Source organism: Neltuma alba, unplaced genomic scaffold (genome assembly GCF_004799145.2).
Source record: "Neltuma alba isolate B1F8T4 unplaced genomic scaffold, ASM479914v2 tig00010229_pilon, whole genome shotgun sequence".
Classification (NCBI taxonomy): Eukaryota; Viridiplantae; Streptophyta; class Magnoliopsida; order Fabales; family Fabaceae; genus Neltuma; species Neltuma alba.
Window position 1 is genome coordinate 811,532 of NW_021635161.1, and position 69,910 is coordinate 881,441.

Below are 69,910 nucleotides of genomic sequence, written 5' to 3' on the forward strand. Positions count from 1 at the left end.
CTTAATTAATTTTGGTTAAACATCTTAAAAGTGTTGTATATACAAGGTTAAGATCTAATTTAGGCCCGAAAGTTTTTACTTGAAAATAATTTTGCTCGGTAAGTTTGTTTAGATTTAATGTTATCCTAAAAGTTTAAAAATGCATCAATATTGTCCCAGCCTGTTAACAAAGTTTAAAAAAGGCATCCCTAGTCGCTTCAGCATAAATTGGTCAATAAACGGTCAAAATTAATATTGTTAATGTTAAACTTCCGAGCCAACATTACTTTTTAGCGGAAACTTTTAGAATAAAATTCAATATTAACCCTAAATAAAATAAATTGAGTTAAAAATTACATAAAAGTGAAAAGACCGTAAACTCAATGTCTGAAATGCTGGTGTTAAACTCACTTATGTACATTTTTTAATATTTTTATTTTAAAAAGTTATGCAGAGCTTAAATCCTATCCTTACACAAACTCTTATTCAATGCAGAAGTAATAAGAATATTAGTTGATAATTATTTTTTGTGTATATATTAGGCGATAGCAAGCAGAGATGTAACTCTAAAAGAACAATAATTGAATTGTATTATTAATATAATTATTCAAAATGATGTATTTTTCTTAAAAAAATATAATGGGATATGCTTTCAAATTACCGTGTGATATGGACAAGTGAGAGGTAGATATCTATCTCTCTCGTGAATCTGATCAATTTAAATTATATTAAAATATGATACAGGATTAGTGATTATACTTTTGGTGATACAGACTTTTCAAATAATTAATTTTTCAAAGATTACGATGGAGATATGTATAAGGTGGAGGGGTATGTTAATGTAATTAAGGATTATTTTGTAATCATAAACAGTGATTATTGGCATAATTAGTGGTGAAGAATAAGTGAATAATTATGTTAGGAGAGTTCAATTCCGAGGTAATCACCTTTACCTCTTTGTGTAGTTAAGTGGGGAAGGGGGCCAAGAGGCCCCACAAGCACCTGAAAACCCTAACCCTAGCAAAGATTGTGGTTTGCAGATATTGATTGGTGAAAGCAAAATTAAACAAATTTATTGCATGTGGGAAACAGGTTTAAGCTGAGCCACAAGTGGGGCATCCAATGACACTTTCAAACATGTGTATAGCTAAATTAATTGACTTTATAATTAAACTAGCTACAGTAATTAGGTGGGAGGGATTTTGATGGCCTTTTTTAAAAGCTAAGTTGAGGATTTAACTAAAACTATGTTATTATTCGAATCAATAGTTCATAATGTTAAGGATTGAGACATTGTTTTTATTATAAAAATCTTAAATATTTTTAAGGGTTTGAACATTGTGAACGAAGAAAAAAGTTGCAAAAAGAATCAGGCCATGTATGGGACTGAGGTGTTGTTTCCACCTAGTATAGATATTATACATTTTTACGATCGCTTTTTATTTTTATAAATACTACTAATTGATCAATTTTAAAAGGTTTGTTTTCTTAATATATTTTATGTAATAAATTGACAACTATAAATAATTAAAAAACGGACTCATAAGCCTAAATTACCTTATAAGATGTGTGTACATGCAGACATATATGTCAATAACTTTATAGATTCCTGTTAATTATATAAATTTTTCTTATAGTGGGAGGTTGCAGTTTGATAAAACCTGTAATTTTAGACTGTGAGTGTCTGCTTATTTTATTAATTAAAACAAAACAAAGAGGCAAGCCATGATGATGAGTTCCTTAGTAGCTAAGAGAAGGATCAAAGAGAGTTGGAAATATGGATTTTGATGTGAAAGGAAGGAAATGACAAGTATAGGTTACATATAAAGAGATATTTTAATTAGTCAACAAACACACACATATAGACACACGCAGATATACCTAGAAAATACATAAGCACCTTTTTGCATTTATGCATTATTAATTAATTATCTCTTCTCAAATTGTCCACACAAATTAAAGTAAATAAAGGTTGGTTTTGGATAAGATTAAAGCAGGGCTTAATTCATCATAACAAATACACTTAATTAATGAGTGAATGGTGGTGCATGGCTTACTCATCAACCCACTTTTAATTTTCCAAGTCAACATATATATATATATAAATATATATATCCATATACGTATGCTTATATATATAAATATATAATACACGTATATGGATCATAAAATGATAAGGTTGGTGATAGATGAGGGCAGCGTGAAAGCCAACAAAAAAGACAAATCTGGTGAATCATAAAAACATATATATGAATTTGTATAGGTATTATCCAGATTCAAGGAATGGCCTCCACCACACACTCATTAACTCATCTACTTTACTATTAATGGTAGGTATTGCATCTTAATGAGTCATCATAAGCTTTAAAAAGGATAAGGTTTATTATTTATTTCTCATTCACGTTATTGTTTATTATAAGTTCATGACAAACAGTGGTTTTTTTCTCTTAAATAATTAATAGGGCATGCATAATATTTACACATACATAGTGTATGAAGCTTAATATTAAGTGAGATTTTTTATTATTATTAATCCTATTGATTAAGCTGTGATCACTGACTTGATTTAAAAATTATGTATTGTGGGGCTATCCAATTATGATTGATTTGATGAGCATCGGACTTAGTTGGGATTAATTGGAAGCCAACAATTTTAAAGTTTAAATGAATAAAATGATTAAAAAAATGATATCATATGATGAGGGAAAAAATAGAAAATCACATATGGAAACAAAAAAGATGATGTGATCAATGGTGTGTTAATGGCACCAAACACCATGTCGTGGTTCAGCTGCCATCTTCAACACGCAATTAGCAATGATATGCACTTTCAAAATTAATGATTAAAACTTTTATTAAAATAAACTCAGCCCACAACCAATTCTAATATACTTTTTCTACTCTTAAATATAAAGCATTTTTAACTATACCGTAAAAAATAAAATAATCCATATGATTATTTACAGTAATATGTAGAGAACCCGCATCACTTTTTTTAAAAAAATATATATCTCTACCATTTAATGATTGGAATTTAAGATACAGAGATAATAAAAATATTTTAAAAACAAAATTTTTGGAAATGAAATAATTGATATAAAAGAGTGCGCATCTTTTGTTGAGGAAATAAATTAAGCTATAGGCTTGAATTTCTTCTTTTTTTTACACATTTTAATTAATGGTAATTTCAATGCAAATTTTTGGTGCTGTAATTCAACTTTTTTAATTTCATCACAAAATTTACCTTTTAATATTTTAAACTTAATTCTGTTTCAATTATTGTCACTTTTCACTTACATATGCCGCCACTCAAATGCTTTGATTACTCTAACATTATCTCTTCTTTTTTTTTGGAAATTTTATCTTTTAATTATATAATTAATTATTTACCCAGCCTCTTTTTCTCTAGCCCTCTGCTCATCTATAGTATTTAGGGTGTGTTTGGATGAAACCAAACCGTGGTTTGGAAAAGTGATTTTGAAGAATAGATTTTGGGGAAAATAGATTCTGTGAAGAATGATTTTGTAAAAAAGTGATTCTGAGAAGTGAGAGTGTTTGGATAGTTGTTATCAGAAGCACTTTTTATATATACAAATTACTAAAAAAAAGACATAAGTTAATATGATAATTACAAAAAAAAATAGATTTTATGATATATTTTAATTTGAAGGAATAAAATTTTTAATAATATATTTTTTACCAACATAATTAATAATACATAAGATAATATAATTAATAAATAATTAATATGTATATATATTTATAAAATATAAGATTAAATATGTTTATAAAAAATGTTTATAAAAAAAACAAGATACATATCCTATAGGCTCTCACACTCTCCCTTTTTTCTCCAAAGCAAAAAATTTTGCTTTTTCCAAAACCATGGTTTTGACCCAAAACCATGGTTTTGGTTTTTGGGTGGGTGTTTGGGTGATTTATTCCCCAAACCATGGTTTGGGTTGTCACCCAAACACACCCTTACTCTTATCGTTTCGTTCCCGAAGAGATGTACTAGAACGAATTTTTGTAAGTTCAAAAATATCATATCATTACAAAAATGTGAACTTTAATTACATTTCATAAAACCTGATTCATATGAGTTTTGACGAGTTAGATAAGTTTTATTATCACTATTTCTTAGGCCACCTTTTTTGTTTTTTTGTTTTTTAGTCAATCAAATTAGAGTAAGGATCGGTTTACTGATTTTACTGTCAAATTAATCGGTTGGATTTGTGCTTGACTATTATATTGACATAATTAAGTATTGAAATTAAATTATTAATACAAAAATAAATCACCTTTCAACAAGATAGACTCATATTGGTAATGAGATTTGAATCCACAACTTTATAAGTTATAGTTAAGTTAAATTCCTAACAATTGGATCAATTTTTGTTGGTTAAGTTTTGTCCTTAAATTGGTCATACCTGACTATGATACGCAATTTATTAATTGTTTAAATAGAATATATTTTGAAGCAATTATGACATAATTAAAGAGAAAAAAAGAAAGAGTGAACATAAGGGTTGAGATGGTAATGGGCATGCTTTTTGACTAAGGGACACCTTTCAAATTTGATGCTTATCTATTAATTGAAAGTTTTGAGAGGAAAAAATCAAAAGGAAGAATGATTCAGAGTGGAATTTGGGAAGGAGCAGACAAAGAACATGATCATTGAAAATTTTCAAAATTAATGGTAGTGGTTGGAATTAGATGGTGTGTGATGGTGTCATTGTTTTGGTTTTTTGTGGTGTTTATGATTAGTGTAATTATTATATCTATCATCATAAAAATAAAACCCATCAAAATATATAGCCTATTACTTATTTATTCCATATATATTGCAAACTTTAATTTGGTGGGGTTATGTGTCCCCCCTCTCTGATGAAACCCTCTTTTTGGTGGAAAAAAAAAAAAGAAACCTTCTTTTTCTTTCTTTCTTGTTTTTTTTTCAACTTTTTGGGATTATGGTCAAACAAGTATTTCTTATGTGGGATAGTCTAATCTGTTTGGCCTTTTTTTTTTAGTGTGGATTCTTTTCATTTTCAATAATTGCGCATTTAGGTTAAATAAAATGGTTGGCAAAATTTCCCCAAAAATGATTTTAAATGATAGTACAATTATCTCTAATGCCTTTTTTTAAAAAAAATAAATCTTAAGGACTTGTCATTCCAAGTAATATTGCTATAAAAAGTAGACCCTTTTAAAGATGTCTCCAACGCAGTAATATCAATAGAAAACCAATAATAGTTATGTGAAGTGAAAAGAATTAGATTCCCTTTGCGTAAGGTCAATGATTCAAATCGTATAAATTAAAAAAACAAGTTATGTTAGAAAAAAAAAAAACTCTCAATCAAGCATGAGAATGCTTAAATTTAACATGATAATACAAAATATTGGGTAATTGTATAAAATATGATCAGAAATACTACCTTCGGTCTTTAATATAAGAACTCATTTAACTCTTATTTTGGTTCTAAATATATGACCATAATCTACTTTGTTTATCATATTTATCCATTTTTTTCAAAGTTGTTTTTGTAATAATGGTAGGTCTAGCCAATACATTTGATTAGTAATATTTTAAGAAAGACAATACTTATTTATTACAAATAACTAATTTAACTAATTTTTTTAGTCTACTCAAATTAGTCAATCAGCTTTTATATTAACTTATTAAGGATTGGAGATAGTACCAACTATTTAATTTTTTTCTAACAACTATTTCATTTACCACAATCTCATATCTAGAAGTAATCATGTTATGTTATTGCTACGAAACTTTGTTGATAATTTGCTCCTATAAGAGCTTTTTGAGCCATAGGCTTGTATCCTTATGAGTCATGAGCTTAATTCATCAATTTTTTTTAAAAATAAAATAAAATATGCTATGTAAAAAAGAAAATAGTACTGATAGATAGTAATTGATTTCTTTCTCTTTACCCTCTCTCTGATATCCCCAATCACTTTATTAAAAATAAATTAATTACTGTGAAGGCGTGGCAGATATGGACTCAAAAAATAGAATAGTCTCCAGATAGAATATGGGTCCATTTACTTTTGCGTTTATTGGTAAAAACAAAAAAAGGAAGATAAAAAATTGTGGAATCCAAACAAATTTGCTGAGTCAATTGTGAAATTAAAGTCACAGATTGCGTACGAGGACAAAACATTTGTTCTTCCTCAAAATCTTTGTGAGAATTGAATTCCCATTAGCCACGTCAATCTCCACAGACTTCACTGCCTATTTGGAAAACCCAAATCTCACAGCCAATAATTCATCATATCGGCAAAAAAAAAAAAAAAAAGAAACCAATTCAGAAGATTCTTCATTTTGGCAAAAAGATGAAAAATAAGTTTCAAAACCTTTTTTTTTTTCCCCTGGAGTTCATTTCATTGACCTATGCTCTTCTAGACTTTAGTTTACTCACAATAGATTAATCGATTTTATGATACTACGTAAAATGGAAGTACATGACTTTTTTTTTTTTAAATTTTCTCACCAGAGGAAAAAATAACAAAAGATTTGGTCAATTTAGGACCAAAATAAAAATCAAACAAAGTCTTAAAAGATTGGAGGAAGTAGTTTCATTATTTCCTTGCATGTCATGTACATCTCCTCAATTCATAAGGAGTCACTTTCCATTTTTTTTATAAGATCATTTTTTTTTATGCGATTCTTTGATGAAATTTTTGCCCGTGAGAAATTTTGGCTCAATACCTACCTAAATGATAAGTTTAAGTTGAATTTGAGATTCACTTGAGTGATAGTTTTGATATTCTATTTAACAAGAAATTTGAAAAAAAAAATAGATATAACTTTTGAACTATTTTAGCCACCATTTTTGATTGGGAAAGGCCAACCCACTTATTTCTGGCTCAAGTACACCAAAATAAGTCAATTTCTTTGTACTACACAAAATGGAAGTACTTGACTTTTTTTTTTTTTAAATTTTCTCACCAGAGGAAAAAATAATAAAAGGTTTGGTCAATTACGTATAACTAGGGAAACTACGAAAAAAAGAAATCAACGCCAAAGAATTTATGGTCCACACAACAAGATTAAAGTCCAAACAACATTAATATTGTTTGGAAAATTAATGCCATGCACTTGTTGTCAACTTTATTTGAACTAGTGTTCCTGGAAACTGTACGTTTCATTATGTGATTCACATTATTTGTTTTGATTAAAGATGAATTAACTAAAAAGCCCCTACCATATAGCAAATATAAATGAAATTAATTATGATTAGTACTCCACATTTTAACTATCATTATTTTATTTTATCACTAGTGAATTGAGAGGATCCAAGTGATGAGATATAACTCAATGTTCACTTCATCTTCAAACTGCAGCCTGAATTATTTATGAAATACATATTTTTTTACCATGAGTTATTATGGAATCTTTCCAAAATTTGGGAATTTTACAGCTTTCATTAAGCTAGCTAGCGTCAAAGCCTTTGGGGTTCATTCCCACAAGTCTCACCGACATGGCAAAGCTAGATGTCCCTGCTGAAGAGAACATAAAAAACTAACTACAGATAGAAACAAAAAAAAAAGGACAAATAAAGAGTGATTACACGAGTTCCAGAGATCGCCATTAAGGGTGGAAACAGGCCAGGCCAGGCCTTGCTCTTAACAGGCCAGGCCTGTTTTGGAGCCTATTGGCCTGAGCCTGGCCTGTGGCCTGTTACAGGCTTATTTTTCAGCCTGAGCCTGGCCTGAAGCCTGTTAAAAGACCTGTATTTTTAAAAAATTCAAATTATAATTATTATTTTTTTAAAAAAGCTAAGATTAAAAAAACGTACATAATAATTTAATTTTTAGTCTTGTCTTTTATTTAAATTTTAGTATCATAAGTACCATTTTAAATCTTAATTATAATTTATAAGAATATTATTGAAAACTAATTGTAATTATATGTTAAAATTTGGAATAAGACTACGTTTAAGTACACACACAAAATTAAAATTGAGACAAATAAATAAAGAGGAAAAAAATACTAATTTTATAATGAATAAAGAGGATATCATACTTAAATTAACATAATACGTAAGTTAGTTAATTTATCATTCTCGGAACAAAATTTTTCTTTCCTATTTTCTTTATATTTTTAAGATTTAAAAATCACATTATTTATTGATATTATTATTTTAAATTATATTTTTATCTTCACTTGTCATCTAAACTTCAAAATCTAAGAAAAGATTAAGCTATTAACTATATATTAAAATTAAAAAATAAATTAAAAGAGCACATTAACAATAATAGCATTAATTAATTTTTTCATATATTATAATTATAAATTCTTAACAGGCTCAGGCCGGCCTAACAGGCTTAACAGGCTTTTTAAAAAGCCTAAGCCTGGCCTGTTTAACTAAACAGGCCTTCAAACAGGCCTGAGCCTGTCTTTTTTGAGAAACAGGCCAGGCCAGGCCAGGCCAAATACAGGCCAGGCCATAGGCCCCTGACAGGCCGCCTGGCCTGTTTCCAACCCTAATCGCCATCACTAAATCCGAATATACATACAAAGTTTTATTTACAATCACCTAGCAGAAACAGACATTGTATCCACAACATCTAGGTGAACTCATCTGGCCTTAGTACAAGAAAATATAGTCATTATCCCTCTAGGAAGAGACAAACCATAAGTAAGTAACTGCTATTCATTCAAATAATAGCTAGTATCAGTGATTTTTACTGGTGGAGGACCTATAGACGAAATCAAAAGAATATCTGAATGCTCCATTCAGTCTCAAAACAGACTTCTGTATGTGAAGCTGGGGGCATACATATCTGTTGGAGTAATTCATGAAAGAAAAACGTATCTCGACAAAACAAACATATCACTTCCTTGCATCATATTCATCAGCTTTTCGACCAGTTTATGCTTTCCACTCTTGAAGAACCCACATGCATAATACGGAATTAACATGCCTATAATAAGTAACTTGATCACCCCAAAGTTTGCGAAGCCAGCAAGCTCAGTTCCCAGCAGCTGTGTCATTTCTGAACTGTTTCAGGAGGGGGAGGAAGCAGAAGGCAGAGCCTACTTCTGTATCTTGAAATTCGCCGTAATCGTTCTTCCCTTAATCTGTAAACAATGAAGACAGCATGCATGTCAAAATCTATCATTCTATTTGGCCACCAGACCATGTAGGAACAGTGTAATTAAATGCTGGCTGAATGAAACATTCTGAATCAATCTCAAACAAGAAGCAATCTTATTCTGTATTTAATCAAAGGTAAGAAAGAGGATTTAAGTACTTCCTTGAGCACTTTGTGGCTTCTTTGAATAATGGCCCTGGAGAAGAAATACAGTTAAGGAGTTGTAAAAACATAAAATCACTGCAAGTGATACTTCATATATTGTTTTTCGTCAGAAGTTCTGAAACACAGTACTTGTAGAATTTGCTTTGATAAGGAGAGGTCTACTCTTATTAAAATAGAACTTGTAAACAACGCGAATGTGAAAGTAAACAAACATGCACGCAAATATGTACATGTTTATATGTTGATAAAAGTATGAGAGTACATGAAATCCCCAACGTTATCATGTTGAAATACCAATATAATATATATAATGTATTAACAGAAAAACCAAAATACAGATATTTCTAATATAGGTTTATTGGGGCATACGTCATGGTATCACTATAGATAAATGCATGTTTAAAGTATTATGTCAACTTGGTCATGAAATGTGCCGACGGCAGTCCTTAAATACGTACAATGACTAAATAAATCATAAGGTAAGCCCCAAAGAAAAAGGTAGAAACCTTACCTTCCTCTGACCCTTTTAGAACGCTTGATATGCCACTGCAATATATCTCGTGGAGTCAAGTTTTCAACAGATTTCTCATCCTGGAAGCAAAACTGAGCATATATCAATTCTCAGATAAGAATTGATTAGTAAAATAATTTTATTTTTGATGTAAGCACCACTAAAAACTACACAAGAACTGAGTTGTCCTATCAAACTTGTTCAACAAGGCTAGTTGTGTTGAAGAAATGTTTTCTCCCATTTTTCATGTAAATAAAGCTTTTCATTCGACAGAATTTTGAATGCCTAGATTAAAAGCTGATAAGAAAACTTTACCTCTTGCTCTTCTTCAACTTTCTTGTTCGACATATAACTGCACATCACTGATGCTGCTGGCAAGGGTTTGGGAAGTTCCTTTATGACATCTTTCTGTTGTACCTACAAAGTATAGTGATATATGAGATATTAAATATGAATGAAAATATACATAAAAGATAAAAGGTAACCATCAACTAATCTCCAAAAGAATGCCATTGGTTATGATAAGCAATACAACTAGCCATGGTAAATCACAAGGAAAAAACTACAAGCTAACTATATCCAGCCAACTTTTGGAAAGACTAGACTTCCATCTACTTCTCCTGAGTAGTCCCCTCGTCCTTCTCCCAACAAGTCTTTACTACAAAGGCTGCTATCCCTGAGTACCCAAACATACTAGGGCTGAAGTCTTTGATTAATTTTAACTCAACCTAACAAAGAAGTTAATAAACTTGTGCAATAAGAAATTACCCCTGCTGAGCAACAAGCTCTTAGCGAAACCAAAAACTTGCGATTGGACGAAAATATAACCAAAAATTACAGCAACCTTAATAAGATTTCAAACAATACAACAAATGAAAACACCAAAACCTTAATCTCAGCTTTTTTCCTTCTCCAGGAAAACCCAGAACTCCGTGAAACATCACAATCCACACAAAACCAATGATCGAAAAGATGTTGGGAAGGCCATTCATCCATTTTTGGGCATCTCATCATGCTCAATAGCTCTAACGCACTAAGAATGCTACAAATAAGGGTTCTGAGGTTGATGAAACTTTCTCTGGTCCAAAAGGACCTTGTCAAAAAACAGAAAAGAATCAAGTACCAGAGCTAGCTGGAGATACTTGAGGAACAGATATTTACTGGAGAAGAAGCTGAGCTCAGGACCTGAAAAATACAATATACTGAAAGGCTATTAATTTTTTTTTGGTCTCTGACAAAAAGACTCTAATACCATGTAAAATTCAGAAATATGGTTTTGCGCGCACGCCTAACCCTCTCACACACAGGAGCCCCTCCCCCCTTATTTATAACTATGCAAAGAACGAACTAAACTACAATTAAACGAGGACTGCTAAATAATAACAAATTCTATATAATGATAAACTTGAATTATGGAATCCATTAAGAATTGAACTTGAATAAGTTTCTCAAGGAATTCTTTAAAAATAAATGGAAGCTTAAACATAGCAATAATTTGACCATAGTTGATGTTTTCACAAAATGTCAAAAGAGTGTATAATCTATAATGTAGTAACCATGGGCGATAACATCTTTTCCTCAAATTTTAAAAATGATCAATCTGGGAATATGGTGGAAGACTTAGTAAGTCAGATTTACGTGCATGAACTCAGCAGCTGAAGCGAAATGGTTAAATAAGAAGTTCGAAAAATAAGTCATACCTGCCAATCTTCATACGTAATATTCCTTAACCATGATCTACAAAGCGCATACAGAGAAGCATCCTCTGTTATTCTGACCTAAAAATTTGAAATGGAATGTAATGAACAATTGAACACAAAAGCAAAAGCAATAAAAAAAACCGTGACAGAAAGATAAAATGCTAAGTCAATGTATCTTTTATTCTATTTCACACAAAACAAAAGAATTTCTTGTCACCAGAAATCGAATGTAAGTGAATTTCTCCAGATCGTACGGCAATCCCTCTACTGTGGGACATCTAAATTGCATAACATAAAAACCGATCTCAAGGAATGTGTGCTCACATTTCTCCCTTTGACGATGATAAGATTGTGATCTCTGCTTCTGTCCCTAAGAAACACATCATGGAGCTATCAATTCGACTACCTTAGCTCAGGGAAAAAATGACAGAATAGGAAAATGTATATATGAAATACCAAGTGCAAACTAACCTTCTATCTTTATAGCCATCGCCATTAGAAGTTGTAGCTCGAGGAGCAACCTAAAACAAAGAGGGAACAGAAAGCTTTATAATTAGCCTGATAATTCAGATTGAATGAAGCTTGTGATACTGATCTAAGGAACGGCCTATTATTCTTCTACAGTCAGTTATAAGACAAAAAATTGTGACCAACGAGAAGCAGCGGCATCTACTGTCAAACCTTCGTATGTGACGAAACCGGGACACCGTTAACAGCAGAACCCAGATGTGGGTACCGTGAATTGTGCAGACCAGTCATCAACGGATGGTTCAAGTAATCCAACTGAGGCGAACTCCTGGCCCGAACATGATGGGGAAATACAAGAGACGGAGGCACGTAACCACTGCCACCGTGGGTCGACACGGCGACCATCTGATCCGTCGAAAAGGGGCAGATACCTTTGGGGACAGGGGGTACGGACAATTGAGAATTGGGACGGAAGTTTGGGGATCGAACAGGGAGCGCTTGAGCTGCGTAGAGGGATTGAGATGGGAAATGGAGGGCTTTGTGGAGTTGGGGGGGATGAGGAGGAGGTTGAGGGAGTGGAGATGTAGGTGTAGGTGACGATGGTTGTGAACTCATCAAAGAACGAGAAGGCGCGACCATTGTGGTGGCTGTGTCGGCGGTAACAGATGTAAAGCCAGCAGAGAGCGCAGTTGCGACAGCGGTGGCATTGACGGTGGTGGCGCGATTAGGATCGACAGGCATGATGGAGGGGATATTTGAAAGGCGCGATCAGTATGACATTTGAAAAGCAGAGAATAGCGTTGCTCGTCTATGAATTCAAAGTTCAATCAACCGACAATTAGACTCATGGTTTAATGATATTGAAAGTGTGCTTTTTGTGGTTTTTTTTATTTTGGGGGGGGGGGGGTAATTAGACTTATCAAATCATAAATAATTGATAGAATCCAAATCCCTAATTGAATTGGACTAAAACCATACTAATTAATATAATGTGAATGCGATGAATATAGAATATAAAATTGATCATAATGATATTATTTATAAATTCTATATAATTTCGTATTTCATGTCGGTTTTTAATATAAGAAATAGTTAACTAATTTAAATAGATTAAGAAAATTTAATTTGTTAAATTAGTTATTTGTAATAAATAGGTATTGTTTTATCTAAAATACCTTTGCTATGTATTATCTAGAACTACTATTGGATAAAACTTTCAACATATGTAATTAGTATAAGAACTATTTTTTAAAAAAATAAATAAATACGAAGGACAAAGTAGATTGCGATCTCATATTTAGGATTGAAATAAAAGTCAAACCAAATTTTATGTTAATGTCGAGGGAGCTAGTATATGGAAAAATATGTGTCTATGCAACCAGATGTGAGCTTCTCTAGCTAGCATTGTATGATTAATTGATCAATAAGCCACATAACTCATAGCTGATGTATGAGTACGGTGATTGATCTTTATAACTAGCTACTCAATGCCTTCGTCAGTTTATTTTGTGCAGCAAACGACGTCGTCTCTCATTAAAATTATAATTATAACGTGTCATGATACATCATTACACCATACATGAGCACAGAACCAAAAGCCAACGAACAGGCGTGGCTTCATTATTTGGAGTGACTTATTTTTATTTAGTAGTAGTTGTGGTAGAAGTTATACGTTCAGACTCATCGTCATCCCAGCTGGGAGGCTTCAAGATATTTAATTATATCATCGTCGTCCTCTGCCCCCCGCCGCCTCCCAACTTTTGTAGTTGATGATTCAGTCGGAGTCGCTGCCGCTGCTGGCGTCGCTGCAGCTCCTGTTGCCGTCACGGTGCTTGTTGTGGTTGCGGTGAGAGCGAGAGCCGTGCTTAGCTTTCATGGTCGCCTTGTGAACGTTTCCATATTGATCAGTTGAACATGCGTTGTTGTGGTGGCCGTGACTTCCATAGCCGCCATATCCACCGGTGCCGCAGTTGGCCGGAGTTAGGCCACCGCCGGGGCCATACTGACCCATCTGGTGGTGGTTGTTGTTGTGGTGGTGAACTGGCAGGGACTGGCCATGGCAGAGAGCCTGGTTGCTGTTGTGGTGGTGAACTGGCAGAGACTGACCATGGCAGAGAGGCTGGTTGGCGTTGTGGTGGTGGGGGTAAGGTTGTTGTTGGTTGCCGCCATGGAGGACCCTGCCAACCATGTCAGAGACCTTGTGGGTGAGTGACGAGTTGCCATGGTGTTTGGTCTCGCAGGTCTCACTGCAACTTCTGTAGCACTGCATGGAGGCCATGGCTTGCTTCTGATGATATGCAGACTCTCTCAAAGGGGCTTATAAGGTTTACTTGTTTGCTTGTTGCTCCGATGACACTTCAGACATCCTATATATAGAGGGCCAAAAATATTCTTTTTTGAAAAAATATTATTATTTTGTCTGATAATAATTGGTGGGTGGGAATATACTTTTTGTTTTTTTTCCCCCTTCTTCTTCCCATCATGTTTGGACCATACCCTTTGAATCTGCTTTTTTCTGGTACTTAGCATCAGAAAACATGAGAAAATTAATCATTTACTTCGTGTAGTCTTCATTTAGTTTCAAATTAGTTCTTAAATTTTATCAGTGTATTAAGTCAGGGCATGTTTAAATTAACATTGACAAAAATAACTTTTATTTCATCTTATTTTTATATAATGTGATTTATGCTGTATAAGTACTTTTTATTAAAAAAGAGTGATTTTGACAAAAAACATGTTTGAATAATACTACCTTCAGTCCTTAATATAATATGTTATTTGATTTTTATTTTGGTTCTAAATATAAGATTCCAATCCATTTTGTCTCTTATATTTATGTATTTTTTTTCAAGGAAGTCCTTCTAATAACAGTAGTTCTAACCAATATACTTGATTGACAAGGATATTTTAGAAAGAGAATACCTATTTATTACAAATAACTAACTTAATTTTTTTTCTTAATCTACTCAAATTAGTTAATTAGCTCTTATATTTAGGACTGAAGATAGTATATTAAAAGTTCAGTCTCAGAAAATTTAAATTAAAAAAAAGAAAAAAAAGGTCAGAAAGTCATATATGGGGGGGGGAGTTACTTCAACTGCCTTTTTGGGGGGAAAATCAGGTGCCTTTTACGTCATGTCAAACATATTTTTTTCCATCTAATTTGAATCTGAAGTGATTTTCTAGAAGTTAGTTTACCCGGTTCCAAACAAACTGATTTTCTCAAAAAAAAAAAAAAAAGCATATACGGGTGCTTGTTGGAGTAATATTTTATGTTATGTTGCAAGAAAAGACGAATTCCAAGCAGTGTGATGGGCACCGAATTAATTCATTTTCCATTCACTTGGATTCTTTGTGCACTAATGCTCAAATCCACATTGGACGGTGTTGTAAACTCCGGCCACCAACCCAAAAAAAATCAGCATACACACACAAATACAAAAACACAAATATATTATACTTTCCAGTACCAAATATAAGATATATTTTATAGGACAAATTGCAATATAAAAGAGATATTAGGAAAGTATATCAATTTGCATATATGAAAATGTCCCCTTAAGAAATTCCAAGAAGCTGTCATTTCATTATCTTCAATTGAGCAGAGAATTGATTCCCTTTGCAGATGGCAATATATATTTGTATATATATATATGTATGTATTGTTTGCCTTCATGCAGAATATACAAGAATAAGCTCTCTAATTTCATGGCCAAACTGATTTGTCCTCTGCGCACTTCTAATTACTCAGTCTTTTTTATGTGAAATTGAAGGGCCATTTTTCAATATCAATATTCTATGAAACAATATAAAATGTAAAATAAAAAAGGAGCCACAAATTACTTTATTTATTATTTATAAATTGTGAACAATGCTATTTCATCTTAAATTTTACGCAAATGCTTTAGATTTAATTGTTTATTAATTCTAATTACTTAAATGATGAGACTTATCTACACAGTTATTTCACTGAAACTGTTTATTAATTCTTTGCACGCCTTACCTTATATTAATTATTTTAGTATATATTGCAATCTGGGCTTCAAACATTAATTATTTGAGCCCACTACTAATTGGGTTTCGCCCATTAGGACTTTATGCTCCTTTCGCAAACACGTCACACTTCGAAAGCAAAATCCATAATCGATTGGGTCTAGCCGTCCAGTAGAAGGGTTAGGTGCCCACAATATTGCGAACAATGTTCTTCGCCAATGTGCCTATTTTTTATGACCAATAATACTTCAAACACGATTATTTCTAAGAGGAGATACTAGTTGCTAGCCTTAAAAAAAAATCAAAATCTATTTATATATTACTAGTTTTGGTTCTTAATATAAGAGCTAGTTTGACATTTAACTTGATTCTAAACATAATATTCTAATCCACTTTGTTTTATATTTATCTATTTTTGTTCGAGATAATCCTTGTAGCAGTTACACATATTAGAAGTTTCATCAAATGATAGTTTTAACTAACACACATGATTAATAAAGTTATTTTAGAAAAAACAAGACTTATTTAATACAAATAACTAACTTAACTAATTTTCTTAATTTATTCAAATCAATCAACAAACTCTTATATTAAGAAGACGAAGTATCATTTCTAAGCCACCAGTTACTTTAACTATTTTATCTAAATCCATTTACGCAAAAAAAAAAAAACCAAATCCTATTCTTTTTACTTTCTCCAACGGCCATGCCAAACCGGTCTTGGTGTTTATAGTGAGGATAAGCACCGTAATGCTTATTGTTACAGGGAGATTTACCCAGTTAAATATAATTTTAATAATTTAGATTTAAAATTTTTAGTTGATAATTTTTAAATAAAAAATCATTTTATAAAAAATTGACTGTCAAAAATTAATCCTTATTTTAAATTTTGTATGCATTAAAATATTAAACTATAAAAAATATAAAAATAAAACTATATTAAATCTAGATCATCCCATTTTAACTTAGACCGTCCAAATTGAGTACTGATCGCCGGAACACCCAAACTGATTCCACTGAATCCATGGCGATACAACTATACGAGCACCAAACAAAGCACCTCAGTAAATGATATTCTTAATATCTCTTTCCAGATTATTCCACCCGCTTTCTTCATGGCAATATTTTATATATACACGTTTCCCTCATCTGGATGAATTGATTCCGATTCTCTCCTTCATGATGAATTTGTTCCCAGCCGCACTTAAAATGAGAGACAAGGAAGTGTTTGGAAGCATGTAGAAGTACTTCTTAAAAGCATTTTTCCGCAAAACAAAACAAACTCCTCCACATATTTGTCTCGTATACAATAAAAATATTTTTAAAATCATGTTTTATTTTTCATCCAAACACCCCGAGAGAGAGAGATTCCGATTTTTGATATGGAGATGAATTTGTTCTCAGCCGCCCATGAAAAGTTTGTATGTTTGACTCTTATAATTTGAAAAGAAACTAAACTATGATTTTAAAAATAATTTTATGAAAAGATATGAACATAATTTTGTCATGATTTACCTGAAACACTTTTTAAAAATACTTTTTGTAATTACCAAATACCCTTTAGTCCAAAAAGCTCATTGTTCCCACGATGCTTCCTGACTTCTCATACCAAAGAAATCGCTGGATAAGAGATCCGTTACCCGATTATTCAGTCTACCGTAAGAGCAAATGTTACATTAATTTCTAGTATTTTCTTCTTTTTTGTTTTTCCCATTCCAAACCAAGCTTCTAGGTAAGAATTCCTTAGCCTCCATTTAGATAGGAAGAAGAGTTGGGAGGAAAAAAATAGGCGGGGTGAGAATAAAAAGAGGAGAACACTATAGAACAAATGAAAGTAAAATTCTGAGGAAACACATTCATATAATTTTATTGGTTATCATTTTAAATTCACCACAAATGAAATATCCTGTGACAGGAGAGCATTTCAATTAGCAGACAAAGAATCCAATCAATCCATGTCGGACCCTGAAACATGACATTGCAGAAGCTTGTCTAATTATGGGGACAGATTGGCAACTTTAGAGTGCATCAGCACCTTCTCCAGCTTCCATCAGCTGTCCTCTCAAAAATGCGAGGCTGCTTCCTGGGGAAGGTTTCTGTCCAGGATGGATGCTCAATCAAATAATTCCACTTCCTGAAGATGGAAAATATGAACACTACATCAACCAGTGAGATAGCAAGTGTAAATGTGCGAGAGTGGTGTTCAAGAAATGAAAACTTATATTTCCTTAAGCACTTAAATAGTTGGCAATTATTCATATTATTATTGAATCGAAGTGTTTTTACCTTCTCAAGCTGTCAACAAAATCTGGGCCTTCGGCATCAGGTGAGGTAGAACACATTGAAAGAATTTCTGAATCAGAATGATGAATTAGCGTGGAAGCAATATGATATTGTCGAAGAGTCCTAAATCAGAAGAGGCCAGCAGAAGAAGCTTCAGTATTAGTTAATCAAAGAGATGCTACAGATTGCCATAAAATAATTGTCACCAGTGTAGCATGATTGAGTGCTTGTTTTTCATTCAGCTACGGACTATGAACAATACACAACAATTTATACACACAGATGTTCAAGATGAAGTTAAAATCTTCCACAATTTACCAGCGACATGGAGCAATTATGAACCGATCTGTTTTAGTGTCATATGTCTCCAGTAACTTGCCATTCCTACTGGGATCTTCAAAGGAAGCAGTTACTCGTATTCTCCTGACAATTTCATCAGGGCACCTAGAAGTTCGATCAAAACTTGCTGGAATGACTCTTCCCGTCATAGTTTCCACCTGAAATGGTGAAAAAGATTAAGATGTCAAAATCCCATTCAGAGTATGAGTACATGCTAAAATTTAAAAGAAGGAACTGTAACATGTTTTCACAACCTGTGAATAACCAAAATGAGCCACGCAACCATAAGTAGTTTACCCTTGCGATATGTGGATGTGATTTAAATTTAGATAACATCGTCTGTTATAGAAATTGATTTCTGCAGATACAACATTTTGATTTATGAACCTAGTAACTTGCTCACAGAATTCAGTATTACAATCTCGTTACTGTAACCAGTATTATCTTAAAAAAGCTTCCAGCTTTATGTTTTAGCCGCTGAAACCTTATAAGAAGCATGTTAGACTGTCAGGTGCTAATAAATCAAAACATATCTGGTTTATACGCACAAGTTTGTATATCACTATAAGCAAATCTTTCGATTGGTTGTGTCTTATTAATGGTCAAGACATACTACAACTGTTATTATACAAACTTCGAAGAAGGAAAAAAAACAATCACAGTTTCCATTAGTGATCAACAGGTATGCAGGCAGAGCCGGCAGAGCAACCAGCACCACGTGCTTTAGGCAAGAGAATTTTTCTTATGTAAAGATGGAAAGAAAGAGGTTTATCTCACATCATGAACAAACTGAAAGCAAACAGTAACAAGATTCATGAGTGAATAATGCAGGCGCTGACCGCAAATCCATTGAAAATGGGGAATGTATTTCCATCAGAATCCCTTCGGGTGTTATGCCCCAGGACACAGAGAGTTTGAAGATGGAATGTCTCTTCCCTTGTGCATAAAGCTTGAACAATTTTTGTACACAGAGGAAAGGAATAACCTTCCAAATCTGAATGACTTTCTGATTCTGTCCTACCATTAGCATGCTGCACAGAAGTCCAAGAGACTGAACAATTATTCTGATTGAGGAAAAAAAAAAACTACATATAATGAAAATTATCAATGGAGTAGAAGACTCTGGTCAGACTTTTGGTGAAACATCTTCAAAACCCCCAATCAGATGTACCTACATTTTATTGAAATAAGACAAAGTTTCAGTTCAAATATAATTTCTGAAGTATCACCACGAGACTAGAAGTACAGATAGCCAAAATAAATCATTGAAAAAGTTCAGAAAAAGAAAAATGCCTCAAACCCAGTCTCCATATTGTCATCAACAAGTAGTGATAGCATTTGAGAAAGACCTGTATCAACAATCTCAGGTGAATCCATATGGGCCAGTGATGTCCTGCAACACAGAGATAAAATAATAAACCAGACATAGGCTGTGGCCCAAAAAATAAATGAGACAAATGAGACAAAAAGATCAGTGAAATTTAAATACGGACAACTTTCTATCTACAAAGGACTTAATCCTTAATTCTTACATCCCATTACTCCGGTTCCGAATGACAAGGCCAACACATGTTGTCGCTTCATCAGTGCCAACATACTAGCAATGCAGAGAGAGTAGAAAGCACATAAATATAAAGTTAAAAGAAGGCACGATGAAATCAAATACAAACAATTGCAACATACGTTGGCATCATAGTATTCAGCGCTCTGATATCATCAGATAATTAAAACAGTAAGGGCATGAAGTTGTTGAATGGTATTTATTTGCTGAAAGTTAACTAAAATGTCACGTTCTCCAGTCAGTTTCTTCCAAAAGAAGAAGAAGGAACTGAAAGGAGCCTGTCAGGAACCTTAAGAAAGGGGGAGGGCGGAAAAAGGAATCCATGGAAAATCAAAGATGGATAAATTCCACCAATGATGCCATTCACAATCCAACAAAGATTGAATGGTCAAGGAAAAAACTACTAGTTGTAGGCTCAAATAGACTGATTTAAAATAAATTGAATAAGCAGGACATGTACAATCTCTTCTATAAAAGGGAAAAAATTTTTAGGGTTATTTGCCAAGTGAAATTGAACAGAAGGAAAAGAGTAAATACATTAACAAATGCAGGGTCCACGGTCGCATATTCACTCTGGAATACATATACCCATTTTGATCGATCAGAACAAGACTCTTCCGAAACTGAAAACTTCCGCTGTGGGGTTGTCTTGAAAGAATTTGAGGCAGATACAATAAAAGGATTCTCCAACAAGGCAAGTAAAGTGTCTATTCCCTGTACACAAGCACAAATGTCAGGTACTTAACAAGTTTATCTATGTGCATATAGAAAGATCATGCTTTTTTATTGAGTTCTCTACGAATAAGACACGACTTCCGGGCTGACCAGCTTCTAGCTTCAACTTACGATCACCCGTCTCCCCCATTCACAGCCCAACTAATTCGTAGGTATTGGCGTGGCTATTCATAGACAAGTGCCCCGACTTGTTAACCGTCAAAGTCAAATGATAAGCCTAAGTATCCGATTCAATCCATAAGGCAAGCGTATGAAACTTAAGCGTAACTTCAAGCAAACATGCATTCTTCCATAGAGCTAGACAACAGGCACTGGCTTAAAATAATAATTAGCCAGACTTCCTAAAGCAACGCGTGATGCAGAAATATCAAACTCCATGGCTTTGACTTCAATAACAAATTAAAACTCATGATTTGAAGGGGGGAACTTGAGTGATGCTACTGGCACACTGATGCCTTTAAGCCAGAGCCTTCATCTCTTTCACCGAAGACTGCGTTAAAGTTAACATAAATGCCTAATATAAACAAAGCCCATTTCATACTGGCCAGAATTATAGGATAAACGACCTGAGCTGCACCAAGATTCTAGGTTCCCATTGCGTCGATGTTTCCCTTGACAACTTAAAAAGAAGACGGGGAAAGAGGATGATGAGAAATTGGGGTAAAGGGACAAAAGGGTACCTGAGATGTAGAAGATAAATGTGTAGAAAACGGAACCCCATCGACCAAAATCATGATTTGGGCGATTATCCTCGGAATAATCTCCGGTAGAGAGATTAATGATGATGAAAGTTCCACACTCCTGTAGGATTCTCGATGAACGTTGAAAAGCAAAAGTTTTGCTTTTCTGATGATGGCGGAGTTATTCTTTAATCTTTAATGAACAGTAGCCTTTCTTCCCTCTAAAGAAAGTAGGAAACATCTATCGTCTCCATTGATTAGTTATTAAATTAAAATTGTTTATTGTAATAGTACTCAGAACCCAGTGCGCAGGCAAATCATAATCCCGCGGCACGAAAATCAAATAGATAATACTTTTCTAATTTTAAATATAAAATTTTTATACATATTAAAATAAAAATCTTATATTTAAAAGAGAAAGAGTACGTAAAACTAATAGAAGAAGAGATTCAAGCACTTGATCTCAAAGTCATGACCAAAATATTTGTAAGGGGCTATTACATGTTACCAGAATATTGAGAATTGGCTCCCAGATTTGACTCCAGTACGTCTAACATTTTTTTTCTTCTTCTTGTTTTTTTTTTGCCAACTGTAGCATTTTTTTTTTCTTTCAATCATTGGATTAGATTTAAAAAGTTTAAATTTAATACCGTATTAAAATATTATTGAGGTATTGATTTATCACAAAATAAATGAATTTAAAGTATTGCTGGCAAAAAAAATTTAAAGCGTTAGAACTTAAACCGATGCCAAAAAAAGTATTAGAATTTAATCATATTTATCCAACTTATTTTTCTGATATCGAGAACTAAAAATGTGGACAGCTCTTGAGTAAATTTTTTTTTTTGGTAATATGAAAAAATTTAAACCTTAGCTTCATAGTGTCTCTACCTTATTCTAGCTGGGTGTTTTTTTTTTTTTTCCTTTTAATTTAGTTCTCAACCTATACCTGCTCAATAACCATGGAATGTGCTTTAGAGTGAGTAATTATTTTGTTTTTTTAAAATAAAGTTTGATCATTTTATAGGAAACAATAATAACAATAATAATAATATATAAAAGATAGAGTAAAAATCTTATATTTAAGACTAAAATTTAGTCTCAAACTATGCCTTATATTCAGAATCAGATGAATACTAATTTTTTAAGCTAGAATAGAAATAGTCAAATTGGTAAAAAAAAAAAAAAAAGGTAGTCAAATAACATAAATCCTTATGTGCCAATCACGATTTGTGACAATATTGATATTTTGATAGCTATGACTAAGGAATATTCCATTCCTCCTACCATGGAATTAGAAAAAGGTCACTCTTGCAAATCACAGAAAACACATGAATGATCTTCTCTTATTTGACAGCACCAACATGTCAGGCTCTATAATTGGCTCTTGGTTTAAGTTCGAATAATATATAATAAATTCTCATCTAGAAAAGAAAACTTAAGTTTAATAATAGGTTAAGAAGGTTTAAAATTTAAAACTTTAAAGTCAGAATATATGATTTTTTTTTTTTGAAAAAATATAGGTTTTAATTTTGGAGATTGCAACATGCAAGTACTTATTAACTTTCATATATCATTTTTTATTTTAAATCTCTATGACTGTCATTGAATGAACAACAATCACAAAGGGGAAAAGCGATCTTGTAGAAATTAAACACCCTATCGAGTGAGTGCATCGTTGAAAAACAATTAAAGCTCTTCAGTAGTGTCCTGGGCCATGATTAATGGGCCCTAAACAAGCAAAGATTAGACGGGCCTGATCCTTTATCATTTCATTGAAAACCCAACCAAAAAAAGAAAGAAATCCAGAATTTTTCTTACCAAAAAAAAAAACACAAGGAAGGTTACCAATCGTTTTATCCATTACTCCTTACTACTTTTTGGATAAGACGAACAAAAACATTCCTTGAAGGCTTATGATCAAAATTTTATTTTATTTGCAAATAAAACTTATTTTATATCCGCAAAAAAATTTCTCACATTTTGCTTACAATATATTACTTTTAATAAATCTGACCATAAATGATACAATAAGTGATACACATCCATCACATCTCATAAAAAAACTAATAGGTTTTAAGTTTGAAGTAACTTAATAACACTTAAGTTATAAGAAAACTAATGCGGATTGTATCTTCCATGAATCTCATGAATTCTAATCCTGTTCGAAGTACTAATTGTAGATATTTTTTTCAACGGATATTCATATGCCATGCTATAAGAAATTATTCTCTTATACTAGGAAGCCCAATTTTTATGTATCCTTTTGTCATATTTTAATTTTACCCAATTTGATTTTTTTAATACCAATCTAATCTAGGAAAAATATACTTCTCTAATAATTAATGTAAGACCTAATTAACTAATTAAAGTAAATTAAAGATGTTACTTAAATAAGTTAATATGATATGTTTTTAAAAAATATCTTAAGTATTTTTTTATTTCTTCATTCATTTTCTACACAACTATTGTTAAGGAAGTATCACTAGAATTGATTTAAAAAAAATTAATAAACATGTAAAATAAATCTTATCTACAAGACTAATATTAATTCTGAAATTAGATCATATAATAAGAAGACGAGAAGCACAACATTAGTTAATAATTAAGTTGAGAATTAACAATGATTTTTTTTCCAGATCAAAGAAGTGAACATTAATAATTCAAGGTTATAAAGAAGACGAAACTCATCTACTTCTTTTTTACATAAAAAATTTCATATAATTAGATTATAAAGCTATTGACAAGGGTATTTGAATTAGCTTATTTGAAATAAGTTTGTGATATGCGTTTTGTTTCCACCTTCATAAAAACACTTTTTTCTAAAGTGATCTTGACCTGTGCCAAACTCCGACACCAACTAGATAAAGGACCAGCCCACCCCTAATGCGTTACTGGGATCTGATGAACATTATGGTATGCATAACCTATGCGTGTATGGTTTCACAGTGATTCACACGGTTACGTGACAAATATGAATGCCGAGGGCCGAGGCTCCTTCCTTAGTACGTTATTTGCACACACCAACCAATTCGACTACCCCCACACAGAGAGAGAGAGAGAGGGAGAGAGAGATTTCTGCCTACATACCTCTCTTCAGTCTTCCCCAATATTTCTCTTCCAATCATTTCCAATCTTTTTAATTTCATTTCAGCCTCCCTCCTTCTCCCCCTTTCTCTTCGCAAGAGCCCATAATCACAAATCTAAACCTAAACCCTAGTTGTTTAAAGACTCTCTAATCTTTTTTTGAAAATAAAAATAAAATAACAAACAAGAAAAACAGAAACACCTTTGGGATATGATGATTATGAAATATAAGATTTGAAGTGGCTGAGACGCTCTCGCATGGAAAACCATCCCAGAAGCCCCGAGACTAATCCGCACCCCCATAAGTGGGGCACGTTCGAGGAGCTCTTGCTTGCCTGCGCCGTCCAGCGTCATGGCTCTAAGGATTGGGACGCCGTCGCCATGGAGGTTCAGACCCGAACCACCCTCCCCAACCTCCTCGTCACCGCCCACCACTGTCGCCAGAAATTTCTCGATCTCAGACGCCGATTCGCCGCCCACCGTGACGACGTCGTTCCCGAACCACTCGGCGCCGGTGACGACGTCGATCACGTCCCCTGGCTCGACGAATTGAGGAAGCTCCGCGTCGCTGAGCTTCAGGCCGCCGTCCAGCGCTCCGACGTTTCCATTCTGTAAATCTCTCTCTTCTCAGGCGATTTTTAATCGTTTGCTCGATTTTTTATGTTATAGATCTAATTCGTTTTCAAATTTCTTTTCGCTAATTTTCCCCGGAAAAGGTCGTTGCAGCTGAAGGTGAGTGAGGAAGTTGGAGGAAGAGAGAGGAAGAGTTTGAAGGAGAACGTCGGAGAGAAGGAAGAAAAAAACCGGATCTGGCCGGCTCCGGCGACCCGAAACCGCAAAACGACAAAAAGGGCGGGCCTGAAAAGGTTCCTGGGCCGGCGAGTTCCGAACCGGCAACGCGGCTCGACGAGGATCATAATATTAAGCAGCCGACGAGTGACGAATCCGACCGGGAAAACCAGTCCGTGAATGAGTCTAACTCGACGGTTTCCGTTGGGAAAACCGGGGAGGGAGAAGTTAAACTAGAACCGAACCCGGTCCAGACCGGCCATAATGAACCGGATGCGGTCGAGAGGAAGGCCAATCCGCTCGGAGAAGAATCTAATAACGGAAGCTACGATGAGGCGCCGAAAGTGCCAACGGCAACGGGGGATTCACTTCCCCCGAGCGAGGAGAGGAAGGTGGAGGACTCGTCTGAGTTCCGAGACTCGGTGACGCACTCGAGGGATGGTGGTGGCGAGGGAGGGGCGAGGGAGAGCAGTGAGGTTCAGAGCTCGGCGAGTTTGACGAGAAAAAGAAAGCCGAGGCGGAGGAAGGAGGGGGAGGAGGCGCCGGAGAACGACGAGGTGGCCGTGAAAGTTCAGCCGTTGGTTGGGGTGTTGGATTTAATCAAAGGTCACGATCACAGCTCATTGTTCGAGCGCCGTCTCGAGAGCCAGGTACCTGATCCAAATCATATTTGCATGGCTAAAATCGGTATTTAACAAGTGCTTTCAAAACTGGGAATAAAAAAGCGTATGTATTTCAGAAACCCTTGAAAACACATTAATAATTCAATTCAAATAAAGACGAAAAGTATTTGCACAAAAAATCTAAGTAAAAAGTTAAAAAAATCATTTATAACTCTGATACTTGTTGAGATCTTTCAAGAATTTAAATTTTCATTTGAAAAATTGTTTCTAATCTTTATATCATATGAGTCGCATTACTCATAAACAATGATTTTTTTTTTTAAAAAATAATTTATAATAACATTTTATTCATTCTTTTTGGGGATAACATTTTAACCATATTTCAATTTGATCACATCCGTGAGTATTTTTCAGTTAACATCTATATGGTTAAGTAAATGATCAATAAAATTTTTTGAGGAGTAGAAATATTCATAAATTATAAAGAAGGCAACTCACTTCTCGAATTTTATAGCTTGAGAAAAGTTGTGTATAAGATGATTAATAATTAAGAGATTAATTTAAATATAAATTTAAAATAAAGAGAATTTCAAATATAATTTAAATAAATACGTAATTAATTTATTTTAGTAAAATATGACTTCCAGTCGACACTTCTTAAACATTAAGCAACAATTACGGACCATTTTTCAATGGCCTATGAACCTTTTGAGCAATCAGTAGGATAAATTTAAATTCAATAGAATAGATTCTTAGCGGTGTTTTAGAATTGAATCTGTCGTGATTAAAGTGGCATTAAATTAAATGAATTAATATATTTTATTTATATATGATGTAAAAAAATTGATTATTATTATTATTATTATGACGCTTTTTATTATTTTTTAATTTTAACTAATTTTTTATTAATTCTTGACTAATATTTTCTTTTAATCTTCAGCATTTTTTTGAAAATATATACTTGTTTGAGAGGCTCTAAATTTATCTGTCAAACTGTCCTCTTCAATCATACTATAATATACTCTTTCGGTCCTTAATATAGGATCTAATTCTTGAGTTGGTTTTGGTCTTAAATATAAGACCCCTTTCTCATATTTATCAATTTTATCTAAATTACTTTTATGAATACTCCCTCAATCATAATCAAGTAAAAGAGGGAGAGGGAATATTAAGAAAGATGATTATGGTGTTTTAGGAAAAATGTGTCACTTTTCTTATAATTAACTAATTTACCTAACTTTTTTAATCTAATCAAATTAGTTAAATGGGTCTTATATTAAAGATCGAAAGAGTACTATAATATTTAGAAATCTTACATCTCTGTTTTAAGTTTGTGAACACGTAAAACTTTTTTTTTTTTTTTGAGTGTGTGTGGATCTAAATTGAGTTGTTGTATGGAAAATAAAATAAAAAAGGAGAAAAATGAATGTTCAGTATTATGTTTTCTTCTTTCGTAGGCCCACTTTCAGATGGAGTGGGCTTGACTTTCTCCAGTTAGGCCCATAAATTGGATTTGGTATGGGCTTGAAATTTTTCAATAATCTACCTTAACCTTCGGCTGCTGCTGCTCCTTTTAATACCAACGGGCTACTTGCCCGTTATTCTTTAATATTAAAGAATTAAGTAAATAACTACTTTTTTGGGGGAAAAAAATAAATGAGTGAAAAATGAATAATTAAAAAAAATTATAATGACTGCTAAGCCTAATGTTATCATTTTTTGGGGGTGACATGCTAATCCAAATATTAATAAATTCGAGTGTCATTGTCTTATCATTCTAGCATTTACGTGCAATATGCTCATCATAGTGTCTTTTTCTAATGCAGGAACTGGAAAAATACAAGAACATAGTACGACACCACGTGGATTATGAAACCATACAACGGCGACTTCGAAACGGGACTTATTCCCAATGCACTCATGCTTTCTTCCGTGATCTCCTGCTCCTCCTCACCAACGCCGCCGCCTTCTTCCCCAAAGACTCCGCGGAATCATGTGCTGCACATCAGTTGGGCCAGCTTGTCTCCGCCGAAGTTGCACACCACATCCCAGTCACCCGATCCGAGCCACTTGCCAGAAACCCAGATTCACTCCCACCCAGCAACCCATCATCGTCATCAAAACCAAATCCTGATTCACTTTTATCAAAACACAAAGCTTCTGCTCCTATATTAGTGTGCAGGAAACGCAATGCATTCTCAGCTAAACCTTCTACCTCCTCCACTACTTTTGGCCAAAAAGGTGACTTAATAGTTCATGAGAAGAAGAAGCCGGTTTTAGATACAAAACCGCCCCCATTGAAGCCATCTTCTTCTGATACAGACGATGATGAACCTCCCAAGAAAAAAGAGAAGCCCATCACCAGAGTGAGAAGCCTGAGAAGAAGCAACAAGAACCTCACTGGCAACTCTAACAAGAAGGCAGGCACGACTAGCAAGCCACCGGAGCCGTCGAAACCAGATAAGAGCAAAGCAGAGGGTTCTGCAGGAACAGATAAAAAGAGGAGTGCAGCAGCGGATTTCTTGAAGAGGATAAAGCGAGGTGCTCCAGCGGAGGGATTGAGAAGTGGTGGTGGTGTAGTAGCAGCAAAGGTGGGGGAAGTAGTGGGAAAGATCACAAGAAGATGAACAGTGGTGGCAAAGGGGACAAGGGGAAGGAGAGAGCAGCCAAGCATGGCGGTGGCAGTAGCAGCTCCGGTGACAAAAAAAATGAGAATGAGAATAGTAGCCAATCGAAGAGGAGCGTAGGGAGGCCTCCAAAGAAGGTGGTGGAAACTAATAATGCTTCTGCAAAGCGTGGGAGGGAAAGTGGTGGAAAGGATAAGAGGGCCAAGAAACGATCTAAGAGGTGATGCATGGTTTTGTATATTATTTTGATTTGACGAGTCACAGTTTGTATTTCTTTCTTTTTCTCATACACTTTTTTTTAAAAAAAAAATTTAGCTGTTGTAGTATTTACCTAGGGTAGTTTTCATTTCCTTCATTGTTACTTGTTTAAAACCTTAATGTAAGCATTAAACCTGTAACATCTTCACAGCGAGGTCATAGCTAGCTCGTGCTTATTGCCACTCCTAGCCTTGAAGCCTTGAACATTATTCCTTTATTTTTCACAGCTCAATCATGGGCTCATCGACCACAATGTTGATGCAAACGGTTCATAAACGCATGTCAACTTATATTGCAAGAGGTTGAATACAGCCACCCCCCCAATAAAAAAGAGAGCATATAAACTAATAGGAGAAGGTAGTCCACGGATGACTTTTTATATTTAATAATTGCACCTTTTTAAAATCAAATCATAATATGTGTAATTACTTGCCATATGATACAGCTCATATCATCATGATATCATATCATTATTTGTATTGATTTGATTGAGAATAAATACAATAAATATATAAATTGAAGTATCTAACTTTACTCTTTATAAACATCAATTATTTTTCCAACTCCATGATATGGGACTCAACTATCTAATTGATGAGGATAGAACGTATCCGTTTCTGTATAGATCCTTGGGTCAACATCAAATAGAATGAAATTAATAATGGCAGTCGGGAGGAGGAGGCAAGAGAGAGAACAACCATAGTTCTGAACAATACAAGGAAACCAAATTTATACACAATCATATCACATGTGATGATCACTGATGCGAAGGTATGATACAAAGCAACAGCTGATGGGTCCTATGTCAATTTTTAACCTTAACGAAATAATTATTGCCAAAGCTACAATATGGTCAATGTCATCCTAACCCAAAAGACCCAAACCCTAGAGCTATCTATCATGTGTTAGGGAACTATATTGTACGGCATAGTACAACAAGAAAAGTCCACCCTCCCGCATGAGTGTGCAGGCCACCATGATAACAAAATATGTCTGCCCATTCTACAAATGTTATGCAATCCCTGTCATTCTCGATCCATTGATTGAGCATGTGAGAAATGGCGGCCACCCTCATCTATATATAACATTTATCACGTATAAGAATGCTTGATTCTCTAAAAGAATTACACGTAAAAAAAAAAAAAAAATCTCAAACAACTATTAGTGATTACAATTTAAAAAAAAAAAAATGCTATGTTTATATGAAGGAAATAGTGATAAAAAACCTGAAATTCTTTTTAAGTCCTGACACATTTTCATGTCTTGATCACACCATCACTTCGTCAGAATGAAAAAGCTACAAGCATTACTGGATTGGCAGAGTCGTAGTCATTTTTCATGTCTTGGTTTATGCTTGAATTAACCATTCCCCCAGTGAACCCAGATGGCTTGAATAAACCACGAATCTTTCATTTTATAAATCCAATTTTATATTAATACTTAGGATTATAGAAAGAATAGACACATTTGACACCCTGGTAAGGTCCACACTTTGCTTACTTAGAGAACCACATGCGGAATGACAGAGCTCAGAGAATAAGCCATAAAATATGATAAAATGAGAAGTACCACTTTCACCATCAGAAAAATCTGCAATTCTCGCAATTGCATCAATAAGAGCTTGCTCATGCTCCTGCGAGGAATGAGTTATTGATCATCTATGAATATAAACTTGTCGCAAAAAGATCAAAGAAGTCAGCCAGTAGAATTGTGTGTGGGTGCATGAGAAAGATTCGTATGTCCCATACCTTCAATAGTTTCTTGGCTTTCTCAATTTCTACAGGATCAGGATGATTTGCACTGAAAACCCTCTCAACCTGTCCAAGTCCACCGGCATATTATTATTATATTCAAAGCAATCAATGAATCTCAATCAATCAAAGAATGCTCCCCTTAAAAAGATTTGAAGTTACCTCCTTTATTAATGCATCTGTATGAAGCAATTGTATATCATCCGGACCCTTCTTCCCTATGCCATTTTGTGAAGGCAAAACATCTTTCCTGGATTGCCCCTTTGTGCCTCCTCTACCTCTTCCAGCTCCCGGAACATTATCACGACCAACAGACCTATTCATCCCACGACTAGAACCACCATAGGCTCCACGGTGATTGATTCCTGGATCCTCCCCCACCCACTGAATATCTTGAGGAGATATCTGCAGTTACAATACTGCATCAACATTAGCAAAATCAATGAAGTACTAACGTGCATCAAACATCAAAACTGCAGAAAAGTCATTCTCAGTAACTTTTTTCTTTAGATGTTGCCCAAGAGATCTGAATTGATCTTCAACTTTCCAAATTTCTAGCCTTACTTGCAAACAAACCATTGTTTTCTGAGTGGCTCAAAAAGCCACCACAAATTCAGGAAGTGTTCCAATTAAAACAATTCGAAAGATGGATCATCAAATATCTATGATAAAAAAGAGACAGTTTACTAATTTATTCCTGGATGAACTAGTAAATTCTAATGTTCACTTCAAGAAATACAACAACGGGATGGGAAAAACAAGACCAACCAATTTAATGATAGAAGTAAGGAAAGTCTACCAAAATAGTTTCCTCATGGAATTTGATAGACTACTTAGATTTGAAAAAAGTTTGATGTCTACACATGCATGGATTTATTAGAACTTTTGACTATTATTTTATAATTGACAACGTCAAATTTTTATATTTGAATTCTATAGTTCACCAAATGCAAATTTCCCATTAATGGGACAAAATATTAGTGCCTTAAAAATGGGAAAACACTTCATCTTGGCAGGGATAGTAGATATCAGATTTTTTTTTTTTTTTTTTTTTAGAGGGGGGGCTGTTATTTCGTTTTGTGTGTAGTGCTAGACTTGTTTTAGGAATCACGAAAAAGCATCAGATATACCTCTGCTAGATTAACCCATTCCCATGTTTCATTTGCAGTACCCATGTCATACACCAGAGCATGTCGACCCTGAAGAGATAGGAGCAAAAGAAAGATGTCATCTTAGTGTGAATGGGAATCCTAATTCCTATGAAATAGGGGCTGTCAATACCTCCGCTTGATTGTAGTCAGTGATAACAGCTTCATAAAAGTTATTATCATCAGGCCACCTAGTCCTCACTCTCCGGCCAATCAATTGATCATATGCAGCACCCTCAGCAGACTCACCCATGACAGCACCAGAAGAAACTCTATTAGTCATTTGATTCCTTCCTCCAGGTCCTGAGGAAGGGTACTGCTTCATTGAAGAGACACCAGGTAACAGTTGACCCTGAAAAATATATGAACAAATGAAAAATATCATAACGATGATGATGTGAGAAAATGTTCTCTTGGTGTAATACTCCAGTTACTAATAATTGTTTATGAGCAGCTCAAACTTGAACAAGGAGCAGCTAGGTAGTCAAACCAAACACAATAAAAGTATACAAATATGTCTCTAAAGTAAATGCCATATGCTAAATTGTAATGATTACTCACAGATTTGTTCTTCTTCCCCTTGGATCCTGAGACAGGTCCCCGTTTTGCAGCAGATGAAGATGGTTGGTGGGGTGCAGCTGCTGTTTGTGGGTGGAATTGTTGAGATGGCCCGCCATAAGACTGTGATGGTACAGACTGAGTTATCTTCTGTTTCTTACGGGATGCGGATATCGTAGGACTGGAAATGGAATCATGAATAGCTTGACCAGTACTCAACAAGCCAGGTTGATGGCCACCTGCCTGCCTCCACTCCCTATTGTGAAGTCCAACATTGTTAATTAACAAAAGTTGAAAATTAAATGAAAAACTAACAAATTAAGCTTGTAACAACATGTCAGTTTTATCATACCTTATCCTTCGTATGACATCATCTGCATTAACCCGGCCTAGAAGTTCCCTATGTTCCTCATTTGATAACCTCAGCTCTTTTCTAAGTTCTGTAATCAAACTCTCCTTCTCCTGAAGAAAATACATGTCATGTAGCAGTTATTTAGACCTGATCAAACAAATTTACCAAATATTAGATTATATTTCAGGAACCAAAATGACAGAATGTACCCAAGTAATGGCATCAGCTTGAGCTTTGAATGCTCGCAGAACTGAACTGTAAGCTTCCTGCTCAAGTTGGTGAATTTGAGCTTCCATGTCAGTTTCACCATACATCCTAGGATATGGAAGTGACCCTACAGCAGCTCTTCCATTCCCAGCAAGACGTCCCCCTCTGGGAATTCTGTTTTGGTGTGTTGGTGGCAGATCATCATCAGTTCCTGCAACCATGAAAATCACTTTGATTGGATACAACCACTGAACAAGTGTGATTGGACCGTAAAGTCACAACATAATTTATCATCCTTTTCTTGGCTTTGGTGAAAAAGCTATCTCAAACACAATAAATAAATTGGAATCAATAGCTCTACACATAAAGAGTTATAAACTATGCAATATGGGAACAAAATAGCTCTCCGACACTTCCCACTAACTCCAATGTTAAAAGGAAATTTATCATTCAAATCACCAACTTTTCACCAGGTATACCATGCAAGCTACTGTCAACCCGAAAACATCTAAAAGAGAATCCATCTTTCTCAAATTTTCGTGTAAATCAAAATTACTATCCATAATATAGAGAAAAACTCATAACAAGCAAAGAACAGCCACGGTTTAGGATCTTTGGTCTGAAAACAGTTCATCAGAGAGAGAGTCTATAAAACAACAATATATAAGAAGTATATCCTAGCATATAATCTGTAATGCTCTTATATATCTCAAATCAATCCTTCTCCACATCTCTTACCCTTTTTGTTTCTTTTATTCATCCTTCCTCCTCCTTAATGCTTTCTTGTTAAGGGATCACTGTTCCTAGCTAAGAGAAGAACAAATTAAATCCCGTTACATCGTTGGACTCCTTCACGGGTTTCCATTACCATTTCAAGGCTTGAAACTTATGAAACTACTTTCTGATCAATATAATGCTAGTATTAAAAATGCACCACCAAGAATTTCTCAGAAAATGTCTAAGTTCTATGAGTTGTAAGCTAACCAATGTCATAGAAAGATACTTGTGACATAAAACCTATATATTTCCAAAATGAAAAACTAGCATAATTCTGTGAATCAGATGAGAAATTAGACAGTTGAGACAAGTATAGCTATATTCTCATATCCGTTCTTTCGAGAGAAGAGTTCTAATCCTTTAGAACCAAAAGATTGAATTATCCTGTCGCCCAAATACTATACTTCTTGAGTTCCTCGATATAACTTCAAAAAAGGGGCTAATCAATGCCCAGAGAATATGCAGGTTCAATGACCCACCAATCAAATAAAGTCTCCATTCTCGTGAGAGACCACAGAAAATAACACAGGCCAGATTCAGCAACCGCACCACCAACCATGAAATGGTGTCATTTAAAGTTCTTTGCCGTTCACAAACGCTAAAAATGATCAAATTTTAGAGCACAAAGGGACAAGGCAAGGGAACAGTTGCAGAAAAGTTAAAGAACCCTAACCCTAAACTCAAAGCGAAAAGAATTGCAAATCATGATGAAGTACGAGAAGGATTAAGCAACTTCTAGTAAGCTCACCACTACTATCGTAGGGCTCGTAGTCCATAGCCAGCTTGCACTGGAATCGAACAACCCAGATCCAGAAAGATGCGAAAACGCCAAAGTTGAGAGCGAATGCCGAACAACAACTCAGAACACGCCAGAATCAGCAAGAGCGATGCAGCACCAAGCAAATGGTGTTGTCGAAGGATTCGAACATGGATGAAGTCAGCTCAGAAGAGAACCCAAACGGTGGCGAAGGATCGTTGTCGGAGCGATCACGGCGGGTTCGAGTAATTGAGCGGAGCTCAGGTCGGACCCGACACTGGGTTATGGGTACGAGCGTGCAACACTGTTCATTTTCCTCCTTTCTTTTTTTCCTTTTGTTTTTTTGGATTTAATAATTCATAGTAATTAATTTAAAATACAAAAGGGGAAAAATAAACTTAATAATTGAGTATGAGTTCCGCCCTCGTTACAAAAGTCCAGCAATCATAATTTTAAAGATAATCCATAACTTTTATCTAAGTCTGCTTCTTTTATGTATTTTATTTTCTTATTTCTTGGAAAATATAAAAAAAGATTTTCTTTTATTTTTTTAAGAAACAAATTTTAGGAAATGCATACTCAAATACATCGTTTGTCATGCCAATTTTTTTATATGATTATCTTCACATTTGAACATTATCAAACTCAATTAAGAATAGTTCTTACTATGTCAATATCTATTTAGGTTTTGTTAATTAACATATGTTGTTTCTTTTTTAAAAAAAATTAAATCCAATTTTTTTTTTGGAAACATTAAATTCATTTCCTTCATAAACCAATTTATTACTTCACTACTTTTATTTACCAATGGAAGAATGAATAAAAATACAAGTATCTTGTAATCCTATTCATATGTTCTTCTCCTCGCTATACTTGTCATACATCTAAGGCAATATCATCGCCAAGTCAAATTTGTCTTCTTCGTTGACGTGACAACTGGTCCAAACTTACCGATTATAGCAATGCATATGCATAACACACACCCCTCTGTTCAACGAAGCAGAGAGAAGCTGTTATCAATGGCCGCCATGGCTGACACTACAAATCTGGAATCATCCCTACCGGTTCCGAGTGTTCAAGTATTAGCCATTCAAAATCCAGATCAGGTGCCACCTCGGTACATCAGAGATGATGATGAAATCGGAGCGTGCCCTTCTGATTCATCTCTTCGTGTTCCTCTCATCGACATGGCCAAGTTGGTCAACGCAGAGGCAAAAGCTCAAGAGCTTCAAAAACTTCATCTTGCTTGCACAAAATGGGGTGTCTTTCAGGTGCTTCAAAATCTATATATACTTCACTACTGGGTCAATCTTTTCTATAAAGTGATCGTTTTGTTTTTTTGGTTCACTCTTTTGCAGGTGGTGAACCATGGGGTTTCTGATGAATCTCTTGACAAGATGAGGGACCAAGTTGAAAGATTTTTTAAGCTTCCATTTAAAGAAAAGATGAGATGGGCACAGAGACCAGAAAGCCTTGAAGGCTATGGACAAGCATTTGTAACCTCAGAGAACCAAAAGCTGGATTGGAACGACATGATCTTCCTCAAAACTCAACCCGTTCAAAACAGAAATTTAGATTTATGGCCACAAAATCCTCCTCAGTTCAGGTATAATCACCCAATCCATTCAAGTAACAACTCTTTTGGCATTCAATATTGGATTGTTCTTTCCTAATGTGTGAAGTTTGACAATCCTTTCTGATGCTTTGAAGGTTGTTATTTAAAATTGTGTTTTAGGGAAACTTTACAGATATATTCTGAACAAATGAGAGAGACAGCAAGTTCAATAGTGAAGTTCATTTGCATGGCTTTGGGGGTTGAGGCTCCAAAGCTATTATTAGAGAGCTTTGAAGAAGGACAGTATGATATAAGGATGAATTGCTTCCCTCCTTGTCCTGAGCCTGAAAGAGTTCTTGGGATTGTGCCTCATGCTGACAATTCTGCCATAACTCTCTTGCTTGAATGTGACACTTGCCTGGATTACAGTTCCTCAAAGATGGAAAATGGGTCTTTGTTCAACCTATTGAAGGAGCCATTGTTGTTAATATTGGCCAAATTTTTGAGGTTTGTTACTAATTAATCTGTTATACTAACATTTGCATCTCTTTTATTTAGTAATTTTAATGAGTGATCTTGTAAATTGTGAGTAGAGATTTTACATTCTTTTCATTAAGATCACCTTATAATAAGGACCTTTGAAAGAGTTTATGCATTTGTCTAAAGTCCTAAGTGCGTCCGTTAACTAAGTGATGAGTTTCGAATATGCATTAGTGCATAAGCAAGATTGGGGTAGTGAATTGTTCAATAAATTGTGCAGGTGATGAGCAATGGCATGTACAAAGCACCAGTTCACAGAGCAGTTGTAAACAAGTTGAAGGAGAGGTTATCAATAGTCACGTTCTGTTATCCCGGTTCTTCTGTAGATATTGGACCATTTGAGAAGCTTATTAGTGAGGGAAACCCGCCTGTGTACGAGACCATGACAAATGCAGAGTATTTCCATAGATTTTTCAACAGGAAGCTGGAGGAATCATTCATTGATAGCCTCAAAATATGATCCAGGAAGCCTGACGTGTTTTTTTTTTTTTTTAAAGTAAGAAAAGGAGAAACAACCTATTTACATGATTTTGATTGCCTTCTCTCTTTGTTATTGGTGTAAGTGGTGTCCCACTTGAAAATTTTTTTTGGTTAATTTAAAAGCATGATTGTATTTTAATTAAAAGAACCTGAGCCCAAAAGGTTCACTAGCTGTTGCAGAAATATGAAATGGTCTGTTCTAGTTTTCTTGATAACGTGGCCCTTTCTTTGGAAACTAAGACGATGAGGCCTTTAAGGATAGTATGGGGTTTAATTCCTTTACATGAGGAGAGCAAGGAAAATTAACCGTCTTTTTGTTTAAAAAAAATAATAATAAGAGTAACATTTCGTAATGAAATAATATTCATCAGAGGCATAAAAGTAACCTGAACCTAGAAGATGTGAGTGTAAGGCTATCCTACTTAAGCTGGAATAAATAAATAAATAAAAGGTCATTATAAATGTAAAGTAGCGTACTGAATTAACAGAAAGAACTAAAAGGAGAGGGGCATGGTGGCACAGACACATCAACGACACCTTCGAGCATTTGGATGACCTTCTTCATGGAAGGTCTCAAAGATGGGTCCTCTTGTATGCACCAAAGAGCCACCATCACCAGCCTCTCTAACCTTTTCATGTCATTTCTAGCCTCTTCATCTTCCTCTACAAGTTTGCGTAATCTTCTTGCTTTATAGCAGTCATAAACCCAGTCAATCAGAATCACTTCCTCTTCATTCTCTTTTCCCATGTCAATGCTTTTCCTGCAAAATAAAATCTCGAGCAACATCACTCCATAGCTATAAACATCTATTTTTGCAGTAATAGGAGCATTCCTGAACCATTCCGGTGCTACGTACCCTCTCGTCCCTCTAATCATTGTATGGGTTCGAGTTTGATCACTCAAAAGAAGCTTCGCCAACCCGAAATCTGATATTCTAGCTGTGAATGAATCATCTAGAAGGATATTTTGGGGCTTGATGTCACAATGGATGATTTGGGTGACACATTCTTCGTGTAAGTACATGATCCCTCTTGCAATCCCGGACGCTATTTGGATTCTTTTATTCCAATCAGGTCTTGAGATCCCAAAGAGGAAGCTAGCTACTGTTCCATTGCTCATGAACTCATACACCAAGAGCTTGTTTGGCCCTTCATCGCAGAACCCCAGAAGTCTAACTAGGTTCTTGTGATGGGTTTTTGCTATTATGCTTACCTCTGTTTTGAACTCCTTTTCTCACTCAAGGTGCAGCTTATCCAGCTTCTTCACAGCAACATAGGTTCTTGAAGTTGATGAGAATATGACCCCTTTATACACAGTACCGAAAGCACCTCTTCCTACTTCTTCTTTGAATCCATCTGTGGCTTCATACAGGTCTTTGTAGGTGAAAGTCTGGAGATTTGCATCCAAAAGACTTGATCTGTATCTATTTTTGTGCCTTCTTTTATACAGAGTAAGGAAAATGAATATAATTGCTGCAACAAAAAGTAAGTTGAGAAACACAGAGCTACCTAGGAGAAGGGCTCCTGCTAAAATCAAGGTTGCTTGGTCTTTCTTGTGTTTCTATCCTCTGAAAGGGGTTCATCCGAAGGAACGTCAGATTTGGGCAATTTTATCAGAGCCTTCCCATTAACATCCCAGTCCTGCCTTCCATTTGACAGAGGCAATTTCTTCTTCCAACATGTGCATTCCTTTATAACAGCAACCACACAGTAGCAATCATAGAGGCAAGATTTGCTACAGTCATTTTCATTTAGTCCCTGCAATTGTTCAAAATTTGAAGAACTGGGCCAAAAAGTATTGGATAGCTCTTGCATTTTGTACATATCTTCTGGTTTTGGCCTGCTTGATTCACAAGTTACTTGCTTGTCTAGCTTGCAGCCATTGAACTTATTAGTGGGCTCCAAGGGGGAAAACCCAGGAAGACAATCACAGATAGGCCTTCTATTAGCATCAAGTCTGCAGAAGCCATTGTAACCACAAGGTCCTCCTCCCAAGTCACCAGTCATATCTGAGCAAATGTCGTCAGGGATAGACCAAACAGTGATCCAAGAACCCGAGTTCCTACTTTTGTTATCTCTAGGATGAGCATACTGAGTGAAAATCCCATCAAAATCAAGTGTCGCCCTTTAATAGAAATCCCCTGAAGGAGCTTGTGTTTTATTTGCAATATTGAGAGTGTTGCCATTCCTTCTGACCACATTCACAAAACCTGACTCATTAAGAACCAGGCGGTACCCAGAATCCATGCGATCAGAATTATTAGTTGTTTTGCTGTTGAAATAAGGCTCATAGGCAAAATCTGTAGCTGGGGCAATTGGTTGAAGGACTACATCTCCATCATCTTGAATGCGAAGTTGAAACTTTCCCTTTGAATAGTTTCTGTCCATTTGCCTTGAAGTTAGCTTACCACCAATTTCCAGTACCCGAGTTGGAAGCAACGTATCTGTAGGGTTCTTGAAGCTCTCCCACACATAACTAGAACTTTTGACCAGGACGAAATTGCCTGTGTCAAGCAAAGCAGCATAGGAAATCTCATCATCAGCAATAGACATAGGAAGCGGAATCTCCTCGCCTTTTGGACCAGTGAGCATAAACTGACCCCTCGTAGTGAGTTCAATTTTTGATCCTTCTGGCGCTGGATTATCTCCATTTGCCCACCAAACTATGGTTTTATCTGGGATTTTGTCATACCAGACGGCGAGCAAGTAGACATTTTGATCATTGTTGGTGGCACGAAAGCCAAAAGCAAATTCCCCAGACGGTGATAGCCATGAAGAGGAGGAATCCTTAGAAGCTAATAGAGATGATCCTAAGGTTATGTTTGCGGTTTGGGATACTACCACCATAGATGATAGCACAAGAAGCAGTGAGAGGCCATGCTGGTGAAGGAGATTCATGGTAATAGCATACTTGCAGTATAAAGATTGAAGAATAATAGGGTTGTATTACTATTTACTTATAGTGAACTTGGATGTTTTCCTTTTTTTGTCCAAACAGCTAAGGCTGTGGATTTTTCTTGTATAACCTCAGGCGGTGGTCAACGAAGAAGGCTCAGGTGGTAATTGATGGCAAATTCTGAGTGGTCATCACCAAGTCCAAAGTGGAAGCCATTGTGAAGAGGGCTAGCTTTGACTTTGAACAAAACGTTAAATTTATATCAAAGTCATTGATTCTTGGGGCTATCGGTGATGAATATGAGGATGGTGATCAAGTCGTCTAATTTCTAATTTTCGGAGCTTGCCTTATTTTGTTGATCGATTTTCATTTTTGTTTTAATTTTTTGTTGTTGTATTTGATGAGATAGAAGCTTTTGAATAAAGATAAAATTTTATTTCAAAATGCCTGAACTCTATTAAAATGATAATCTTAAGAGAGAAATAATATTTCTCCAGTTCTAAATATAAGAACTCTTTCGTAGTGTAATTTACATTACAAAAAGGGTCTTATATTTAGGATCAGAAGATTATTAACTTTTACTCACCTTAAAGTTTTGACCAAATATATATCCTTGGAATGTTGACTTGGAATATGTTTAGCACAAAATTTATGATGAGTTTGGACTTAGTGATGCTAATATTTCTCAGGGTGTTGGTCAAAACATATTAGAGGTAGGGTGTGGAAAAGAGAGTCAAGATTACAATTTTGACATCTGAAAATTAATGGAGGATAACATTACTTTTCGTCCATTGCGTGACGCCTCAGGAATACTATATGGCTGCTATTTAAATTATGTTTCTTTTTGACATTTTTCATGCACAATGTTCCCTTCAGGCCAAAAAAAAAAAAGTACAATGTTCCCAGTAAAAATACTCAGAAATTCAACACTCTTAAAAATTAACCGAAATCGAGAGATGTTGGGAGAAGAGATGTAAGAAGGAACTAACGGAGTATTTGGCATGATGGAAAAGTGTTTTTTAAAAGTATTTTTTTTGTAAAATGAGACATATTTTTTTATATATTTATTTCGTATACTGTAAAAATACTTTTAAAACTATAATTTGATTTCCATCCAAACACCCTTTAAGTCAAAGAAATTAAAGATGAACGGATGATGATGTCCCCCTATCATACAAAAATAAATAAATAAATATATTGATTATTAACTCATGTCAACTTGTCAAGAACAAGCATTCTTCCTTCCACGTTGGATTTCTTGTTTTAATTATAACTGCAGTCAACTGCACTTTTTTTGACACCTACTACGTCATCGATATATAAAAGTAACACTCCTTGCTCAAAATATGAGTATAAAATCCTTGAAAAGATTTGGTTTTTTTATAGCCCTCAATTTAAATTTATCTTATCATTTAATACATTTTATTATTATTAATTAATTATGTTTTTTCTCATCTCTTTTTCTACGCATTCTTTCTCATCTCTTTCTCTACTTATTTTCTCTCCCACTTACCCACTCCATAAAATAGAGGTTACATTTTTTAAAATATTTATTATTTTAACTAATTTTGACCAACTTCTTGAGTTACATAGTTTAATTATTTAATGAGAGAGAGAGAGAGAGAAAGTATTTTGAAATGAAATAACGTTGCTGAGAGGCATAGAACTAGAAGTGTGTTGCGCATAAATTATGTGAGAGGAACAGCATTCTAAATTAAATAGTCCCACGCTGAAGGCGCATTGTAGTACTGTAGTCAAGATAGGGGTCGTTTGCCAATGCTCGGACCTTAAAACCCAAAAACACACATATATTCAACGGGAAATGTAACGTAAGAATCATCCAAACTGCAAATGTACCATGCTCTCAATCCAACATTTGATGCAATGTAAGAGTACACACTTGAAACTGTTGCCTTAGTCCATAAAAAACTATGATTTACACAACAAGAAACACAAGACACTCAAATCAAATGGCGTCGAATATGTTTAACAAACTCCACTTTTTTACTTCTCAAACCTTCTGGGGCCAACTTTGGCCATGCATTCATCATGAAGCTCATAGCCATAGCTTGCCATTCAGTTAAAAACCAGCCCATCCAGCAGGTTGAGAAGCTGATTCTCTCTCATAGGTAGACTTAGCCTCAGAATTACTCCCATCAGTAGTATGCCTAGGCATCTGTGGGCTTCCAGTATGGATAGCAGAAAAGTTTTCTGTTCCAAACGCCCAAGAATTAAATTGAGTAGCTGGCTGGGCAGGCTGATTGTTTTGCTGACCACCCCTCCCAACAGACTTGGAAGTATTGTCCACTGAAACAGGCCTCCGTGGCAGAGGTTCCTCTGGAAAAGCTTGCCATGATGACTTAGGTTCTGAACCAGGAGTTTTCCATTCAGCTTTATTTTGCCCTTGTTCCCGAACTGTCCCACATTTCTGCCATAATAATGCAACATATATAGTAATGAGCCAAAAACCAGAGCTATAGAAAAATCTACAAGTTACACGAATGCAGAAGAAAATCACAAATAAAATTACCATAGCAGTAGATGTTGCAACCGTTGAAGCTATTCTATGAGCCTCCTTCTTTGGTGATGGAGTTTTAGCTGCAAGTGCCAGCTTGAGATCTTGGAGATCTTGTCTTTGAGATCGACAGATGCCAGTGAGCTTTTCATACTTGGAAGTTATCTCAGCCTTTTCCAAGTTGACTTCCTTCAGCTGCCCCTTGAGTTTCTCCACCTCAGCCTCCAATGCTGCTTCCCTATCAGACTTATAACTAGGTCCAGAGTTGAACTTACTTGTATCAAAGTCAGCAACAAAAGCGTTAAAAGCCTGGCCTTGAAAAGTAGTTGTGTTTTCTACATTTGATGACATTCGCTTCTCACTACTATGATCTTGACCCTGAAAAAATTTTATTTCAAAGTCCTTAGAAGAACCAGGATCAGGCTTGTTTGATTTTCCATGTGAACTGCTTTTCAAAGTTTGGGATTGGGCACTGACCACTTTGCTAGGGCTAACATTATTAGGTAATTGATTATTCGCTGGACGGAGTCTATCAAGTTTTGATGAAATAGAATGGCAAGCTGGTTCTTCTATGGGTTTGCCCTTTCCCTCTGTGGCAAGTGATTTTTGTGCATGCTGAGTGGACCAGAAAGCACCAAGCTGGCCCCCACCGCCACCTCCCATAGAAGAGATGGATGACTGTGATGAAGTTTTAGGTTCTCCAGATGCCGGGGGAGGACTCCTACGAGGCACTGGGGTGGATCTGTTAGCAGGCTTTGAAGCACCTGTCGAAATTAAACCATAAAGGAATATTCATGTCAAGTATCATGCTTACAGTATTTTATTAAAACTACAAGTTCCAATTTTCTACCAAAACATCTGTCCTCTGACACACGTTAGATCCCATTTTAACCTTTTGAAACAACAAAACCTTAAATCCCCATTTCTTGGTCCATAGTCGCCTCACCTTCCTGCTTGTTGGAAGAAGAAAATTCAGGTGGTGTATCAGGTAATGACCTTTGCAAATTAACAGGTAACTGCTCATTAACCCGAAACCAGACCTGCCACCATGGTAAATTAGCCAACATTAGCAATCCTATGGTCACAACACATGCACCGCCTAAGAATGCCATCGACACGGATGATCTAAGACCAACCTAAATTCATGGAGATGAATGTCCTATCAAGCAAAGCGCTTGCCTGCGTGATATCTGGTCTGTCATCTGGTCGAGCTTGAAGCATGTCTCTGATTAAGTCTACAATGGATGAACTGTATTTAGGTGAATCAGGGATGCGATAGTTTCCATTAAGGACTTGAAGCTTGGATTCTCCATCAAATGCACTCCTGAAGTAGCATATGCGAAAGAGAAGACACCCAAGAGCCTAACATTTTTAAGAGGGTTGAGTTGCAGTTAGTCTTGAAACATTTTGAAGAAGTCATATTATCAAAGAGATGGGTGGAGTCCCCCTAACGTACCCATAAGTCCACTTTTTCATTGATGGCTTCTTTCAGAAACAGATCCCACATCTAAAGTGCGTTAATGGAACATGATTAGAAACTATTTTCATCACATAAGACCAGTTGTATTTGAGAAGACAAATTTCAACTTACCTCAGGAGCCCTATAGGCAGGAGTTGTGTACTTTCTGATATTATCTTCCTCAATCCCCATTTCTTCTGGTTTCTCAAAACGCTTGTGATTGGTGGATACGCTTCCAAAGTCACACAATTTCCACAAGCCATCCGAAGCTAATAGAAGATTTTCGGCTTTCAAGTCTCTGGAAAATGGAGGGGAAAAGAAATCATTCATAACATTCCACAAAGTATTATCCAAGTACGCACTGTACAAGCTCCTTAAACTCTTCCAAGTCACACCCAAAGAAAACAAATTTGACCATATCAAATGGTAAAACTGAAAAAGGTATTTATCAAAAGAGGATACTTACTCAAGGCCTTAAGAACAATAACATGAGAGAAAAACAATATTTGTATATTTAAATATGAATTCATGGCAAATAGAGATAAAATAAAGTGTAAGGCTACACGGAAATATAAGTTTCTATTAATGTAAATACACATTATATAACCCACAGTCCTATAAGAAAAATAACAGTACTCATCAAAAAGAAAAGAAAAGGGGAGGAAAAAAAAAACTGCGGCAATGATGAAGCAGAATTATAACAATTATTACAAAAAAAAACCCTCAAAAAAAGTTCATAAGAAACTTAAAAAACTATAAATAAGAGAGAAAGCTGACTTTGACAAAACATCATATCCAAGTGGCTGTCAATTTTACCGGTGAGCAATAGGTGGCGATTGGCAATGCATTGCAAAAACTGCATTGCATATATCCCTGAAGATCAATAAAACCTGTTGCTCCTCAAAATACCCTGTTCCCCGGCTCTCCAGCACCTGCACCAGAGACTTCTCACAGAATTCCATCACAAGGAATGCTTCTTTTGTCCTACCCATGTCAAAAATTGCTTGTGCATAAAGTGTGACAACATTAGGATGCCCTTTCAATGACTTCATCACTGAGATCTCCTTCTTGACCAGTCCAAGGGATTCTTCATCGTTGCATATAATGTGCTTCAAAGCAAACCGTTTTGACATGTGCACAGCATCACGAGCCAAGTAGACACAAGAGAACCCCCCTTCAGCGACGGCCTTTTGAACATTTATTTTAAGATTGCCAACATCTATAGTGCGTCCTTCAAGCCCAGCCGGCTCTTTATGTGTGAATGGCCTAAATCTCCACATCTTTTATTTGGGAAAAAAAAAAAAAAAAGACACATTAGAATGCTACATATGTAAATAAATTAACACTAAGAGTAGTACTATCCCCAGAATTTAGGACATGGAAGTTCTGTTTTTACAAAAAAATATCAATATTGTACATAGATCAAATCATCGACGGTAAGCAAAATAATGGGCTTCATATTGCCAGTTGTTGGCTGTGCCATTTAACTCCATCCTCAACATCGGTTAATTCAAACAAACCGATCAGTTAACTTCAAATTTATGAAACAAAGGAGTGGCATGTGCAATAATAACACGAAATTCTCTAAAACAGCCACAAAAAAGATGAATTTAGTGCTGAAACCTTTTAATGTACAACATGGCAATATTCGATTGCCAAGCACACTTTCATATGGCAAAACAATGTGACTTGATAGTTCTTATGCATCCTTCATTGAGTAATAGCTATTCGAGAAAACTGCATTTCATGATATTCAATAAAATAATGGCCGTCAGTGGTTTAGAGGATGCGAATCATAGGCAAGGAAACCGTAGCTATCTTACCTCAACTTGAACGATTTTTCCCAAAGAATCTTGAACCCAAAACTCAGCTAACAACAAAAGAAAGCACCTGACACTCGATTGAACGTCAACTAATCGTCTTCGATCTGTGCCAACATCCAACACCATATCATCTCAAAGATCGCAATGTTCATCCAAAAGCAGGAAAGAAAAGAAAGGCGATATCATCCCTCACGATATAAATAAAAGACAAATGAAATCCCACCATTATTTCGTTAAAAATATAAAAACTTTTGTACAATAATCATAAGAAAGCTCCTTGCTCCACCTGTCTCAGGCAGATTAGAACTCAAGAAGTTCGTGACGAAAGCCAACCAAATCTTATCCACGATTAACAACACAGCAAATGGAGATCCAAGGGCTATCTCAGCTGATCCAAAAACGCAATGCACGGTCTATAAAACTGTAACTTCCCCTAGAGATTTCACGCCGAGGTGGGGGAAGCAAAGCTAAAATTGCGAAAGCGCGGAGGGTATATATAGGTGCATTAATTACAGCGAAAGCTGGAAGGAAGATCGAGACGGGGAGGACGCATGAATTGAAAGCACGAGATGAACGAGATTAGGGACCGTACAAGCATGTGATCTGATGGAATCGACGGTTAAAGATCCGGGGGAGGGGTGGCGGTGATTGCATAAGTTAGGACCCACGTTGTTTCGGTGGGGACTTGGAGGACGTGAACAAGACTTTTCCCGCCATTAAAGGGATCAGAATTCACAGCGAGCGAGCGAGCGGTTACAAAACGGTACTCACCTGATCTGAATTCTGAGCACAACGTGGTGGCACGTCATTGGATTGCTAGCAAATTCTCTCTCAGTTTTTTTTTGTCAGCTACTTATTTACTTTTTAAAATTATGATTAATATAAAAAAGCTAGTTTTACATTCAATTTAGTTCTAAATATAAAATCTTAATTCATTCCATTTATCATATTTATCTAATTTTTTAAGATAGTCCTTATGGTAATTATAATATTAAATATTTTATTAAATGATTTTAGAGAAAATAACATCTATTTAGTATAAATAACAAATTTAATTATTTTTTAAGCTATTTAAATTAATGAATTAGTTTTTATATTAAAAATTGAGGTAGTACTATATTTGTTTCATTTTTTTTTGGGTACCAATGATGATCCATAGAACATGCAATTAATAACATGAAGTCTTAAGTCAGTCTTTAAGATCTCATTTGGTACGAAGCATTTAAAATGAGAGGCAGGTATTGAGATTATCATTGAGAAAAATCATTAAAAAAATATTTAATAGGAATAATTGCTTGTTACATGGGATTGAACAGGCCGACGTATGTGAGATTGGGGACTATCATGAAGGGAGAGGATATTCCCAAATCTTACTTTCATAATTTGTCTAGTCTCATCTAATAAGTAATCTTTCATGCTAAACACTCTTATAATAGATTTTTTTTCAATTCCAATCTTAATCCCTATCCCTCATTTTCAACACTTTGTAACAAATGAGACCTAAGTGATTATTTTAAAATTTATCTAGAATTATTTGGAGCCTTTCTTTTTTTCAGTATAATTAAAATTTAGATGAATTAGGCCTCAGAAAGTCATATGAGTTAGGATATGCCTCTAAGCTTTTTACTAAATAAACCATTTTTGTTGGCTAATTGGAGCACCTTCTTGGACAACGAAAGACACTTCAGGTCGAAGGCCCAAAATGCAAAACTTGGGGACAAAAAACCCATAGAAAATTAAGACCCAGAAAAGCCCACAATAGGGTATCGTCGCTTTAGAGAATTCTTCAACTTTATCCGCAACCCTTGAATAAAATACTGCAGAGTATATCAAGAGAGTTGGGTCCAGTGAAAAAAAAGTCAACGATCCAATGTTTGCAGTGTTCGTGCATAACAGTATCTTGAGTAGAATTATTTTTAATAAAAAAATATTTATGTCTAACAAAAATATCGTATCTAATAAAAAGATATCTATGTTTAAAAAATATTGCAAGGTATCAAATTGTCATCGAACGAATCTATTAAAGCAACAACAGATTGCACTATGAATAAAACATAACTGTATCATCCCTTTCAAATCTCTTATGGTGCACATTCTGGTCAAAAAAAAAAAACTCTTATAATGCACGAGATGGCGCATTTAATTGTACAGAAAAGTATAAACAATATATATTGTACTCCGTAAAATCATATTTAGTTTATTTGTAACCCTCTTGTAAATTTGAGAAGTAGCAATGAGTAGATCTTGTAGTGTTATTTGTAATCATGCGGAGTCAGGACCATATAAATATCACATATTTATGAGAGGTTATAAATTCTTATAAAAAATTATATGAGGGTATTGCTATCAATTATTGCAAAAATATCTTCTTTTGGGGGGTCGGGGGACGGGGGACCAAGCAATTATTCACTAAAAGGGACGTGGGGAAATCAAAAAAGGCTTTGAGTTTTGTCGGTTACTTTTTTAATCAAACTTCTATTCATGCCTGAATTCCATAGAAAGAATAACGTTTAATTTTTATGGCTTTGGAATAACAGGAGTTTTTCGTTTATATTTTTTTTTCTTATATTGAGTTTTAACATATAAATTAAAAAAAAACGATTATACACTCTGTTGTATTTTTCCTACGATCCTAAATAATAAAATTTATTGTGTAATGTAATTTTTATTATAAAATAAGTCTTATTTTAAAATCCGTAACTCTATACCGTTTTTTGAAACATTTACTTATTTGATGCACCTGTAACTTCAAACTCAAATAGAAGGCAAGATGTAGCATTTGTTTAAAGATTGTTTGGAATGATTTATAAACTGGAATAAGCAGTTTTTTTAATTATTAATTATTACGTATAAAATGCAAAGTAAAGTAAGTATATGAGATGATAATTTTCTTCTTAAAATCAGATTTCAAGCCATCCTAAACGTTTTGATGCGCGTTTCGAAGCTCTGGTTAAAACGTCACTTTTATCACCGGAAAAAGAAAACGTCACTCTGTGAGCTTTTAAATTAAACAGAAAAACTCATGGTAAAAAAAAAAAAACAGAAAAACAAACAAAACTAGCTCCGCAAGAAGGAAAGGATGGAATCATAGAGGTTCTTTTCAGATAACTCGTATATAAACAAATGGATGGTGCAGGGTGCAGACTGAAGACTCAAAAAGCATGAATTCTTATTAGTTTAAGCGGGGAACTTTGTTAGATAACCCATCTCGAGAAAAATGGCATCATTATAAGGGACTTAGTGGCAGAAGGGTGTAACTTTTTTCCGTTTCCTTTTCAGTAAGAAAAAGACAAACGCTTCCTTGTGCTGCTAGCTTGCTACTTTCTTCAACACATAATAATATAACTATACACGCGTTTTCTTGCGGAAGGAAGAGTTTGAGAATCAAAATTCAAACGCGGAGGAACAATGTGGTGGTGGGGTAGGGGTTTTCTTCTCCTAGTGCTTTCTTTTGCACTTTTCGATTCGGTAGCTTCTCTGAATCGGAGCAGTTTCCCGGCGGATTTCTTGTTCGGAACCGCATCTTCGGCTTATCAGGTGTTGTTATTTGCATCTATCACTTCTTTTACTCTCTATCATTGTACGGTTATTTATTTGCATCTGGCTGTCCAAATGGTTGAATCTTATCTTGCGGCTTACTTTCCTCTCAACATTGGTTAGTTATTTGCGTTTTTCTTTGTAACGGGATTCTGCTCTTAATAGTTTGCTTCTGTAAATGAAGTATGAAGGTGCAGCGAACGAAGGAGGTAGAGGCCCCAGCATATGGGACACCTTCACTCACAGATACCCCCGTATGAATATCTCACCCTTGTTCTGGGCCAACTAGCAGCTTCTCATTTATTTTTGTTCCCTACATGGCAGAGTAGTACCATCTGCTTTCACCGAACTGTTTTATGCGTGCGCATATGAGTTTCAATCTTTCATATGGCTTTGTTTAGGTGGGGAAAAAAAAAAGATTAGAGCATGATATCAAGGAACTTGATGCCCTTTGTTTAATGACGTAGTCTTCTGTTCTAACTGAAATATTTTACTAGGTTTGTGCATAGATGAGATTGAATCCTTCCTGTTTAGAGTTAGAAATGATAGCAAGGAACTTGATGTCTTCTTCTTAATTAAGTAGCATTCTGGCATGGTTTTTCTTGAAATCCCAAGATAGCTGATTAACATCCTCTGTTTTCAGTGAAATATTTTATGAAGATTGGTCTATGTGGGATTCATCTTTTTTAGAAGCAAGATTAGAAATGATATCAAGGAACTTGTTCTTCTTTTTCTTGATTAAATTTTATTATCAAACAAACTTAAAGGCCTGAGGGTTGAGACATTTTGTTGGTTCTTTAGAAAGCGTAGCTGACCACAGTAATGGAGACGTTGCTGTTGATTCATATCATCGCTACAAGGTACTTTCATTCCTAAATATTTCAAATTTTAAGTTGCTGGACTTCACTTTCGACTGATTACATATTTTCTTGCATAAAAAATTGTTAGGGAGATGTGGCTTTGATGAAGGATGTTGGATTTAATGCGTACAGATTTTCCATCTCTTGGTCCAGAATACTACCCAGTGAGAACTGAGAAAAACTGAGCTTGCCTGCTTTTATTCCTTTTATTCTCCTCAGATTGAATGTTCAATAACTGATTCCCCCCTTTTTGAGATGCGAGAGGTTAATTTGGCTTGTTAGTTTGTACTATTTTATTAATCTCATGATTGAATTATTTTCTAGGGGGACACCTTAACGGAGGAGTGAACAAAGAAGGCATTGCATATTACAACAATCTCATTAATGAACTCTTATCAAAAGGTCAGCGCAGAGAGAGAGAGAGAGAGAGAGAGAGAGAGAGTGTGTGTGTGTGTGTGTGTGTGTGTGTGTGTGTGTGTTTCTCATTCGTTATATTTATATCTCAAATCAAACCCAATTTCAATTGAATTTCTTGTTCCTTATACCAGCAGGCATACAACCTTTTATAACACTATTTCACTGGGACCTCCCTCAAGCTCTTGAAGATGAATATGGTGGTTTTCTGAGCCCCAAAATTGTGTAAGCAGTAGTTATAATAACATGGTTTTCTATAATGCATGGAACCCCATCTAATTCTTTTCTAACTGCTGGAAACATTCACCCTTTGATTTTGTAAACAGGCAGGATTTTGCATCCTATGCAGATATATGCTTCAAAGAGTTCGGTGACAGGGTAAAGCACTGGATTACTCTTAATGAGCCACTTTCCTATATTGGTGGTTATGCAAATGGATGCTCTAAGAAGTGGGAAGGCCCGAACTGTAATAAAGTGGGTGATGCTAGTACTGATCCCTACCTGGTTGCCCACTACCAGCTTCTTGCTCATGCTGCAGCTGTCAAAGTCTATCGGGCGAAGTACCAGGTATGCGTTTTCATGGTTTTAAAATCCAGCAGAAATCAAATTACATTTCATTTTCATGAACGAACTTTGTGGCTTGGTTAACATAACGATCTTTTTAATAGATTTCCCAGAAGGGTCAGATAGGGATAACCTTGAATACTGCTTGGGTTATGCCTCTGACCCCATCTAATGCTGACAAAGAGGCAGCAGCTCGGAGTCTTGCTTTTTCATATGACTGGTAAATGTCCGTCTCACTTGAACATAATTTCCTTGTTTCAACTTCCTACCTGTCATGTATTTTTTTCAACTCTTCTCTCTTGCAATTCCTCATGAGTGATCTGGCCTAGCACTCATCATATCTTGCTTTTGAAGGTTCATGGAACCCCTGCATTCTGGTGCATACCCTGCTGTAATGGTTCAAAAAGCTGGTGCACGATTGCCAAAGTTTTCTAGAAGCGAGTCCTTGATGGTTAAAGGGTCCTTCGATTTCATAGGTTTGAACTATTACACCTCATATTATGCAGCTGATACACCATGCCAACATGAAAAGCAAACCTTCTCCACAGACGCTTGCGTTAGATCTACTAGTAAGCTATGAAGTTGAACCTTTTGTCTCTCTCCACCTTCTTTTATTGACTTTGCAAATACCTTTGCTTACTTATGATCCCTCTTGGTGCTTCAGCTGTAAGAAATGGAGTTCTTATTGGTCCAAAGGTAATTATCTAGAGATCATTTTTTTACTCGGTTTAAGACAGTTTAGTTCATGAAATTGAATGTCGTCTTTAAGACTTTTTTTGTAGCCAAAGCCTGAGGTGCTACTTCAAGGAGGTTGGTTTAATAACTTACTGGTTTAAAGGGTGGATGGCTTAAAGTTATCACTAAGGCGGTGTTTGGTATCCAGGCATTTTAATTTTCCAAGTTCTTTAAACGTATTTAAATGATAAATATAAAATATTGGATCTATATTATACCCGAAATGCTCCAAACATTTAAAGAACTATATGCCAAACGTCACCCAAATGGGTTTATATTTCTATAGTAAAAACCAAGTAAAATCTGGATTGGGTTAATATTTTTCGGGCTTATAGGGTTGACTCCCTCAAAATAATTAACTCTTGGGGTCACAAATGCATTATTTGTCCCGAACTGGTTCAATTTGAGAAAGAAATTGAGAAGTTAAATAATTTTGCAGGCTGCCTCGGACTGGCTCTATGTCTATCCACGAGGAATTCAAGAGCTACTACAATACACAAAGGACAAATTTAACAATCCTGTCGTTTACATAACGGAAAATGGTAAGATTAGCCACTACTTTCCCTCTGACCGTAAAGGCTTGGATTGGATCTTTACCCAGTCACACCTCCACTGTCTTGTTCTCCTCCTCATCAGATTTCTTTGTTATATTCATAGGAATTGACGAGGCCAATGATGGTAAAAGGACTCTTGATGACAAAATGAGGATGGACTACTTCAGAAGCCACCTTCTGTATGTTCAAAGGGCCATCAGGTAAGTGCAAAAATAAATCAGTTCAGTTGCAACCTAAGAAACACGCACATAAAATACAACACAGTAAGATACCAAGTGTTCAGACACAATTATAGGCACATATATAAAAGAAATTACAAAAACTCATTGAATTGGATATTTTAGGTGTTGGAATTCATTTGCTCACCTACCTTTTGACTTTCTTTTTATTGACCCATTGTTCTCTCTTGTTAACTTCTTGTGTTCAGAATCAGATGTAATTTGAAGTATTGTGTTTGTATTTTCCTATACAAGTGTCTTACACAAAACTAAACATATGCAAGGTTGTAGTTTTGATGCTTCCTATTTCCTTAACTTCGAATTTTTGTCAGGAATGGTGTTAGGGTGAAGGGCTACTTTGCATGGTCATTCTTGGACAATTTCGAGTGGACTGCCGGATACACTGTTCGCTTCGGAATGGTGTATGTAGACTACAAAAACGGGTTGAGAAGGTATCGTAAAAGATCGGCTTTATGGTTCAAAGTTTTTCTCCGCGGATGAAATGTTATGATCAGGCCATAAGCAGGGCCACTATATATACATTTGATATCTAACAATTGGTCCTAATATTAAGGCTTCATTGTTATGTGGAGGGAAGTTCATGCCTTTCCTTGATCTGTTTCTGTACTTTGTGGTCCATTGGCCACCCCTTAATATGATCAGACCTGAGTTGATCTGTTAGTAATAGTTGACGTTGAGACTTTTCAGCATTATGAATGCGGCTACAAGTGCTACCTCTTACATGAACTCAAACCCTCAAACCCGAGACTTTATACTTAAACGGTCTCAGTTCCCTTTGCTAGAACCCATGCCGATGTGTCTTTATAGCCTATTTAACTTAGGCAAATAACCAAGGTTGTTTATGATTCCTTAAAGATAAAGTTTGCTATTGGGCTGTTATGCCATATCGCCAAAGCGGTTGGGGAATTAAGGCGTATGACCTTCCCCGTTGCAAGAATTAAGCCAAAATTATGAGATGCATTCAATGGAGGATAAAGCTTTGTGAACTAGTACAACTGAGTTGGCACCAATGGTTTTGTAATCTAGTTGCATGAAAGGCTATCTGTAAGAGGTTAGGAGTTTAATTTCACTTATAGTATTGAGAGGGTGTTTGGCAACATCAAAAAGTGTTTTTAAAATGTATTTTTTTTACAAAATGAGGTAAACTCCTTCATATATTTATTCTGTATACTATAAAAATATTTTTAAAACTATGATTTGGTTTCTATCTAAACATTCCTTTACTCATAAGTGACCTCTCTCTAAATTCAAAGATTAAAAGGAAAAAAGTGAAACTGCGTTAACACTAGCTTGAGCATGAATCTAAAGTAGCCCATGTTTAGTCTCAAGATTTATGTTCGTCCCAAAAAAAAAAAATGCAAGTCTCGTCATTTCACTTGTTTGTGAATTTATTAAGTTGATTCTAAACTTGTGTGTATTTTCTTCTACTTTCCCCCTAATGAAATTCGAAACTCAAGAAGTCTATAAATTTGTTTGCACAAATGACAAAATAAATATGCTATTCGACCTTAATTAATTTATAAAAAATTTATTTAACTTACAGATATACTACCTCCAAATTTATTTATAAGACATTGTTTGTAAATTATAAATCAGGTTTTATAATTAGAACCGGTAGTATTATTTGGTGAGTTTTTAATCTCTTAAAATTTCAAGACAATATGTCTAGCTAAATTTAAATGTCTTTTTTTCCCTAAAGTATCTATGCTTTTTGGGGGGGGGTTAAATGATGAATTTTCCCTAAAAGATACTTAATTTTTTTATTGGCATAATGTTCCTTTCGAAATTTAAAAAATGATGTGAAGTTACTTCATATAAAATAACATTTGATATAAAGTTTTTAGAGTTATTAATGTTCAAATGGCACTTTGCTCAAATAGATACAGGAGATTGATTTTTAGTTTCTGGTTTTTGTTGTTGTTAGTTTTTTTTCCAGCTTATAAAAAAAAGTTATTAATGTTCAAATCGTCAGTGGAGAAAAATCCAACAATCTATTATCAATCAATTTTTCGATTCATGTCTGGGAAAAATTCCTATTAATTTAATAAATGAATTATGACCGTCAAAGCTTTACAAAGGTGTCTTCTTTATGTCTATGTAGCTGTTTAGATTAGTTGTGAAATAAGTATGCGAAATGAGCATAAAAGCAAAAACACTCATTATAAATTGATTCAAGCACCAATTTGAATTAGTTTATTCTAAGTAATTTTACACTGTTATGCGTGAAACATTATCTAATAAAGATAAAATAACTTTTTTAAAAAAATTTGATTCTAGGGTTTTCCAGACATGCCATAAAGTGGGCCAAAAAATAATCTCGAAGTAGGGCACCGGCAGGACCTCGTTCCCATAATATCTTTGAAAAAATAAAAAGAAGACAATATATATTGAATTCCGGGTCTCTGACTTTGTGTCAGAAGGATATCTTTAAAATAAGAGATTTCTTGAAAATAAAAGATCTTTGTTTGAGTTTTTGAGGATGTTATTTTTTCCCCCTTAAAAAAGTCCCCATCTCTGTAAGGACCCGCTTCGTTTAATTGCAGTTTGCTTTTACAATACACTGCAGTGCAATGCAGTAGGTTGCAAAGCAATTTTGATTACTGATGATCTGTTTGGCATATTATAAAGAAAACATGGTAGATGATATTTATTATTTTCAATAAAACAAATAAAATTTATGAAATGACCTTTTTATCCCTTGACCAAAAAACAATCCTTCCCTTACCGAATGTTTCTTCCTCGACAAGACTGCTGATAAAATGCACACAACCTTCATTTCACTAGCTATTGAATTCATTATCATAACGGACTGAAACCATTAAAGCCAATGATAAAATCATTGATTAAGGCCACTATCATCATCATCAAAATTTTTACATCGTCATCAACCCAAATGAAAGATACTGTTTATAAAGTAAGAGACATTTGAATCAAAGAAGATAAGGGAAATAAAAAAACAAATATGGAAAGCAAGGATATGAAATAGAAAAAGAATTAGATTTGAAAACCCAAACAACACGCAGATCAAAGAATGTAGAGACAAGATCATCATTGGATGGATGGGAAGGCAGAGATATGAGATTTTTGAAGGAAGGATGTTGGAGGCTGATGATATAGCAAGAGGAGAATAAACCGGGGGTCATGACGAATGCAAAGCATAGGGGCAGAAACGGGGTAGAGACAGTGGTGGTGCTAGGTGTCGAGTACGACGGTGTTCATGGTGGTTAGGTCATCAGCGGCAGCAGGTGCTAGGTGTGGCGGAGGTGTCCACAATGGTTAGCGTCATGGTGGGTGCTGGGTGCAACAACATTCATGGTGGTCGGCTGCAACGGAGGGTGGGTGATAAAGAACGAAGGGGACTACTGAAACAAATAGAGGGCAAATGTGACTTTTTCAAATATGCATTGGATGGTAATGAGTATTCACATGGAGGAGGTATGAATGAGGATTATCAATTTTTTGGTAATTATCATTATCATGGTAAATCCTATTACCAAATTAAAAAGCAACCAAACATTCTCTTCTTAGTAATGTAATGTTAATTGCCATTACATGTATGCAATAAAATTGAACTAAACGGGCTTTAAGTCTTCAAAGTCTACCAAATTCTGGGCTAATACTTACCCTCTAACTTTAAAAAAATATTTACAAAAATGCTTATATACCATTCACTAAAAGCATTGATGATCATAAATGAATTCACAACTTCATGGGGTTATAGGCTAAATTTTTAGAAATTTAACCAGTTTTTTGGCAGGGCACTTTTGAGATTATCAATACATTATTAATGCATCAATACATGTTATAGATTTCTTAGTAGCATGTTGCATTTTAATAGAGCATAAAACTTACAATTAATTTATCAGATTATCCTCGATATATGATGATCCAAATTTTTTAGTCCATAAGATTTTTAAATAATTTGAAAAAAGAAGAATAACTGCAATATCCCAGATAAATTATTCCATCACACCCATCCATAACAACTTTAGGGGTGTTAGGGTGAGATGAAAAATATTTTTAAAAAATACTTTCACACATATGTAGACAATTTTTTTTATACTGTTACTTTTTACTACCTCCGGTCCTAATTATAAGAGTTGGTTGACTAATTTGAGAGATTAAAAAAATAAGTTAAGTTAATTATTTGTAATAAATAGTTATTGTCTTTCTTAAATATTCTTGCTAATAAGTGTATTGGCTTGAACTGCTATTGTTAGAAGGACTATTTCAAGAAAAAATATATAAATAGAAGAAACAAAGTGAATTAAAATCTTATATTTAGGACCAAAATAAAAATCAAATAAATTATTATATTAAGGATCGATATAGTATATCATAAAATTATTTTTAAATTATGTTATTTAAAAAACCCTTAAAAGGCACACGTCAATACTTTATTTCGTGTGGGACCCATCAATAATAACTCGCGGTCCCATTTTCTTCAGTCTCCAATTTGAGGGCCCTATTCCCTCCGCTCTCATCATTTAGTTTCCGGTCTTTACTCTTCTGGTCTCTGGATTGGGCAGGAAAACTTTGAGATATTACAATTTTCAGGCATTTTTTACTAAATAAAATATCAATTTTTATTATTTATACTCTCGAATCCTTCCAATTCAAAATATGAGTATCAAATAATAATTAAATTACATAACTCAAAAAGTTGGTTAAAGATAATAAATATATACTCCTCCAATCCTTAATATATGACTTAATTGTTAAATTAATTTTGGTCATAAATATAAAACATATTTTACATATTTATCAATTTTTTTAAATTACTGTCATGGATATTCTCTCAACCACAATTAAGTAAGTGAGGGAAAAAGGATATTAAAAAAGATGATTATGGTATTTTAGAAAAAAACATGTCATATTTTTTATAATTAACTAACTTATCTAACTTCTTTAATATAATCAAATTAGTTAAATAGGTCTTATATTAAGGATCAGAGGAGTATAATATGTAACTTGGATAAGTAAGAGAGAAAATGAGTAAAAAAGAGATGATAGAGTGATTGGGGAAAAAAAAGAGATGAGAAATATTTATAATTAATTTGTGTGAAAATAACAAAAATAAATTAAATGATCACACAAATCCAAATCATACCCTTAAAAAAAAATAAGGCCGTTCAAAAATTCGATGCTTTTTGTTAAAGAAGAGATTTAATAATTTTATTTTGAATTTAAAGTAGTAATTTATAAATGCTGTATTCTCCTGTACATTTAATATTATGTATAAAACAAAATATTTTTTCCTTCAAATTTAATATTTATATCTTTATTCATCTATCTTTGTGATTCTTTAACACCAAATATCAATGAAATTTTAAATAATATGACACGTTTCACCCATTAACAAACAATACTCCCTTCATTTTTATATACAAAGTAATTTTTAACTCATTTATTAAAATAAAAAAGTTTTATTAAATTGAGTTGATGTTCATAAAAGGAAAAATAGCAAATAAAGACTTTCTAATATGTGAAATTGTGATTTGTGACTCTCAATTTGAAAAATAGTAAATAAAGACCCAGTTTCATATTGCAAATATGAATTATTGGTGAAATATATGAAATGTCCCTCAGCCAAGTTAAGATTTGGTTTACTAAAATTGTTATTCACTAAAGTGAATTTATCATTTTCTATAGTCAATTTGTCATTTGGCATACCTTCAGTCAAGTTGTGATTTGGTTTACTGAAATTATCATTCGCTAAAGTGAACTTATCATTTCTCATAGTCAACTTGTCATTTGTTATACCCTCAACCAAGTTGTGATTTGGTCTACTGAAGTTGTTATTCGTTGAAGTGAACTTATCATTTTTCATAGTTAATTTATCACTTGACCGATGAGCATTTCAGACATTTCACTAAGATTTCATATTTACAATATAAGACCGGGTTTTTATTTGTTATTTTTTAAATTATAAGTCTCAAATCACAATTTCACATATTGGGGGATTTTATTAGCATTATTTAATTAGGCAAAGCTTCTGGAATGTGACCTGCAGGTAGACGTAACTTGCATGTGAATTATGAACCCGCTTTTGTTGCTGTCTAATCCACGTATGATTGAATCCCCCAGCGCATGCGAGTTATCGTCTGCAGCGCACCACGTAGTCCTTTTTCAATTGATACTCCCGTAATATAATAAGCCCTTTGAAAAAAATTATAGTCGAAAATATAAAAAATTAATAGGATAATTAAAGAAAAGTTTGAAAATAAATCACTCATTAAGAAATTAATTGACAAATAATTTTTTAAAACTTTGCACAACTTAACTTATTTCGTGTAATTTAAGCTTTCCTTAACTTACATTTTCTTATACTAGTACAATTCATTATTCTAGAAATCATATCAAGCTGGACTCAAAATCTCATCCACACATATTGCGTGACAGTATTATTGTAGCAATTGATAACCTACCATTCAAATCTCATCAAAGGGCCATGTAATTCAAATCTTAATTTTCACGTAACATATTTATATGGACACTTTCAAAATGCTAATCCAAATATCCCACAAAGCAATATCATCAATTCATTTCTTTCTACCCCTAAGACTTTATTAGCTTTTCAGTACAAATTTGGTCCCCCAAAAAAAAGCCTTTCAGTGCCCAAAAAAAAAAGCCTTAACTTTAATTATACTGTTCACCAAAACAAAATTTTAAATGCTTACATTTATTCTACTAAAAATATTAATATTTTATAAATTTATCAACTAATGAAATAAAACACCTTCAGGCACTAGCCATACACCCATTGATAAAAAATACTACCTCCAGTCCGAAATATAAGAATTAATTGACTAATTTGAGTAGATAAAGGAAATAAGTTAACTTAGTTATTTCTAATAAATACGTATTGTGTTTTTTAAAATATCCTTGATAATCAGGTTAATTGACTAAAATTATCATTATTACAAGAACTATTTTAAAAAAAAATATAAATACGAGAAATAAAATAAATTAAAATATTATATTTAATATTAAAATAAAAATAAAATAAAATCTTATATTAAGTACTGAGAAGTAGTTCGTGGTTGGTTTTTCTCGCATTAAAGACTTTGAAAGTGAAAGATTAGAGGGCTACCGGCCAGGGACATGATGGGATGGCGGTCCTTGTATATTAGCCACAGGGCATGGGCAATTTGGACAGTTCATGAATTCCGTTGTCCCCAGTAAAGTAAATTAAAATAAAAGAGAGACCAGCTGGTCCAGGCTCATAACTTTTTAATGCTATAATGGACAATAACCCAAAAAGGCTAAAAATATGAAATTCCAATGTTAGAAGTTAACACCACATAATGCTATAATGAGAGAGAAATCTAACTGATCATTTTAAAATTGAAATGAAAAAAAAAGCCTTTTACTGGAAAATTTTTTTTTTAAAAAACCTACTTACCAAATATATATATATATATATATAAATCCAAACCTCTAGCTAAATACCCATCGGTACCTTTCAGGCCCAAAAAAAAAAAAGAAGGACCCATTGGTACCACGACCCCTCGTCGGGCATTGACAAGGTGGAAGGATTTTTTTTTTTTTTTTTGTGAAATTGGGTGGATATCATTGAGCTGTCAAAGTTTTGCCATTAATACAATGCGGAAAAAAAAATCTATACTCTTTTAGGTTCAAAATATAAGCACTTAATTTTTGAAGGGGTTTGATTTTTTTTTTATAAGCTATAATTTGGAGTTATTTCATTATTTAATGGATTTTTTTATTTTTATTCCTGATTCATTATATATCTCTCTCATCCTTTTTTTTTAATTTTCCCTTATATCTTTTTCTACTCATTCTTTTCCATTTTATTTTTACATATTTATTGTCTATAATCAATTTTAACGAACTTTATAAGTTCTGTGATTTATTCAATTACTTAGTTTTGCTGACAGTTTTTATATAAATATTGACTACATCCCAGTAAATATTATCAACTTTCATTGAGTAATAAAGTCACTCTTTCAGGTCATTTTCAGCCTTCGTATGAGTATTGACTACATTTTAATAGGTATTAACAACTTTTGTTTAACTGACATATCAGATCACTCTTTTAGGTCATTCACAATTTTTTTTACAAGTATTAACAATATTTCAGTATGCATTAATAATTTTGGAATAAAAATTAACAAAACATAATAATTATTATAAAAAAGACATAATAATCATCATTCAGGAATTACTTGTATCTTCTTTCTCACACACACATTTCAGTCAATTTAAAGAAGTATCATAATTAACATCATATTACACATTCTGGTTCTCCTAGCTGGCAAAAATCTCGATAATTAGCTCTCGGTCTTCTGGTCAAAAAGCAACATCTATGAAGACGTGTTGGTGTACTATTACGCAGTGATGATTGTAACTTTTCATGAATTTTCCATTTATCACTTAAAGACAAAACTTTGCTTATTTCTTTTTTTGAGGGTCGATGAATCAAATGATATTTTTGTTTCAATTTTTGCCTCTTCTTCTCCCTTTGAATCAAACTTTTCCTTGCCATAATACTTCATTTCTTATTACTATCAACAATACAAGTCGGAGCTTAGATGTAGAAATATTATTATACATACATAAGATAGGCGGTATAATATCTACAAGATCGGAATATTATAATTTTTCTCAACCATTCTCCTTTTTCTTGGCCAAAACATATGGTTGTTACTTCTAAAATTTGAAATCATATTTAAAATTGGCACCAAAATTATAAAATAATGTTTGAGAAATTATTTCTTTCATTTCGCGTTTTTTTTTTCCAAAAAAACAATTTTACGATAGATTATAACTTGCCCTCTCATTATAAGACAATATTTGAATTTTTTTCTAAGAAGAAGACAAAAATTAATTAAAGATACACAGTGAAGTAAGAAAATGATAATTGATAATGTTGTTTAAAAAATATATTATATATAATAATAAAGAGATAAGTTCTGTCCATCCAAATATACAAAATTGTCTGGTTGGTAATCTAGTAATCAGAACGAGTTTTAGTGCTCATCAAAGTGAAAAACACCTCAAGTTCATCATATCTAGATCATTTAAATTTGATTTAAACTGTTCGTATTTTTTAATTTTTAAACAAAAAATTATTTTTAAAAAATGATATTAAGAGATTATCTTGATTTTAGATTTCATCCTCATTAAAATAATTATTTTAAAAAATAAAAATAAAAAGAAAATTAAATTTAGACCATCCAAATTAGATCTAAATGGTTCAAATGTGATGAGTTTGGGATGCCCAAAACTAAAATAAAAAAAATAAATTTAAACCATCTAAATTAAATATAAATGATTCTGATATAATGAGTTTGGAGTGCTAATCAGAGTTACCGAAAGTAGTTTCGTTGGTAATAACAAGGACCTCTATAAATAGATGAGCTTCATCAAGTAGTTCACCACAACTGATAAACTACAAAACCAGAAGCAGCCATGAGAGTTGAAGGTGGTCGTGGTTTCCGGCTGTGTGCGCTTCTGGTGGCCACCGCCACCACTCTTACGGCGGTTACCGGTGGCGATGCAAAGCCCAGCCATTACTCCGTTCCCTTCAATAGAACCCTCTTTCCTTCTGACTTTGTCTTTGGTGCTGGCTCTGCTGCTTATCAGGTCGGCGTGTGTCTTTATATCTTATATTTTTTTATGTATTGTGGGATCCAATTGGGAATAACTGTGTTAAACCGGTCAAAGCCCCAAGAACAACTTATATAAATATATATATATATATTCATTTTTAATTATTGATGTGTGAGTGAAAGTTTATGGATATATTTTTTTCCCTGGTTTGTTGATAAGAACAGTCAGAAGGAGCAGCAAATATTGATGGAAGAGGACCAAGCATCTGGGACACCTTCACTAAGCAGCACCCAGGTCTGTTCTAACCATGCATGTTTCATTTTCTATTTTCTCCCCTTTTTCTAATGTTTTTAGTATAAAATATTGTTTTAAAATTTGATTTTTAATTAATATGTGTAACTAATGAGCAGGAAAGATATCAGATCAGAGCACTGGTGCAGTGGCCGATGATTTCTATCATCGCTACAAGGTGCTGCTCATCATCAACTTCATCTATTTTGTCAATATTCACCACCCTTACACACACACACACACACACACACACACACAAGTGTGTGTGTAGATAAATAAATTAAAGGGGTAATTAAGTAATAACAGTTTAGGATTAGATGTGAGATCGAATCACAACCTTCCATTTATCGGAAAGTTTTTTATGTCACTAGATTAAAATTACAAGTCTTTTGCTTTTGCATTGTGTGGTTGTATTTGTGAATAAATGCCTTTTTCCCCAAATATTGCAGAGTGACATACAGCTGATGAAAAAAATGGGGCTGGACTCTTTTAGATTCTCCATCTCATGGTCTAGAATTTTTCCTGGTAAGCTTTTTCTCACATTAAACGATTAGGGCATGAAGTGATTTAAAAATAGTTATCAATTGACTTTGTGCAGAGGGCAGGGGAAAAGTGAATGAGTTGGGAGTCAAATTCTACAACAACGTTATAAATGAGCTCCTTGCTAATGGTCAGTGCCTCCCTATTTTTACTTAATCGACTAATCACCTCCAAATCACCATTATATTAATTAATTTCTGTATTAAGATGAACTTTTGAAATAAATAACTCACATTAATAATTAAGCCTTTTTCATATCTATTGGCTGAATAATTGTGGACATGTATATAGGTTTAACACCATTTATCACCCTCTTTCATTGGGATCTTCCTCAAGCTCTTGAGGATGAGTACAGTGGATTTCGTAGTCCTAAAGTTGTGTAAGTGATAACACACCATTATCCATCAAACCTCTTTATGTGTATTTTCAAAACTTCTTTTGCAATAATTTTCCTAAATTTTGAGTTATTTGTGGTTAATTCATATGTCATAATCTCATTATTATTATATCTCTTCTGATTTCTAATTAATTGATTGATTGATGATTTTAGGAATGATTTTCAAGAGTATGCAAACTTCTGTTTCAAGTCATTTGGAGATAGAGTCAAAAATTGGGTTACTCTAAATGAACCCTTCTCATTCAGTGTGAATGGATATAATGGCGGCACCTTCGCACCGGGCAGGTGTTCTAACTACGTCGGAAAATGCACTGCCGGTGACTCCTCCACCGAGCCTTACTTGGTAGCTCACCACCTACTCCTTTCTCATGCTGCTGCTGTTAATATCTACAAAACCAAATATCAGGTTCTCTTTATTTTCCAATTATTATATTCCCCCAAAGCATGTTAATCCTACTTCATCAGTTTTTTATTGAACAAAATATGCAATTTGACTTTAAAGATTTTTTTTTCTAAGTGAACAATATACTCAATAATTATTTATTATAATTATTATAGGCTACTCAAAAGGGAAAAATAGGAATCACTTTAGTGACAAATTGGTTTGAGCCAATGTCTGAAGCTATGGTCCATCGTGCTGCCGCAAATCGAGCTCTTGATTTTTACTTTGGATGGTAAGTGATAAAGACACGAGGCCAAGAATTTGCCTCTCAACATGTCTCCATTAAATTTGAATTGTTCAAAAATAAATTTGCCTTTAAAAATTAAATTTTTTCCCAAGTGAAATATACGCTGGATAGTATCATATAGTCAAATTAAATAGTCAATTAAGAGAAAGAAAAAAAATCTGGACGCTAAGCTAAAAATAAGTGGATTGTGCAGGTATGCTCACCCAATTACATATGGAGAGTATCCAGAGAGCATGAGGTCATATGTGGGAGATAGACTTCCAAAATTCACAAAAGCAGAATCAGAAATGCTGAAAGGATCTTATGATTTTCTTGGGGTTAATTATTATACCACCAATTATGCTGAAAACTCCCTCTCTACTTCCACTGTTAATAGGAGTTATACTTCTGATATGCGTGTCACTCTCTCCAGTAAGTAATTGATCAAGTTAACATATCCCCGGAACTCAAGTATATATCATATATTTTTTTTCTAAAAAAAGGGAAGATAATTCTGCATGTCATTATAATTTTATTTGATTTTTTATCAGGTTTCCGAAGTTTTATTCTTTTTATCATGTTCTTATAATTTTACTTGATTTTAATCAGATTTTTGTAGCTTTTTTTTTTCAATCTAGTTCTTATAATTTCACATGGTTTTTAATCAGCGTCTCACAGTTTCAGGTGACTGACAAAAAGGGGGAAAACAAGAAACTATTAAGATCTGATTAAAAATCATATGAAACTCTAAGGAGGACATGATGAAAATTAAAGAAACAAAAATTAGCTACGGGGACTTAATTAAAACAACGTAATTTATAAAAACCTGATGAAATGGGAAAAAAAAAGTATAGAGATGTGATTAAAAATCAGGTAAAAATATAGGTACTGGCAGATTAATTTTTCCTAAAAAAATTACATTTCTATATATCTTCCTTTCTCAATTTAATGTACTAACATATAAAACCACCTCACTTTTATTTCCTTACAATCTCAGCCACGAGAAATGGTCTCTATGTTGGTACCCCGGTATGTTCTTTTCTTCTTCTTCTTCTTATTAAATACATAAACACATCCTTGATTAATTTCCAATCAGACAATTTGCGGCATAAGCCTGATTGTTACAATTTTGTAGACTGCTCTGAGCTGGCTCTATATTGCTCCCAAGGGAATCCATCAACTTATGATATATGTCAAGGACAAATACCAGAACCCACCCATTTACATCACTGAAAATGGTATATATATCATCATCAAACACTTTCATGGTCACAGGCACAATATTATTATAGTTCGTGATATCCTTAATTTTTAAGTAATTTTGGGGTGATTATGTATAGGAGTGGCTGAATTAAATAATGCGTCAAAACCGGTTCAAGAAGCAATCAAGGACAGTGTGAGGATTAGATATCATGATAACCATCTCAGAAATCTCCTTCAAGCTATCAAGTAAGTGATCCATACATATACATAAATCAAAATTATAAACCAGACCTTATATTATACACCGAACGCAATATTAAGTAAATTGAATTTGGGTATTATATATACAGGGACGGGGTGAACGTGAAGGGATATTATGCATGGTCATTTTTTGACGACTTCGAGTGGGATGCTGGCTACACAGTTCGATTTGGAATCACTTATGTGGATTTCAAGGACAATCTCAAAAGATACATGAAGTACTCTGCTTATTGGCTCAAGATGTTCCTCCTTCACTAGTCATAATCATCATCAACTCCTTAATTATGCAAGCCTTTGGAGAGCAATTAATTTGCAGTATATTTAATGTCCGAGGCTTTAATTTGCTTTGGAATCACATCAGCACCACGTATGGTTGCTTATTGCCATGTTCTGAAATAAATAATCATGTACTTTTTATGAATTTTAAATAAATGAAGTCTTGACTTTAGTAAGTGCTATATACATGTATGAGATTGAGCTGCGAGCTACTTATTAATGACCTATAAATTAAAGTATATCTATATGCGTAAGACTCCAAATCCCCAGTTTGGACTTTGGAATATGCAAAAACTTTGATGCAATATTACATGAAACCTGGAAAATATTTCCATGAAAAATTAAGATCATTTTTATTTTCTAATGCTTAACAAGTTTTTATTAATATATAAATACATACTACCTCTCATCTAAACAAACTAGACCTTATATTTTGGATTAGGGATAGTAGAACTTGAAGTATTAAACTTCTACCACAAAATTCTTTTACTGGGCACAAATATCCTTTTATTAGAGATAATTATTTTAAGACACTATCACATACTCTCTCCGTTCCTTATTATAAGAGACAAATAATCAAATTACGTTAATAAAAAAAGTAATTAAGATTAGTTAAGAACAATCAATGTGTAAAAAGTATAATCTTTTTTCCAAAAATGCCCTCATTAATAAGGAGAAAGAGCATGAGAGAGAATAATTAAATTATTAAAAGAAATAGAAGTGGGAGGCAAAGAGTGTGAGTTGGAGACAACAAATATGGATAAAATAAGAAATCAACACACAAAAATAGAGACAACTTTTAAGTGTCTCTTATATATAGGAACATGCCATAAGTATCAAATGTCTCTTATAATAAGAAACGGAGGGAGTATTAAATATAGGCACATTTCTTAACAGTAATTCAAATATTGGTTCATCATGTTGTGAGAGATTATCTTATTCTGCTAGACCTAATCTTTATTGGTTACCACAAAATTATAATAACATATAAAAACATGCTTCAACGGTTGGGGTAGATAACACTTTCCTTTGTATTTTTTTGACACATAAATATCTTTCTACCAAGGATAATCCTACTCAAGATACAATTAGATACTAAATGTAAACACTCATCTACTATATTTTAAAACTTAACTTATCATGTTATAAGAGATTAGCTCCATTTGCAATGAAAAAGTTTTATAATTTTGAAATTTTGATTAATATAATTCACCTCCCCTTGATGTTGCCATTTATAATACAATATTTTAACTTCACTTTCATAAATTTTTTAATGAAATTTAGTTATTTTGAACTCTAATTCCACCATCAATATTTTTTATTGTCAATTAGTTTTTTTAAATAACAAAAGCTGTCATTTTTTCCTTTAATTTGTTTATTCAGACAACTACCTTCAACTAAAATACACTTCTAATCTTCCTCTTCAGAAAAAAAAAAAAATTTGCAACCTAGCTACTCCATATTTATTATTTCCTATAGACTGCATTAATTATTTATATCTTCCATTTTTTGAAAAAAATTATTAAATAAAATTTAAAATCAACGTCTTGTAGTAATATATGGACACAATCTTCATTCAATATAAATTATACTGTTCAAATGGATTGGGATCACCAACATCGGAATGTGACATTTAATTTGAAGACACTAGAATTGTCTAATCATTTAAAAAATTTGTTTTTTTTTTTAAAAACTTATACTCTACGAAATATACGAAGCATTTCAGTTGCCATGAAACTTATATATTCTTAATGATATTTGAAATATATATATATATATATTCAATTCTTATCTTCCTATATTTTTAATGATATTTGAAATATATGGGGAAAATAGATTTGTCAGTCCTTGTAATTTCATCGGATTTTGAATTCGGTCTTTTTAGTTTTATTTCTTTTTATTCAATCCTTATATTTTGTTCTGTTAAAGCCATAGATCCTTCCGTCAATAAATTGTCAAAACACCGTTAGTTGGTATCTCTCTCTCATTAAAAGCGGGTGGCTCTCTATCATCAGCCATAACCAGTTCGATAATGATGCCGAGAAGGAGAGCTCTTTCTTCAATTGGTCTGCTTTTTCATCAATATCAGCATGTCGGTTCTATGTTGTGGACGTCGATGCTAATCGATGAAGGTTATGTGCAATCCTGCACATTTGTACAAGACTCTAACCCGACTATAAGAAAGCCAAGCAGCTCCCATTAGACCCTTCTATCCAATCGTCATGTATTATTTAATATCTTGTTTTGTTACTACCTCTGCACACTGTTTTATGAAATCCTTTTTTCTTAACGACGTTGTGGGAGTTTGATAGTTTCTTACAAACTTTTGTTTTGAGACCCTTGCGTTATCCCATGAAAGAGCATTAATTTTTTAGTTTCAAATGCTCATGACCTTCAGCAATATTAATTTATGATTTTAGATTGATCAATGCCAAAAAAGTAATAATAGTTATTAGAGTTTTAGGGATGAGGCTGTTTGAAGTGGCTAGAAATTAAGGATGATGACCACCTAGTCCGCAACACCCAAAGACCCCGTCATTTCCACGTACCTCGTTGCTCAAAGACCCTGCCTTCACGAGCTGGAACCCACTAGAAGGATCCTACACGTGTCAGCCCCACCTCCTCCCCCTCTTAGGAGAAGGCTCACTACTGGAGAAAGCAGCATAGAAGAGGCACGTCGATATTGATGGAGAAGAACCGGTTAAAGAAGGGGCTCTTCTTCTCTTTCTTGGTGTCATCATCAAACTGGTCATGGCTGATGAGAGAGAGAGAGCCATCGGCTTTGAATGGGGGGGAGAGAGAGCGACTAACGGCGTTTTGAGAAGTTATTAACGGAAGGACTTATAGCTTTAACGAACAAAGTATAAGGATTCCATAAAAAGAAATAAAATTAGAGGGACCTAATTCAAAATCCAATGAAACTATAAAGATTGACAAATCTATTTTCCCAAATATATATATTCAATTCTTGTTGGCAAAAAATATATATTCAATTCTTATCTTTCTACATCCAAATATTTTCTAAATAATTTTTTTAAAAAAAATTAAAAGTTTATATGCTTAACCTATCCTTGAAACATTATGCACGTGTGTGTGAAAAATAACAGTATAATCTCAATTAGTCTAGATTTTAGTATAGAAAAAAAGTGTTTCAATATTCTGGAAGTATTAACAAAGAAGTGCCTAGTACCTGAAAAAAATTTTTTTGCTCTTATACGCCTTAGAAGTTTATTTTTGTAACATTACTATCCTAAGTTGTTGTTATCCATAATTAAGTTTAACCGTTAAAAATACTGGTCAAATTGTATATTTTAATAGTCAAACTTAATAATAGATAACAGTCAAGGTATTTTGTTATAAAAATAAACTTCTAGAGCATATAAGAGCTAAAAAAAACTTGTAGGTAGTGGACGCTTCTTCATTGATCCTTTCAAGATATTTAAACACCTTATCTTTTTTAATATATATTAACACAATACTCTATGTCAAGTAACTTATATTTATTATGTTAAGTTTTTTGTAACATATAATTATGTATCTTATTTTTAGCATATTATCATTGAGTTATAAATTTATATGAAAAAAAAATAAGACACACGTGAAGAACTTATAATAGCAAATATAAAAAAAATTGATTTAAGTATTTTTGGTATATGTATATTTATATGCACATTGGAGTTGACTGGTGGATAATTCTCTCACCCGCCTTTGATCAACCAATTATAGCCACTCATGATAAATTATGGGGGAGAATTATCAAGAGGCTACAGGAAAAAAATTTAATTATTAAAATTTTTTAGTGAAATGTGACTAGTTTTGAACGTATTGTTATTTTTTATTTTGAAATTTATTATTACTTATTTTTATTTGTTGATGGACTTTAAGATAATTAAATTTATTTCTTAAAATTTGATTATAATTCTCCCTCAATCATATCCTCTTAGGACGTATTTGTCTAGATATTACCTGAAAAAAATTGAAAGAAAATATTTAATTTATATATTTTTAAATAAAATGGTAATAATATTTATTTTTACAAAATATTAAATTTCAATTCTTGGGTGTA

The 69,910-nt window shown here is 34.0% G+C and overlaps 8 protein-coding genes and 2 pseudogenes across 13 annotated transcripts; 4 read left to right on the top strand and 6 right to left on the bottom strand.

The window, feature by feature from the left end:
• Nucleotides 1-8,484: 8,484 nt before the first annotated feature.
• LOC114754956 (E1A-binding protein p400-like) lies at nt 8,485-12,970 on the bottom strand. 2 transcript variants are annotated; one of them, XM_028943812.1, is made up of 7 exons: nt 12,206-12,970; nt 11,941-11,990; nt 11,794-11,839; nt 11,470-11,542; nt 10,085-10,186; nt 9,770-9,849; nt 8,485-9,079 (listed from the first exon to the last, which is right to left on the bottom strand). In XM_028943812.1, exons 1-7 carry the CDS (start codon nt 12,676-12,678, stop codon nt 8,989-8,991), a joined length of 915 nt encoding a protein of 304 aa, XP_028799645.1. In that variant the 5' UTR covers nt 12,679-12,970; the 3' UTR covers nt 8,485-8,988. The 2 variants fall into 2 exon arrangements, with proteins under 2 accessions (XP_028799645.1, XP_028799644.1); XM_028943811.1 differs by having other exon boundaries at nt 11,470-11,547; nt 12,151-12,970.
• A 4,781-nt stretch (nt 12,971-17,751) lies between these two features.
• On the bottom strand, nt 17,752-21,747 carry LOC114754992 (protein N-terminal asparagine amidohydrolase). Its single transcript, XM_028943860.1, has 9 exons — nt 21,528-21,747; nt 20,650-20,826; nt 20,084-20,148; nt 19,845-19,944; nt 19,684-19,722; nt 19,391-19,582; nt 18,531-18,709; nt 18,216-18,335; nt 17,752-18,063 (listed from the first exon to the last, which is right to left on the bottom strand). The coding sequence occupies exons 1-9, from the start codon at nt 21,579-21,581 to the stop codon at nt 17,958-17,960; spliced, it is 1,032 nt and encodes a 343-aa protein (XP_028799693.1). The 5' UTR covers nt 21,582-21,747; the 3' UTR covers nt 17,752-17,957.
• A 2,834-nt stretch (nt 21,748-24,581) lies between these two features.
• On the top strand, nt 24,582-29,104 carry LOC114754994 (serine/arginine repetitive matrix protein 1-like; annotated as a pseudogene).
• Nucleotides 29,105-29,545: 441 nt separating this feature from the next.
• LOC114754989 (protein EMSY-LIKE 3) lies at nt 29,546-34,767 on the bottom strand. 2 transcript variants are annotated; one of them, XM_028943856.1, is made up of 10 exons: nt 34,453-34,767; nt 32,930-33,138; nt 32,721-32,830; nt 32,372-32,624; nt 31,944-32,162; nt 31,793-31,861; nt 30,825-31,067; nt 30,660-30,728; nt 30,481-30,544; nt 29,546-29,986 (listed from the first exon to the last, which is right to left on the bottom strand). In XM_028943856.1, exons 1-10 carry the CDS (start codon nt 34,478-34,480, stop codon nt 29,937-29,939), a joined length of 1,314 nt encoding a protein of 437 aa, XP_028799689.1. In that variant the 5' UTR covers nt 34,481-34,767; the 3' UTR covers nt 29,546-29,936. The 2 variants fall into 2 exon arrangements, with proteins under 2 accessions (XP_028799689.1, XP_028799690.1); XM_028943857.1 differs by lacking the exon at nt 34,453-34,767 and adding an exon at nt 33,666-33,734.
• Nucleotides 34,768-35,444: 677 nt separating this feature from the next.
• LOC114754990 (S-norcoclaurine synthase 1-like) lies at nt 35,445-37,251 on the top strand. The gene is given in 5 exon segments (XM_028943858.1): nt 35,445-35,732; nt 35,820-36,067; nt 36,197-36,426; nt 36,429-36,523; nt 36,777-37,251. Coding segments are annotated over 5 exon segments (1,065 nt in total). The 5' UTR covers nt 35,445-35,480; the 3' UTR covers nt 37,017-37,251.
• Nucleotides 37,252-37,504: 253 nt separating this feature from the next.
• Nucleotides 37,505-39,043, bottom strand: LOC114755055 (G-type lectin S-receptor-like serine/threonine-protein kinase RLK1; annotated as a pseudogene).
• On the bottom strand, nt 38,585-40,264 carry LOC114754993 (G-type lectin S-receptor-like serine/threonine-protein kinase LECRK3). The gene has a single exon (XM_028943861.1). It carries the CDS (start codon nt 39,932-39,934, stop codon nt 39,164-39,166), a length of 771 nt encoding a protein of 256 aa, XP_028799694.1. The 5' UTR covers nt 39,935-40,264; the 3' UTR covers nt 38,585-39,163.
• Nucleotides 40,265-41,719: 1,455 nt separating this feature from the next.
• LOC114754984 (probable serine/threonine-protein kinase DDB_G0280111) lies at nt 41,720-46,376 on the bottom strand. Of its 4 annotated transcripts, none has more exons than XM_028943849.1 (9): nt 46,016-46,376; nt 45,730-45,833; nt 44,723-45,186; nt 44,039-44,204; nt 43,904-43,954; nt 43,627-43,809; nt 43,394-43,487; nt 42,463-43,211; nt 41,720-42,360 (listed from the first exon to the last, which is right to left on the bottom strand). In XM_028943849.1, exons 3-9 carry the CDS (start codon nt 45,184-45,186, stop codon nt 42,013-42,015), a joined length of 2,055 nt encoding a protein of 684 aa, XP_028799682.1. In that variant the 5' UTR covers nt 45,730-45,833; nt 46,016-46,376; the 3' UTR covers nt 41,720-42,012. The 4 variants fall into 4 exon arrangements, with proteins under 4 accessions (XP_028799682.1, XP_028799681.1, XP_028799680.1 ...); XM_028943848.1 differs by lacking the exon at nt 46,016-46,376 and having other exon boundaries at nt 42,463-42,825; nt 42,925-43,211; nt 45,730-45,946; XM_028943847.1 differs by lacking the exon at nt 46,016-46,376 and having other exon boundaries at nt 45,730-45,946.
• A 2,620-nt stretch (nt 46,377-48,996) lies between these two features.
• Nucleotides 48,997-53,318, top strand: LOC114754988 (beta-glucosidase 24). The gene is made up of 13 exons (XM_028943855.1): nt 48,997-49,266; nt 49,451-49,520; nt 50,068-50,126; nt 50,215-50,290; nt 50,451-50,528; nt 50,678-50,765; nt 50,867-51,107; nt 51,209-51,324; nt 51,459-51,673; nt 51,769-51,800; nt 52,279-52,381; nt 52,497-52,593; nt 52,944-53,318. Exons 1-13 carry the CDS (start codon nt 49,138-49,140, stop codon nt 53,110-53,112), a joined length of 1,473 nt encoding a protein of 490 aa, XP_028799688.1. The 5' UTR covers nt 48,997-49,137; the 3' UTR covers nt 53,113-53,318.
• An 8,744-nt stretch (nt 53,319-62,062) lies between these two features.
• On the top strand, nt 62,063-66,026 carry LOC114754986 (vicianin hydrolase-like). The gene is made up of 13 exons (XM_028943853.1): nt 62,063-62,241; nt 62,433-62,502; nt 62,619-62,677; nt 62,949-63,024; nt 63,098-63,169; nt 63,331-63,418; nt 63,590-63,842; nt 63,995-64,110; nt 64,319-64,536; nt 65,102-65,133; nt 65,240-65,342; nt 65,445-65,553; nt 65,658-66,026. Exons 1-13 carry the CDS (start codon nt 62,068-62,070, stop codon nt 65,824-65,826), a joined length of 1,539 nt encoding a protein of 512 aa, XP_028799686.1. The 5' UTR covers nt 62,063-62,067; the 3' UTR covers nt 65,827-66,026.
• The last annotated feature ends 3,884 nt before the right edge of the window (nt 66,027-69,910 follow it).

Bases quoted from the DNA above. Each gene is read 5' to 3' on its own strand.
- LOC114754956 (XM_028943811.1), bottom strand. From the start codon at position 12,678: ATGCCTGTCGATCCTAATCGCGCCACCACCGTCAATGCCACCGCTGTC. The intron at 11,840-11,940 runs GTTAGTTTGCAC...TGTGTTTCTTAG, and splicing joins GATGGCTATAAAGATAGAAG to GGACAGAAGCAGAGATCACA. The intron at 9,080-9,769 runs GTAAGGTTTCTA...CATTGTTTACAG, and splicing joins TCTAAAAGGGTCAGAGGAAG to ATTAAGGGAAGAACGATTAC.
- LOC114754992 (XM_028943860.1), bottom strand. From the start codon at position 21,581: ATGATTTTGGTCGATGGGGTTCCGTTTTCTACACATTTATCTTCTACA. The intron at 18,336-18,530 runs GTAAATTGTGGA...CTTCTGATTTAG, and splicing joins ATAATTGCTCCATGTCGCTG to GACTCTTCGACAATATCATA. The intron at 18,064-18,215 runs GTAAAAACACTT...TTCCATCTTCAG, and splicing joins TTTGTTGACAGCTTGAGAAG to GAAGTGGAATTATTTGATTG.
- LOC114754989 (XM_028943856.1), bottom strand. From the start codon at position 34,480: ATGGACTACGAGCCCTACGATAGTAGTG. The intron at 32,625-32,720 runs GTATGATAAAAC...ACTTCACAATAG, and splicing joins GATGTCATACGAAGGATAAG to GGAGTGGAGGCAGGCAGGTG. The intron at 29,987-30,480 runs GTACTTCTCATT...TGTTATATATAG, and splicing joins TTTTTCTGATGGTGAAAGTG to ATGAGGGTGGCCGCCATTTC.
- LOC114754993 (XM_028943861.1), bottom strand. From the start codon at position 39,934: ATGAATCTCCTTCACCAGCATGGCCTCTCACTGCTTCTTGTGCTATCA.
- LOC114754984 (XM_028943847.1), bottom strand. From the start codon at position 45,855: ATGGTGTTGGATGTTGGCACAGATCGAAGACGATTAGTTGACGTTCAA. The intron at 45,187-45,729 runs GTAAGATAGCTA...CCCAAATAAAAG, and splicing joins GAAAAATCGTTCAAGTTGAG to ATGTGGAGATTTAGGCCATT. The intron at 42,361-42,462 runs GTAATTTTATTT...TTATTATGGCAG, and splicing joins TTGCAACATCTACTGCTATG to AAATGTGGGACAGTTCGGGA.
- LOC114754988 (XM_028943855.1), top strand. From the start codon at position 49,138: ATGTGGTGGTGGGGTAGGGGTTTTCTTCTCCTAGTGCTTTCTTTTGCA. The intron at 49,267-49,450 runs GTGTTGTTATTT...CTGTAAATGAAG, and splicing joins CCGCATCTTCGGCTTATCAG to TATGAAGGTGCAGCGAACGA. The intron at 51,801-52,278 runs GTAATTATCTAG...ATAATTTTGCAG, and splicing joins GAGTTCTTATTGGTCCAAAG to GCTGCCTCGGACTGGCTCTA.
- LOC114754986 (XM_028943853.1), top strand. From the start codon at position 62,068: ATGAGAGTTGAAGGTGGTCGTGGTTTCCGGCTGTGTGCGCTTCTGGTG. The intron at 62,503-62,618 runs GTCTGTTCTAAC...ACTAATGAGCAG, and splicing joins CTTCACTAAGCAGCACCCAG to GAAAGATATCAGATCAGAGC. The intron at 64,537-65,101 runs GTAAGTAATTGA...TTACAATCTCAG, and splicing joins TATGCGTGTCACTCTCTCCA to CCACGAGAAATGGTCTCTAT.